The 72,089-nt window shown below is 45.5% G+C and overlaps 1 protein-coding gene across 1 annotated transcript; it reads left to right on the top strand.

Moving 5' to 3' along the window:
• Positions 1 to 49,049: 49,049 nt before the first annotated feature.
• Positions 49,050 to 62,075, top strand: RCN1 (reticulocalbin 1). The gene is made up of 6 exons (XM_074372208.1): positions 49,050 to 49,611; positions 54,143 to 54,336; positions 55,330 to 55,508; positions 57,162 to 57,222; positions 59,834 to 60,033; positions 60,910 to 62,075. The coding sequence occupies exons 1-6, from the start codon at positions 49,358 to 49,360 to the stop codon at positions 61,015 to 61,017; spliced, it is 996 nt and encodes a 331-aa protein (XP_074228309.1). The 5' UTR covers positions 49,050 to 49,357; the 3' UTR covers positions 61,018 to 62,075.
• The last annotated feature ends 10,014 nt before the right edge of the window (positions 62,076 to 72,089 follow it).

Genomic DNA, 72,089 nt, shown 5'->3' with positions numbered 1-72,089 from the left:
ATCATTTGCTAATCTGCATAGTGAAGTATAGCTTCATAACTATAAATTGCTGACTTAATTAAAACCAGGACCTTTCTGTCATTTAATTACAGGGAGAAAGGTTATTGCTTAAATGCAATTTTCTAAATGTGATTTCTTAACAGTTATTAACTGCTTCACCATCATTTATTGTTTCAGATTTTTCAATTTGAAAATACTCCCCATGACAGAAGTAATGACTTCATGAAAAACTCAATCTAGAGGGAGGCCAGCCAGCCCATTTGTTTCTCATAAGTGGAGCCGACAGGATACTGGAAAATGTCACCAAAGGATCCTGGGATGGCTCTCACTTTCGGGGAGTAATTAACACCCAGAAGGTTGTATCAGAAACGGGGAGAGGTTGCTTGTGGACATTTTAAAGGTGGTCCCCTGCCTTCCATCCTAGCTGACATGTGTCTTTGCCATATAAAATATAGTGGTGGCAGGAGGTAAGGCTGGACTGTGCTAAGATCAGCCTGGAGCAGTGTGAGCCTCAAAGAGACCAAAGACGGCACTTAGGGTCAGTCAGCTACCAGGCACTGATCTGAAAGTGCACGTGCTCTCTGAACATCCCTGGGGCTAGGACTTCTTCTGCCGCAGAGTGAGGACCACTACGAGTTTGCATGTAGCACGTAGCCACACAACAAAGAGAACAGTCCACATGTTCCTTTATCCTGTGTCTTTCTTTTTTTCTTTTTTTTTTTTTCATACTGTGTCTTTCTTTAACAGTGTGTCTTCTCTTTTTCTCCACATTTTAAAACATAGCCTGGGGGTAATGCAGGTAAAGAGGAGTGATGGGTGAAGTTGGCCCACACGAGTAACAATTGAGCAGCCCCAAAGCCCTTCTTCAACAACAAAAGACTTAGTTATTGTCTTAATAATGCCCACATGCACTAAATGGAGATGTGTGAAGCTGATAATTCAACCCCTCACTTCCTATTGTAGCTCATCGCCAACAGAGAAGCCAGACATTTAGCTGAGATGGCAAATCTGGTTCTTTTCCTGGACTCTGACAGCACCATGCTAGAAAGTTTACGAAACAAACAAACAAATGTGCTTTCTGCCCACAGGGACCTGGATATTGGCTCTGAACTGAGAACTCCCTTAAATTTCACTTTCACTTTAGAAGAGGGTTAAAGTTAAAATTGTTCAGATGAAGAAGTAAAACTTCATCCCATTTCTATATATTTTAGCCACTTCTTTTGGCTTTATTCATTATGGCAGACACACAAAACTGACTAATGGGGGATTTCACAGCATCTTAATCAGATTATTAATAATCCCTCATGCTCTCTAACAGTGTGAGAGAACATTGTGCTTTGCAATTTTCAAAGTATCTTCATACACTTTACCAGCTTCAGTTCAATTAAGCAAATATTTTAGTGACACGTATATTTTAAAGGCGTAGCTCCAGCCCACATTCAATCAGGGGAATTCATTTGATCCTTAATCTAACTCTATAACGTAGCAAGGAAAGTGCTTTAAATAAGGCTGGACCACACCCTCTCCCCACCTGGTACTTTTTTTTTTTTTTTTTTTTTTTTTTTTGCAGGAAACAGAAGCACACTCAAAGTTGATCAAACTGAGTAAAAGTGAAGTTTGGCATAGACATTTAGAGACTTCCAGGAATTCAAGGACAGCAACTAGAAAAAGTATAACCAGATTTCAAAAGAACTAGAATGGGATTGCTGAGGTCCAAGGCTGCTTTTCCTTTAGGGGTCACATGGTCTCTGTTTCTCTGTGGATTTCTGCTCATACTTTTCTTTCTGGACCAGTTAGGCCCCTTCCTCATTTCATCCGTAGTCCAACATGGCAGGCATCATGGCACCTCAGCTCTGCTCCATACCACCAACTGCCAACATCTGCCTCTCTTAGTTCAAATTTCTGGAAGAAATAGTCAGCTTGTCCGAATGTTTCCCACTTAAAATATAGCAAATCATAAATCACTGGCTAGCTGGGCCTTTGGACAGGAAAAGCAGTAATACATATATATAGAAACAGCAAGTCAAAATTTATGATCTTTATTTGAGAGCTAAGGAAACTAAACCTCAGAGAGGTTAAGCAACCTGCCTAGGTTCACACAGTATTCATGCAACTAAGTCACATCTATATTCTCTCCCAGTCAGTGCCTCTCCCAGGGGCTAGAAATAGTGAACTCATTTAAGTAACAGATTATTGTCTCTCTCTCTCTCACACACAAACACACACACACACACACACACACACATATATATAAAATTATAGGCTTTTATATTTGTTATGTTTTATTTTAGCAATTAACATGGACACTTCCCCCTCTCCCAACAATTGACAAGATAACAAATCTAGTTAAAGGAGAAATTCTGTCCTTTTAAAATGAGAAAATAATTTCTTTTTGGTAGTTAATACAACTAAAGCTCCGCCTTTCTCCTACTAGCCAATCTATTGACTGTTAATATCACTTAATCAGAAAGATGGTGGAAGGAGGAACAATGACTAACACACATTAAAGGTTTTCATCTGGAAGCTGAATGCAACATTCTTTTATACACCAGATGCACAACAGGGAGAGTTCCTTTCATTCTTGCCGTGATTGCTTTATGCGGCTGCCTCATATCTTGTTCTAAAAATCTGGCTATCAAGGATGGGGTCCAAAAGCGTCTCCAAGTGACTTGCTTTGAACCTGGGCAGAGGAGCTGACTCAAATCTCCTCCCCGCCATCATCACCACCACCACCAGAAAGGAGATGGTTTTAGAGAAACTTTGCCTTACATTTTATGAAATGACCAGTTATAAAACATCTTCCAGGATTGAAGATACACAAAGAGGCAGGGGAAGACAATTCCTGGGTGTGGGAGCTGCTGGCTTTTTTTTTTTATATATAGTAGGCACCTCACTTTGGTCCAGTACATTGTTGCTTTATAGCAGCAACAACCACTGCCAGCCACAAACCACACCTCACACATAGAGGGCATTTCTGTGCAGATCCTGCAATTTAAAGATAGTCTGCTCGCTCAAACCCGCAGCAGTTGGACAACAACACTGATTCTGGACTTTCCCCCAATGTCAGTCTGGTTTTCTTGTTCGGTTGATTTTGTGTGTGTGTGTTGTTGCTGTCCTAACAGCTTTATCAAGATAATCACAAACCAACTCACCCACTTGAAGTATACAATTCAATTGTTTTTAGTATATTCACAGAATTATGCAACCATTACCAAAATCAATTTTAGAACATTTTCACCACTTAAGAAAGAGACCTTGCACCCCTTAGCAGTAATCTCCCAGTTCCCCTAATCCTAGGCAAGCACAAAGTTACTTTCTGTTTCTAAATATTTGCCTAAGCTAGACATTTCATGTAATTGTATAATACGTGCTCTTTCATGACTGGCTCCTTTCACAAGGCACAATGTTCTCAAGGCACAGCCATGTTGTAGTCTGTATCAGTACTTCATTTCTTTATATGCCTGAATAATAGTCCACTGAATGGACATACCACACTTTAATTTATCCATTCATCAATTGGTAAACATTTGGGTTTTTTCCACTTTTTGGCTATTATAAATAATACTGCTACCAACATTTGTGTGCAATATTTTAAATGAACATGTTTTCAATTCTCTTGAGTATATACCTAGGAATGAGAGGGATTACATTAAAAATACACAACAAAATGTCTTGAAATGATTTTCCTGTAACTCTCTCCCTCCTTCTTTCTACCTCTTACCTATATAGCAGAACCCTCCAAGGTTTTCCCTTCCCTCATTCTGAACACCCCTAAAGACTCTGCCTAAAACTCACAGCTCAAAGAGGCTCCTTCTTCCCATTATCTTATCTATTCCATTCACTTTTTCTTATCTATTCCCTTCCTCTGATCTGCAGTTCTCTGTCCTTCCAATTGAAATATTGCTGACTTGCCAGCTTCTACATTTTTCCTACCACTTTCATTTATCTGTACAAACACAGCAAGAAGCTGGAGCTGGTGTGTGCTCAAATATGCATACATGTAGATGTGCATGGGGGTATGCATGGGGGTGCAGAGGGGTGTGCTGCTGGGGGGGTGGGGGTGGGGCAGCAAATGAACCTAAGACACTGCAGATTCTATAATTAGGCTGTTTCCAGCCACTCTTAACATTGTGATGTACCTAAACACAAATCCAATTCTGAAAATACATCTTGAGAAGTACAATACAAGGACCACCAAGGGGAAGATCTGCATAGCCTGAGCTTTGGTCAGGGTCCTCATGATTCTCTCCACTCATCTTTCTTAGCAAAACCAGCTCAGCATGACAGCTGCTCCCTGTCTGTCTCCTCTGCACCTCCCCACAAATCTCTGAATTCTTATATGTGAATGTCTTCTGCCTGCCTGCCACATGTGTAACATAATGGTGTTGAGCTCAGCTGTCTCTTCCATCCGAGATGCCAATGATTCTATGAAGTCCGTGTTCTTGAAGTGTAAGTGCTTTACAAGGGGAAATCCATACCTTGAACAAGCTGAACTGCAGAAATTATGCCTTTTCTGTTTCATTCACAGGTAAGGCCTAAGTCTTATGTCTCAGGCAGTGGAGAGAGGTACTGGGGAGCTCAAAGATCTGTGAGCTCTGATCTCAGACAACGTCTAATAGTTTCTTTTTGGGAAGACGCTAAGATTTTTATCTGCCCAGTATCTCTCACCTTCCTAAACACTTCTAGTAACAGATCTTGCTCCTCTTGTGTCAGTCACAACCCTTCACCATCTGGTCATTGTGACCAACCAGAGGAGGTGGCCAAGTGACTCAGAGCCAATCAGAGTGAATTCTCGGGGATTTTTCCAAATGTGACTTGGGAAAAACAGCTCTTTTTCATCATCTTTGGTAGCAAGCTGTCAGGATGTAAGCCTGGAGTAGCCCAAGGTCATGTTTTCTGTCATGTGGAGAATCTGGTCTAGAGAGTAAAGATAATGTTTGGGGAGAAGGAGAAAAGAAAGGATGGGTGCATCCTGCCAGCAGTGGAGGCCCTGGACCCTGGCTTCCCTGAGCCCAGACCCACGCTACTTTTTCCACAGTTGGAGTCCGTGAACCAATATTCACTTTTTTGCTTGAGTCAATTTAAATTGAGTTTGTGTCACTTACATTCAAAGAGATCTGATATTCTTCAGAGAAGCCTTCTAGACCACTCTGTTCCAGTTTTCTATTGCCATATATCAGACCACCCCCAAAACATTGGCTTAAAACAGTAACAATCATGTATTTGGCTCAGGACCTGAGTAGCTGTGGGCTCAGTTGGGCCGTCCTCACTCCGGTCTCTGAGGTGGTTGCTGTCCAATGTGCATCTCTAAAGCTTCTTCCTCCTACCACTGGTGCCTGGGCCGAGAAGACTCCAACAGCCAGGATCCGGTACAGCTGGTTGCGCAGGCATCTCTCTCTGTGTGGTCCCTCCGAGAGGTCTCTCCACATGGTGGCCCTGTGGAAGCTGGACTTCTTAATTCAGCTGACGATGCCCAGAGAGCATGTTCCAAGAAAAACCAGCAGAAACTGCATGGAGTGTCCCTCCTCTGCACTTTATCCTTCCAGGCAGTCACAAAAGCCACCCAGGTATAAGGAGAAGGAAACTAGACTCCGCCTCGTAATAGGAGGAGCATCAAAGAATTTGTGGACTTGTTTTCAAACTGCCTCTTACCATACGTGAAGTAGCCTCCCAAGTCCTCCATCACCTCATTCTGTTACAATACTTTGCATGGTATGTAGTACCAGCCGATATCTTTTCTTATTGGTTTATTATCTCTCTAACCTCCAAAAGAATACAAATTGTGAGAACAACGGCCTCATGTGTCTTATTCACCACTGTATCCCCTGTATTGAGTAGACCAATGCCTTGCCCTTAGTAGACAATAAATACGCATCAAATGAATGAATGAAAGGTAATTGACAAGGGCTATTCTGAAGTGGCCATTTCATCAAGACTGGTATTTCTGGGCTCCATTTTGAATGAAGGTGGACCCTCCTCTCCTTCCTTTTTCTACTCTCTCCTCTTTACCTCCCCCTGCCCCAAAATAGTTACAAATCCCTGGTAAGACAATATTTCAACTCTGGAATCCTTAGTAGAGTTGTGATCCACTAGAGCCAGCTTTCACTCCCTCATTTTGCTTGAGAAAAAACACACCCAAGCACACTGACATCATCTTTCGGATATGCCAAGGATACTGATACAACCTTGCACCCTGATTAATTATTTTATATATTGCAGATTGGCTTGGATCTGCTTTTTGTTTCCTGGGTTTTTTTTAATTTTCTTTGTTTTTTTTTTTTGTTTGTTTGTTTGTTTTTTGCTTTTTTCCCAGCCAGATACACCGAGAAACAGTCTGTTTTCATTTAGAGGTATTCATCAGTCTACCCATCTCAACATTTCTGTCCCTGAGATTCAGCTAGAGACTTCACAAGCTCTAACTCTCAACTACATGTCATTGGCATCATTGTCTCTTGTCACAATCCTAATTCTATGTTCTGATAATAAAACTTCATTAGTGTCTGCACCTCCTCTCCCTTACCTTTGAAATACCGTCTTCTGCGGAAATGACTAGCAGTGCTCTGAGTTGCATCATTTGGCTGTCTGACAGCCATTGTGAGTGAGATAAACTGTGAGAAAATGAACATTTCTGACAATTTCCATTATCGTCAAATGGAGATATTTACTTGTACAAATATTAAAGGTTATTTAAAGATGTAAACTGACTTCATTTCATTAGAGGTTTGTATAAGGTAATAATTTAAAACAACTACCCAGACTCATTTGCATAAATTACCAATTCATTTTCTGAAAGAAAAATGCCACTTCTCCAGGCTGTGTTTGTAATTGCTTGCAATGGTAGAAGATGAAAGCAAAAACCTGTGAGTACTTCAGGACAAGATTGTTCAAATTATCTTATTATTTAACATGAGTCAGACAATGGGTTGTTATTCTGGAAACCAGATGAGACAGTGACATCAAAATGGGTCTTAAAAAGGGGATAGTAGAAACTGTGGTTAAATGCTTTCAAATTCTGGTTCTAGGAATTTGCCCCTAATAAAAATTAGGATATGTGCAAATACTTATCTACAGGGATGTTCATCCCAGTGTTATTTATAATGGGAAAGGAAGGAAGGAAGAGGCATCCACGACTATACATCAGAGTACAGTCATGTGATGGTCTCAAGCAATGACGATTAAAAATGATACTATAGAAGAATTCATAATGATGTGGAAATGTTCACTATATAAAAAGGTGTAAAGGCAAACTATGAAGAGTGTATATACTATGATACCATTTATGAAAAGATAAACATCTATATTTGCATTGAAAAAGACTAAAAGGAAATAGATCGAAACGATAGCTTGATAGTGGGATTATTGGTGACTGTCATTTTTGTGCTTTTATAATGAGAAAAATACCAGTAATCCAGCATTATTCAACAATTCTTGCTTAGCTGGATCAGGCCCTGTTTTCTTCCAGTACAGCAGGGAACGTCCCTGGGTGACCGTAGTGCTATAGGTATTGGCAAAAGGAGAAATGGAAGGAATTTATCTAATATATAGGAAGTTCTTTGTTTGTTTGTTTATTTGTATCTTTTTGGGTTTTTTTGTTTGTTTGTATTTATTTATTTATTGTTTAATTTTTAACATCTTTATTATCATATGGTTCCTGTACAGCAAACTATTTTCAGATGTACAATTTGATGAGTTTTGACAGATGTATACACCAATGATAGCTAACATTTAGGAAGTTCTTTTTTTTTTAATAACATTTTTTAAGGCACTATTCTCATATATTTTAATTTTTTTTTTTTTTGGTGGGGCAGTAATTAGGTTTATTTAATTAGTTTTTTAATGGAGGTGCTGGTGCATGCTAAACACGCACTGTACCACTTGCTATATACCCTCCTCCCTAGGAAGTTCTTTATGCTTCTAGGACTTGGCACCTTGGGGTCATCCTTCCCACCTCGGACCTTCGATATTAAGCAAGTAAAATACTCACTGTTAAAGTGTTTCTTACAAAACTTTCAGGAGACTTTTTTTAAAAGAGTGATTTAAAGAGGATTGGCTCAGGGTGTGTCATGACCCTCCCCTACCTCCCAGGCTCCCCCTTCCCCCCGAAAACACATGATAATTTTCTCACTTTTAGGAAGTCCAGGGCTGGTGAGGCATTCCGAGAGTTATCTATCTTGTTGCTTTACTACCCTCAGCACGTTGATTTGTCCTCACAGTCTAAGCTCCAGCCATGACAGAACATTCCGGAGGGTAGGAAGTCAGAGGAGGAAGTGGGACCGGGGGGAAATGCCCCGACGCTAAAATCACAGGCAAGACACCTTACACTCCATTGGCCAGAACTTGGTCACCCAGTCACTGCAAGGGAGTGTTAAGGGAATCCGAGAAAAGCAGTCTTTATTCTACCTGGCCCAAATAAAAGTTAGAAGTTAATTGTTAAGGAACAAAGAGAAAATGGATCCTGGAGGGCAAGTAATAGCCTCTCCTAAAAGGCCATACATGTGGTCATCACAGGATGTCACAAGGCAGAGAAGACAAATCAACTGTAACTATTCCAACATTTTTTGCATCCATTCAACCCAGAAAGCATTCCCTGGTGCTTGCATTTATTTGAAAACAGTCTACATTCTGTAGAATTCCGAGATATGGTCTCTGGGGAAGAAATCAAACAGCTGCAGCAAATAAAGCAGATGGGAATTAAGAATGCTGGAGCACCTCCAAAATATGATCCCATTGTCCACTGAGTGCCAACTCTACAAAGAATGTGTGCTCCAAAATAGAAACTTTATGAAACTTTGAAGCATTTGATTAATGTAAAGCTTCATGAATAATGCAAGGCTGTGCACCAGGGCTTGATGTGAAGCAGAGAGAGAAGAAAGATTAGCATGTTCATCTTGGCTTAAAAAAAAATTAAGAGAAATTCACAGAGGGACATTCAGGCATTTTGAAGGAGAGGGGTGTGACTATTAAAATGGCCGCTGCTGACATGATCCTTGGGGGGGTTGCCTCGGAGCAAACACCAGCCAGCTTGCCAAGGAGCTTCCCTCCAGAGGATAGGCACAGTTTTCCCTTCTAAGGCCCCCCCCAGGTGCAGCCCTGTATGCCATTGGGCAGAACAGTCAGGGCCAGTCATGCATATGTGACTGCAGGCAGGCCCCAAAGACTCTTCCTTGCCCTGAAATATCTTTCCCACCTACAGATTGCTGCAAATAGACATTCCTCCATTAGATATTCTCTCCTTGTGTTAATGAATTATCTTCTGAATATGCAAAGATCTCTGGGAGGGACTGCATACACATATTGTTCCAAAATACAACCCTTTCTATTCTGCCTCTAAAATGTCTTTTACAAATTTTATTGTACAATATTTAAGATTTACAAAAGGTAAAGAATCACCCATCACCCAGCTTAATATATAAAATAATACCAGTGGAGCTGAGGCCCCTTTGACCCCTTCCCCAATCACAATCTATTCCCGGCCCCTAGAAGTAACTACCATCTTGAATGTAAGCATGGGATGTTACATGAATGGATACACTGCCACCAATCACACATATCCTATACTTCCACTGGTTCAGGCCATGATCATTGTCAACCAAAGATTCATTCAGCACACCCTGAGCACCTACAATAGTGCCAGTCACCATAACAACAGTCTCCTTGCCTCCAGCGTCTCCCTCCAGCCATTTAATCTCCCACATTGCAGTCACAGTGTTGTATTCCTGCTTGAGAACTTCAAGTAGCTTCCTATCGCCTGTATGAAAAAGTCCAGCCTCCTTAGTGTGGCATCCAGCATCTTATGACCGCATTGCTAGGGCCTCTTCCAGAACCTTGGAAGGGTTAAGGTAAGGATTAAGGTGGATACAGGTTTGTCATTAGCTTCACAGCACATAGGCCTCTGTACTCATTTGCACGGCTGGAGTGATAGATTCCTGGGGTATGTCTTCTCATTCTTAGTAGAAGGAATTCACAGATGTGTTCAAATCCCAGCTCTGCTTTTTGCCAGCTCTTGGGCAAGTTGTTTCACCTCTTTTAGGTTTCTATTTCCTACTGGGGATTAAGACTATCTATGGAAGAGACTGCTCGTTAATCACCAAAGTCCCCTTGCCCCTCTTCTATAGTTTTGGAATTACAGCTAGTGAGGTGGGAAGCCCCATGAAAAAGATGGCAGGACCCCCAGGCAGGGCCACTACTCTCCTGCCAGCATCATTCGGTTCCCTGGCCCAGCAGCATTATCTGTGAAATGGCTTGCTTCTAGGAAAGCGAAACTGACCCCTAAGATTCTATTGGTTCCCTAAGCTAACTCCTGATTGGTCCATTCGTAGTATCTTATTTGCATGAAGCTCACTCCTGGTTGGCCCATTTCTATCACCCCTGATTGGTCCATTTCTACAAAGCTAGTTCCTAATTAGTCAACTTTGTTACACCTTATTTGCATATGATGTTGCAAAGTGTAGCCTGTGTAAACCTACAGATGGGGTCCAGAGCTTGGAGTGTTAACTCCTCTGGGCCCTCCAGCATAATAAACCTGAGTTCTCCAACCCTCCAAGTGCTGCTTGGTCTCTCATCAGGATCCAGGTTGCTGTCACAACTAAGCTGTAACACTGAGCTGTAACACTGAGCTCTAACACTGAACTGTAACACACTTTGCTGCAACACTAGGACATTGCTGCTCAACTAGGGGCCACATTTCCCAACTTCCTGTGGAATTTGATTTTACCCTCCTACAGACTAATGTGTTAATTTGAAACTGTTTCACTGATGCTCATAGAAGATGTGAGACTCCTAGGTCAGAAACAAAGGATTTTATTACTCACGATACAGCAAATGCATGAGCATATTTGCATGGTTCCTCTTGCTCCCAGGTCTCATGGGGATTATGAGATCAGCCCAGATGGATGTTATGCACACAGTGGGTTTTTGCTACAACTGAGGAACCCTGAGCTTAGGGAATCCACCATTTTTAGAGCAGGGAATAAGCAAGCCTGCTCACCGTTCCTGGCTCTGTGTGTGTGTGTGTGTGTGTGTGTGTGTGTGTGTGCAGTGAGTAGATGTTCTTTCATTTCTGGGTTATTGTTTGCATAAACAGCCCTGAGAAATGACCTGGATAAGAGAGCAGTGAGGGCATTGCAGTCGTGGTGCACCCAGCAGGAACATGCAAGAACATGAGACCCAAGCAGTAGTCATTCCTAACAGCTCACGGTTAAGAGTCTCAGGACTTTTTCAGCTCAGTGGAATTTCTTTCTTCTCCCAGAACCAGCACTGTGATCCATAGCTGAGCTGTAACCATGGAAGAAGAGCAGGAAAAGCAGGTCTTGAGGAAATGACCCGATATTTATTAGGACTCTTTCAGGTGCAAGTAAGAGAAGCCCATCACAAACAGTTTTAAACAAAAATGCAAATTTGTTGGCTCATAAAATTTAAATGTCCAGAAGTAGACTGGCTTCAGGCACAAGCTAGATCCTTAGGCTCAAACCTTGTCATTGGGATTCTGTTTCTGTCGTCTCCTTGGTTCTAGTTTTCCCTGTTGTTTTTATTACTCTCAGGATCTTCCCGTGTGGTGGTGTAAATGTGCGGACTCACTCTAAGGCCCATATTTTGTCTGTTTAGCAACCTCGGTGTAAGGAGAGTGCCTGTTTCCCCATGGTTCCAACAGGATCCAGGGCTGACTCTCCCTGATCCTGCTGGGGGCATACGCCCACCCTTGGGCTGATTAGCATGGCTCTGATTGGCCAGGCCTAGGTCCCATGCCCAACCCTGGAGCCCAACATACCCACTTACAATGAACAGGGGAGCATGACTCCCTAAAAGAAAGTAGGGCTGTTGTTACCAAACGAAGAGTGAGTTGACACCGGGCAGGTGAAAACAACAGATGTTTACAAGAGACCTTAATTTGCTACCCATGGGAACACTAGGATTATGTTAGCCACAAACTCCTGCCAAGGTTTCCACCTTCTGTCTGTGTCCTGCAGAATTATCTGTGACAACAGTGACTGATCCCAAAAGGGGAGGGGTAGCACCTGGGGACTCAGCAGCTGAAAAAACAGACCTGATCATACCTCACGGTTTCACAGTTTCAAGCTTGACTCAACTTCTCGGGTCTCGGGAATTTATCCAGGGTAGAAGCTTTAAGCCTTATCCTTCAACAATTTCTTTTTTTTTTAACAGCCCTCTCCGGTAAATAAAACTCCGGCTGCCTTAAAAAGAGAGGTTTGGAAGTGTCAAGGTCTTTTACATTTGGATCCACAATCTGTGGATCAGGGTTGTGCAACAGAACTCTCTGCAATGATGTAATTATTCTTTATCTGAACCGTCTAATGTGTAGCCATTACTATCCATGGCTATTGGGCATTTGAATTGAGCATGGCCTTTGTGACTGAGGAACTAAATTTCTCATTTTGTCTATTTATTTAACTTTAATTTTCATTTTAACAGCTGCATGTGGCCAGTGGCTACTCTATTGGACACCGCAGCCTTAGGCTTTGGAAAAGTAAGCTAGTCAAAAGCTCTGACATTCTGACTTCCACTAAGTTCAACTGACAGGCTACAATTTTAGGCTACTCACTACCTGTTTGAGTCTTCTTAGTAATGGAACTCCTGAATTTTAGCTGGACCTATGGCCTCCTAGCAAGAGGCTCTTTTTCTCAGCTTGTCTTGCAGCGGGGAGGGGGTTGGGGAGGAAGTCACATATTCGTAACAGCTTAGAGCAATTTGGGGAAGTGTTGTATGCAACTTTTTGGTTATCTCCTTAAAGCTGAAACTACATGCCCTAGTCTTTTTTTTTTTTTTTTTTTTTTTTTTTTTCTATTTTCTCCTAGACTAGAAGGCAGATGTGGAATTGAGTCAGCCTCAGTCATCCTAGGACAACAACCAAGGAGATGGTGGACCAAAAAGATGGAAAGATTCTGGGTCCCTGAATTATCTGATGGAGCAGAAATAACCCATCAGTCTTGAACTGCTCACCTTAGGACCACGCATTGAGAGATAAATAAAATGCTCTTTTATTTAGGCCATTGTGTTCTTCGGTTTCTTTGTTACAGCAGCTTAGTCTGAATGCTAATATACCATGTATTCAGCAAGGAATCAGTGTGGCACCGTGGACTGGCTATTTACAGATCTGAGTTCTCATTAGTTCTACAACTTGCTACAATGTGATCTTAGGTTTCAATTTCCTCTTGTGTAAAATAAGGCATTTGGGCTGAACCTGGGATGCATGAAAATGGAATTCATCTTGAGCAAAATGAGGAAAATGATAGCAGCTACTTTGTAGGGTTGTGAGGATTAGAGGTGATAATGCATGAACTACACTTAGCCCAGTGCCCAAGACAGAACAGATGCTCTATAACTATTAGCTATAATTATTGTTGTTATTATTATAAACTTCTGACCCTGACAGACTGCAGGAGGCCACCTGGAGTGCTGTGTTGACAAGGATGAGACCACATCGGTGCTCACTGGAAATGAACGCCATAACCATCTAGCTGTCTTCCGCAGGCACAGGACAGGGAGTTCCCTGTAATGGAGGGGGTGCTTGGATTCCTAAGTTTACTGAATTTTGTCTTCACCTCCAACTTTACAGAATTTTGTCTACCTATACGAAGCTACCATTGAAGTGACTTTTCCCCTTCTTCCTTACACCCCACACACCACCAAAGACTTCAAGTAAAACACAAGCATAGGGGCACCTCCTGATGGCTTTTCACTCTGGCTGGCCTTCTCCTCACCCACTTTCTCACCTTTTGAGCCTAACCCCTGAGTCAGGAGTCTCCAGATTTATAAGAGATGCCTAGGTTTCTCAGGCTTCTGGATTTTTAAGTCTTTTTTTTTTTTTTCTTCACTTCCCTCTCACTCAATTTAATGCCTGGAAATTGCTGTATTAAAATGCTATTGTTCAGCCAGATCTTTGTAGAAAGCATTTGGAGAACAGTGGTACCCAACAAGTACAATCCTTTTGGGGGTGACTCTTCCTAGACTGGCTCAATCAGCTTAATAACGTGGGGAGCCCCTGGGAGGATTCTGACCTTCTGGGAATCCAATCACTAAAACAGCTTAGAAAATAATCCAGGTCAGAGAATCCAAACCTGTGTTCCCATCCCCAGTCCCAAATCATTTCCAGGGAGAAGTCTTATTTTGACCATTTTCAAAAGTCACTGAAAATAGAGAAATGATGTATGGGTAAATGTTCAGCTGAAGAAACTTGAATTTATTCTGGAAAATCTAATCCACCTAGTTTAAACAGTGCATGGCTTGCACAGGATAAACCTACTCCAGCAATCCTATTCCTAAGGCTTTATATCCCTTCTTCTTTATTGGGAGCAGCAAACTATGACCTGCTTTTGTAAAGAAAGCCACCATTTGTTTTTTGTAAGTAAAGTTTTATTGGAACACAGCCACACCTGCTCATTCACATATCATCTATGGCTACTCTAGCACCGCAACTGCAGAGTTGAGTAATTGCAACAGAGACTGTATGGCCCGCAAAGTCTAAAACTTCTGCTTGCCTGTCCCTTTGCAGAAAATATTTTCCAAAGCCTGTTCTATGTGATATCAACTTCATTTAGTACAGGTGACTACTGATTTCTGGTTTCAGTCAACCAACCAAGCTAAGGCAACCATGCTCATGTGCCCACGTGGTGCTCTTATTCCAGTAGCTCTGGTAGTAACACCCGTAGCAACTATTTCTTTCTGATCTATAATTGTGTTCTTTCTCTCCTGGAGTTGGACCCTCAGAAGCCATCCCCATGCTCATGGGTAGGAGAGATTACAGGTCCATTCAGGACAGCCACAGATACACCCTGGTTCTCAGACAGAGAGAGCCAGGAATTGTGAAACTCTGAGACGATGGTGGTCTTTTTATAAGTTCCCTTATTCTGTTAGATGAAGCCAGCCCTTCCTCCACACCCTCCGCCACCCTCTAACACACACACACAGTGTGGTTGGCAGTAGACATCCGTCATCTGTTTCGGGGAGAATATCTGAAAGATGGAGATGGTCAGCAGAACAGCCCAAACTAGTCTGATGTGGGCACCACGACTCTGCTGGAGCTGTTTATTGCTATGGAGAAACACAAACCCACATTGCCAGATGTTCCAATTTTTAAAGAGAATTTGGAAATCTCTTTTGTTTGGTTTCCTTTTAATAGATAACCACTACATGCTGAGGTTTGGGACGAATAGCTGGTGACCTTGGGGCAAGTTCATTTGCTTTTCTCAGGCTTGGTATCCTCAGTTGTCCAGTGGATGGAAAGAAAGAAGGAGAGGTACCCTGTCTTATAAGGGTTTCATGATGCTTACCTGTAATGTTCTTACAATGAAGCCTGGCTGGCACAGAGTAAGTGATCGGTAATTGTTAGTTTTTTGGTTTTTACTAGACAGTAGAGGAGGTACTGGGTTGGAAACCCATCTTTCTTGCCCACCTCAATTCAGAGTTTAAAGTGTCCTGTCTTCCAAGGCAGGGGCTTCAGAGCCCACCTGATAGAGAGATTCAGGCCTCAGTAGGAAGTCTCTGGAGCCCCTCACATGAGAGGATGAAGGAAGCTAGAGATGCTGCAAGGAATTGCCCCAAGTAACATCTGCTGTAGGCTTTATCTACTGGAGGGAAAATAAAGAAAAAAGTAAAGATGAAAAGCTGGAAGGAAGGTAAGTAAGAATGAAGGAGAAAGAAAGAAGAGGAGAAAAGGGAAGTAGAAAATGAGATTTAGTAAAAACTTTCAAAGCACAGACAACATTATAAGTAATATGCAGGAAGAGGACCTAGGAATAGAAAAAACTGCTGAGCAAAAGTCATGCTGCAGATGATAATTAATGACATGCAGAAATATTTGACATATTGTTAAGCTTGAAAATTAGGTTATAAAATAATGTGTACTGAATGAGACTAATAGTGTATATGAATTTATGTCTAAGTAGAAAAAAGACTGGAAGGAAAGCCAACGAAATACAATGGTCATCTCTGAGTGACAGGATTGTGAGTGATTTTTATGTTCTGTTTCAATTATATGAACTTCCTAAATTGTCTTCAATAAACCTGTGTAACTTGTATAATAAGACAAAACGAGAAGTATTACAAATAATCATTAGGACTGTGAAGTTACTAGTTACAGCCAAACCAGGAGTTTCAGATTCTTTTTCCAAATTTCCAGCAGGTGGCGCAATGGCAATGTCAGCCTCTGGCCCAGTTTTCACTCCAGATGAACATGATCTCAGAAGCTTTGCTGCTAGGGTCCTGGCCCCGGGTGTCCATGAAGCAGAGGGCATGTTGCCTGGTAGAGAGGGGGGACTTGGAAAAAACCACCCAGGCCCAGGGGCTGCCTGCACTCAGATCCCTGGCCCAGGGTGCCATTCTTCCCCCACCAGGAGAGACAACATAGAAATGCAATGAGATGTTGCTTCTCTTCCTCCCTCCACTTAACTTCCTCCCCATAATTTGGCTTGCGGCAAAATTCAAATTAGTCTTTTTATTGGGCTTTTCTGGATTGGATTGGATTTGCGGCTTAACCAAGCCCTAACGATAAGTGAGATTTTGAGCTTAAAGTTAAAAAAAAAAAAAGCTGGCAATTTTCTTGTCCACAATGATCTCTATCGAGTAAGGGGATTTTTAATGAACAGCAAACCTTGTGCACAAAGATGATGGGCATTTTGGAGCACCGTCAGTTGCAGGGGGTCGGGCAGGGAGCCTGACAGCCTGGCTAACCAGCCTCCAAGGACTGAGTGGGACAGAGTCTCTCCAGGCCTGGACACCGCCAGGGGAATGAGTGGGTCATGGCCGGGTTATGGCCAGGACATGGCCTTTGCCCAGTCTGGAAGGGGAGCGGCTCTCAGAGGAACCAGCTCCACTGCATCTTTTCAACTTTGGTTTTAAGTCTTAAATTGTCTGCCCCCAAGAAACCCACTCTGAAGGGAATTCAGGTTAAAAAAAAAAAAATGCCATCAGAGTCTACCAAAATGGTCCTGTTCCACCCAGACCCATAGAGATGCACAGTCTGGAGCTATGGAATATTCTGGGCTCTCAGTACTATTCCTCATAGTTCTTCAGTAAGCCTCCAGTGCCCTTCTTGGTGTTGACTTGGAGAAAAGGAAAGACAGGAAGGAGGGAGAGAGGGAGGGAAGGGGCTGTTGAGATTTATCTTGGCAGAGAAGCTAGCAGGCCTCTCCTGTCTGGTCCCAAATGTTTTCACCTACAGATTCTTATTCTTCTCCTCTCCCATGGTGACCCAGATGCCTTAACAGAGGACTGGCATGTAGCACTCATCTGGGTTCTGAGTAAGTGAATCAAAATCCCTGACATAGGGTAGCTTTCATTGTCAGACAACCCAGGCAATCAGAAGGAACCACATAAAATGATGGGGAACAGGGACCTGGCAGTGACTATATGTGTATATGCAACATCACCCCACACATGTCCATTCCTGTTCTCTCTGTCTGTCTGTCTCTCACTCTCTCACACACACGCAGACACTCCTAAGGGAACTAGAATAGTGAAGATCATATAACAAGAAGACAACTAGCACACATAAGACTATATACCAAGTAATTTAGCTCTAAGTTTAAGAGTTTTGGAGTTACTCAGCCTGGGTTCCTAGTGTGATACTTCGAACAAATCACCTAAACTCTTTGAATCTTAGTCTCCATGTGTTAAATAATAATAATAATGCGTATAGGTCACAACGTAGCAGGAGGCATTCAATGAGATCCCACACGTAGGGCACTGCGCACCGTGCCTGGCGGTGGGTGGTACTTAGCACACGTATTGGCTGTTATCTTCTGAGAGCATGAGGCTAGGGGACAGTTGGAGATTGCTAAACTGGAGTTTGTACACTGGAGGGAAACTTCATCAGAGGCAGTTATGTCCAGTGATAAGACTTTTTGTCACTGAAATAATTTTTAAAAGATGTTTAGTATGCTTCAAAGTAGATCCCAACACTTTTCTTGTCACAGGTTTTTGAAGCGGGGGGAGTATCTGTGTGATTTGTTAGCTGGGAGGGTCGGGATGATCTTCAGACTAATTAACAACCAGCATGGCATGATCACCAGCTGATGGGAAAGAATGTTGGCCCCGGTGCTGGGGCGGAGTCCTAGAGAACCCTGGGGTATCAGGGCCCTTCTGTTGGATTGTGGGGAAATCCAGGGCCCCGGGGTGGGGGGGCGGGGAGGGGCGGGCAGCACTTAGCAGTGGCTATTTACCAAATGCTACAGGAGTATTTCAGTATGTTAATAACCTGTCTGAACATGCTGGTGCACCCTGGCCGAGTACCAGTTCTAGGTCAAGGTATGGGATTCAAACCACCCTCTCCTGAGCATTCCTTTGTCCGTTGGCCATACTGGACAGACTTTAAAATATGACTTCTTTGGCAAGTGAGATCCTTGAAGGATGTATGAATTGATACAGAAGAACTCTTTCCACAATTCCGGCCGAAGACAAGTCAGTGTCAAAATGGCCATGGTTGGTTACTACTCTTCTGTAGCTGGTGGAGGCTAAGATAATTGGGAGCCCCACCTTCTAGCTACTGACAGTCCAGGAGGAAGCCTGTTCCCAGAGAGAGTGAAAGGAGAGCTCACTAATGCACGAGAGCTTCTGAAATGGGCTGGGTGAGCACAGGTGGCAGGAGTAAATATCCGTGGGTTGTAAGCTCTTGGGGCGAGGATCATGGCAGTCTCTGTGTACCCCCCAAAATGAAGGCACCCAATCAATACTCAGAGTGGCCAAGTGTTAGAGTAGAGCTCAGGCTTTGGGTGGAAAGGGGTGATCATGCTATCTGGGGCCAAGTTTCAACAGAGGGGAGGGAGATGTGAGGGTGATGAGAGCATCAGGAGAAAAGACTGGGAAGCCAGCCTACCCAGTTGTGTGGATTGGCTCCAGAGAGAGGAAGGCTACCAAGAGGAGTTGGAAGTTTTTCCACTTGTTCTTTGAGAGACGCTGGGGGAGCAAGGCTGTTGCCCTTTGGAACTGATGAGAATCGGGGAGGGCGAGAGAGGAGATGGCTCCGCCGCTGCCAGTGGCCTGGGTAAGGCTAGTTGGCACCGTGTGGCCTCAAAGCCAGCAGAAGGATGGAGCCCTGACACCCGGAAGGAGAGGTGGGCAAAAACAGCTGTGGGAGACACTGAGGCCATCCGGGAGCTCTGAGTCCTTGGTCGACTCATTTTCAAGGCTTTGCCCGGGGTTTCCCCGCAAAGCTGTAAGGGCTTTGTGGAGGGAACCAGAAGACGTGCTGCAGGGGGAGGCTAGCCAGAGAAATGCCTGCCGCTCGATGACAAGGATCCTCACGTCTGCAGAGCATCCTGCAGTTGACAAGGCGCCATCTCAGTCTTAAACCTTCCCAGCGGACATTATCATCCCTATTCTATAGATAAGAAAGCGAAGACCCAGAGAGGTTGAGACTGATCCGAGGTCTGTCTTGGTGGCGCCAGGACGCACTGGGTCACCATTCAGGTTTCCTGACTGTCAACTAGGTCCTCTTCATTGGAGTGGGATGCAAGTGAGTGCCTAGGGTGCAAAAAATATGCAAGTAGGCAAGGTCCTTAAGAGTGAGGGGGCTGGGACACACAATTTAAGAAGTCTGAAGTGGTTCCCCGGATCATGTAGGCGCACTACCTGCCTTCTTGGATTTAGCCCCTGGACACCTCACTTGCCTCATCTATAGCCAGACCTCCCTCTAACTACCTGTCCCATTCCAGTGGTGGAGGGCTTCGCCAGAGAAGCTCACTGTTGGGACTGCATGTTAGATATCCCGGCCACCACCTGCCTCTGAGCAAAACTGGAGCTTCCCCACAGGCTACACCCTCACTGAGAAGTTGCCTGGAATCTCAGTCTGTTCTCGCAGCTAGGACAGGGGAAGAGAAGGAGAGTGTAGCCACCAGATATGCTGGGCACCACAAACAAACAACAAAAAAGATTCATGTGCTCAACGAAGCTGAATTTTAATTGATACTTTCTCAAACAGTGGTTGTGAACCAACATCCCTCAGCCCCCAAAGATGATGAAGGGGGTGCGGCTTAACGCCACAATTAGCAGACAACCCCATAACAAATACAGTAAACATTAATCATATTAAATATTGAAAGCAAACTCTGGTACGCTTGAAGAGCAATGGGTTTTTAAATTTTTATTTTACAGAAGACAAAGCAATGATTGTGGAGGGATTATTCCGATGTCAGTCCTGAAGGGAAATAATGTAACATTCTGGAATTTATATAAAAATTACAGCTTTGTTGTGTTTCACACTATATATAGTAATTTAATCATTTGCAGCTGATTAATTTCAGTGAAGGAAAATGTACCATTATGCATCGCTAATGGGGTTCCAAGGTTTGAATTCTAATCATGAGTTGGGCACAGTTTAAGTCTAAATTAGCAATTAGCTTGGGCAAGGGACACTTAGGTTGAGATGGAGTTGTCTGTTGACACGTACTGAGTCAACAAGAGAGCAGCAAGGAAGAGCGTCAGAAAAATGCTTGCCACAGGACACTTTGCTGGGTTAATAATTATAATTCCTTACATTAGCAGAATACAGTTGCACTTTAGAAAACATTTTCTTGTACACTTATCTCATTGGCTTCTGCCTTCATCTAAGTCTGTGGAGTGGGTATCTGTGCTCCATTTTATAGCGAGAAAACTGAGGCTCAGAAGAATTAAGGTCACAGTCAGGAAGAAAGAGCATATTGTGGCAGGATTTGTCCCCAACTATTCTGGTTTCAAAACCAGTATTCTTTCTACCTCAGGATACTTTCTGGGAAAATTTGCTCCATCTTGAGATTCTCCAGAACAAAGTGCAAAGATAATAATGATATTAAATGAAAGTGAACCTTGACGAAACTCTCACTATGTACCCAGCTCTGTGCTAAGCACTTTACAGATATTGGCGCAGTTCATCCTCAAACACTCTTGCAAGAGAGGTACCATTAGTACCACCATCTGCTGATGAGTCTCAGATGGGTTAGGTGACTCGTCCAGGGATGCAGTTGGGATGAAAAACCTCAATCCTTATCGTGATACTTGACTCCTCTCAAAAATGGTTCTTAAATGCCAGAATAAGGCATCTTGATCTTGCAGTCCATTGGGGCTTTGGTGTGTTTGGTTGTAAAGGCGCATTTTGGACCAGGAATGAAGCAGAGCCCGTGTGTTGGATATCTTCACATCATTCCCCTTTCTCCACCCTGCTCTGTGCCAAGAAGGAGAAGCTGGTAGATCCACTGAGTGTGGCCAGTGGGAGCAGTGGCAGGAGAGAAGACAAAGAGAGGCGAGCAGGGCTGGAGTGTTTATTCTGGTTTCCTCACTACAGAGCTGGCCGTGTCCCTCTCTCGAAGGTCACGGCTCCTGTCAAGTGACTACACTGCCCTCTTTGTTTCTAGGCTTAATAAGGCCCCCTCTCCTCGTTCCTTCAGGCGTAGGGGTGGTCATGGTGCTCGCTGTTACCAGCCCCAGGGCACGCCGCTGTCCCTTCCTGTAGTTTCCCTGCAGTCTGCCCTCCCTTTGACCAATGAACAGCGTGTAGAAGACCTGCTCCCAGCACAGCCAGGCAGTTTGCTTTCAAGGAACTGGATGCAGAAGAGATGCAAGATAGTAAGTCCTTCAGTATTTTATTTAAGCACCCAGAGAAAGTCGAGACAGGAAGAAAGAGCTATAGCTGTTACACTCTTTGAGCAAATAAAAGAGCACATGGTGTGTCTCTAGAACCTCCCATCCCTTTTGCACACGCAGACTGCTGACTCCTTGTGCTGCCCCGAATATCAGAGCTCTTTGGATGCAAGTGACACAAACTCAGTTTAAATTGACATAAACCAAAAAAGTGAATGTTGGTCCATGGACTCAAACTGTGGGAACAGTAAGCTCAGGGAAGCTGGGGTCCAGGACCGCCACGGCTGGGAGGACGTTTCTTCCCTGCTTTTTGGCTTCTCCCTGGACGCTGTCTTTACTCCTCTGACAAATGCAGCCTCGTCAGTGATGCCAGTGACAGACACAAAATTAAAACCCTACCATTCACATCAAAACTGATGGTTTGGAGTGAAATTCGCTCACTCAGTCAGAGTCCTGGCAAAGAGAAGAATTTCTCAGATGGTTTTATTAAGGAGATTTTTAATAAAGGGGTTCTTTGTAGTGATGTGGACAGCGTTCCATACACAAACAGGAAACACTGAGGCACCTGGGCTGGAAGAGGAGGACATTATGACCATAGTGCTGGAGCCAAGCAGGGCTGCACTGTGGAGAGTCACCAGGTGGGGACCCAAGTGGTCAGGGACACAGCTACTGTCAACAATGAGGGCTGAAGCAGGGAGAGGCGGGTCACCCTGACCTCTCCCTTCCCCCTGCCCTTGGACGTCTTGCCAATAACATGTTCCCATGGGCCAAACCCAACCAGAAACCCAGATGTAAAGGAGTTTGGGTGATGCAGGGTTCAAGGTCAGCCTCCCAGGGTAACAAAAGAGGACAGTTAAGGGAGAAAATGGAACTTGGGGGACGCAGGGAGAATAACATGCATGCTCATCTTGTATCTTTGCAAGGACTGGGGGATAGGAAAAGTGAGCGTACTTAAGAGTGTTAGAGTTTTACAAGAGAATTTCCTAGGAATTTCAACTTCAGTGAAATAACAGACTCAAGCAGGGATCACCCACAGACGCTAAAACCATTGAGTAAAATGTTGGTTGGTCATCAGGGTACTTACATGATCTCAGAGTTTCTTCCCAAAGATTAATCATTAATTACAAAAGGGAAAGTATCTTCATGATGGAGAGACCTGCCAGACAGCTGCTTAACTAAGCCATCAAGCCATCACTGGGTGATCAAGGGACACAGTGACACTACGTGCCTTCTCATGGGATGCAAGGGGAAATATACATCCTCAGCTTTGTCATGTACTTGCCAAAATGCTTAAGCTGAGTCTAATCCAGAGGAAATGACCAGGCAAGTCCAGATCACAGGGAGCTCTACAACACAACTTGCCCAGACTCTTCAAAAAGTCTTAGGAGCCACAACCACAAAGACCGGGCTGCACAGAAAAGAGCACTACACACAACTTGGATGAATCTCACAACGTGGAGCAAAAGAAGTCAGACTCAAACAGTGTCTATAAAATATGACTCCATTTACTTACAGTGGGAAGACAGAAAACCAATTCACATATTAGGAGACAGGACAGTGGTTCCCCTTGGAGGGTGATGTCAGAAAGGGCACCCAAGAGAGAATTCCAGGACGCTGATGATGTCCTGTTTCTTATCTTAGTGCTTGTTGCAAAGGTGTCTTCACTTTGTGAAAACTCATTAAAGTGAATACAGTGTGTGTGTGCACGCACATTAGGGAGAAAGATGACATTCATGTGGCAAAATATTGCCAAATGATGAATCTAGGTGAAGAATCTATGAGTATTCATTATTCATTACCTTACTATTTTAACTCTCCTCTAGATTTGAAATTTTCCAAAGTAAAATGTTGAGGGAAAAGTAGAAATGATTTCGAATTATTTTCGAATGGTTGGCATAGTGTTCCTCATATCATTCACACACATTTAAATACATGCAAACTGCTCACACTTAGGTCAAATAAAACAAAGAACAAAAACCACAGCTAGTTTGCATTTATAATGATTCCTAAACACAAGCCGAATATCTCTTCAGTTGCTCAAGCACAGAAATAGCAATCTGTTCCCATGTTCACAGAAGAACTTCTGGGTGGGGCATATTAAGTTATGTCTTGGGATCCACAAAACCATCCCTATGGGGTTTTGAATTCTCAAGGGTTAGTTTAATGGTAGGTGATCTTTACTATGTTCACTGAATTTAGAACTCAACCAACTTAAGTCGTGACATCACCAGCAATGTTGACCAATATTTGAACCTTGTTTTTCCTTTAAAATACACAGTCTTGTTGGGGTAGAAGGAAGAAGGAAATTCAGTTCCCCATCCTTTGGTGTTTTCAGGCCCAGGCGTGGATAGAAAATCTCAGAAGAGGGCAGATAAAAGAAGAAACAAGAGAGATACTGTTTGTTTTAATCTACCTTGTTCCAAAATAGCCCACTAGCCAGAAGCCAGCAGAAGATCCAGAGAGCAGGACACACTCTCAGACATTATCACTGCATAATCCTTATCCTGTCCCGCATCTCCACCTGCCACCGACCCTCATCCCGTTAGCTGCCAAGGCTTCAGGAGAGCAAGCACTGTGGCCTCTTGGCACCTGGGTCTGGGGAAGACAGTCCAGTCTTCCAACGCCATCTCAGTAGCCACCTTTGGTTCAGCCCAGTTGCCAACCAGCAGTGAACCACTCTTTAGTGCTCTACTGGAACATAGTAGCTGCTTATTAGATATTTGTTAAGTAATTGAATGAGCTATGAGGAGAAGGGCTGCAAAAGAAGCTGAAGGAATGGTTTTCATGGAAGAGTCTATGCAACTTGGAAGAACTTCCCCCCACTTCTCCTCAGAACCCAGCTCTTCAATCCTCCAGAGTGCCGTCCTGGGGTCAGTAGAGACACATTCTTCACATGGACATCAGTATTCTTTCCTCATGTGACTTTACAGCAGCTGGATCTGCAGGGGCTGGGATAGGAGAGAAATACCATGGCCATGTGGCAATTAGCTGAGGACAGACTAGCTTCTCGGTCTACATGTGATATCCCTTGGGAGTCCTCGACTCAGCATTTGCAGGGGACAGAGGTCCCAGCAGCATAAGAGAGAGTCAATAACATTGAGGAGATTATTATTACAAGTACAATTTTGCACTCTAAAAAAATCTCTGTTGAGTGCAAATTATGTACTGGTACCAGACGCTGTGCTCAGTGCTTTTAATATGTTAGTGTATTTTATTCTGCAACAACCAAACTAGATATCTCATTTTACAAACGAAGTGACTAAGGTTTGATGAGGTAACTGGCCTAAACGGGGTGGTTGATCGTATGTGCCAACTTGGCTGGGCCGCAGGGCGCCCAGATGTTCAGTTAAACATTATTCTGGGCGTGTCTGTGAGGGTGTTTCTGGGTGAAATGAACATTTGAATCAGTAGACTGAGTAACACAGATGGCCCTCCCCAGTGTGGGTGGGTCTCATTCAATCCACTGAAGGCCTGAACAAAACAAAAAAGTGGACAACAGTCTTCCCTGCCTTCGGACTCAGACTGGACCTATGCCCTCTGCTCTCCTGGGGCTCCCTTGAAACTTCTCAGCCTCTGTAATCATGTGAGCCAATTCCTTATAATAAATCTCTTTGTTACATGTATACACACCTCTGTAACTTGAACTCAGTATTTCCTCCATTTTTTAATGAATGTGTGTGTGTGCGCGTGCATGTCTGCAATATTGTATTCTGTTCCTCTGAAGAACCCAGACTAAGCACTTAGATCTCACAATTGTATGGTAAACACCCCTGGCTGTCTGCCTACCGAGTTTGCCGAGACCCCACCCCCCACTTCCCCTTGCTGGTAGGACACGCCTCCCATGATGGAGACTCAGAATGCCGAACACCCCCTTCCCAGCTCCCATTACTATTCAGGGCGCTAAGGTGTGCACCTCCCACCTTGCCAGGTGAGCCTAAAGGAGGGGTTGCCAGCGGCTCCCAGGAAGGAGTTTCTTTCCTGAAAAAGGAGCCGCTTGAGAGGAAACGTTTCCCTCCAGCCCCATGGAGAGTTGTATCTGCCCCGTGCCAGAAGCTGCAGCAACCGCCCGCCATCGGGAGGGAGGCCTTGCCTTTGTGCTGAGCAAGCAGGAGCAGAAAGAAACAAAGCATCTGAATTCATGAGAACACTGCAGAGCTGCCGAATTAACCAATCCAGGGATCACCCTGCCTCCAGATTTCTTATGTAACACAATAGATATTCTATTGTTTAAGTCCTCTTTAACGAGAAGTCTGTTTCCTGCACCCAAAAACATGCTAATCTAATTAGCTGATTTTATTTTCACTGTAAGCGCTCACATCAAAGAGATCTGTTTATCTGGTCAAAGGTCTACCAATACAAAGGTATCAGTCCATTTAATACTCTTCTTTATTTACAAATAGTCCGGTGAAATGCTGAATATATTTATATATCTAAACCCATATTCATCCCTTCCTCCTTCCATTTCTTCATCCCTCTGTCCAGCTATTCATCTAACTTTGAGGTCTGTGGTCAGAAAAGTTGGGGAAGCTGTGAGTACTACATACTTCTGGAGAATCGCAATCAGCAGTAACGTATTAGAGCCTTTGATAAGTTCCATAGTAAAGAAACTCCTTTAACTTTAACTCAGTACTTCCTTGATTTCTTGCTTTTAATCACAGAACCCTTCTTTGAACACACATTTTAACAGCAACCAACCCAGTTTGGGAATCGTGTATGTGCCTGGGTAACTATCTCTCTCCTAAGATCTCACACATACATTTTAAGAGGACAGTTGTCCCTCTGAAGGAACACTTGCTGTTCTGAGGCACTGAGGCAAAACCTCCGGCACACTTGGGATTTGCTTTGCAGATGTTTACAGATAGCTTGATGTTGATTTCTATACAAAAGATATATTTCTGGCCTTGGCTTATTGTTTCTGATTCACAACCGTTTTCTAGGAACCCCCAGTCTAGCCCATCACCCTGCTTGAGCTAACCATATTTGACACAGACAGTTCCCATTCGTGGTAACCCCATCCCATTCACACCACCCACAGCCCAAGAGGCAATCTTGTGCTTGTGTTTTAATATAAACTTCAAATCACATGCGTACTAACACTACTTCATGAGCAAGAAATTACCACGTCTGGTTCATTGACATTTACTTCTGGGAACCATTTCAATCAGATTAATCCGTTTATCTAAATAATCTTCCACTCACTTCACAGCATCAGAACTCACCAATACATTTTCTACTGATGCTTCCAACCTTCCTTTTTTGTAGACCGAGGTATGAGATTCATTATTACCTGGAGTTCTGCAGACTGGACCCTTATCAGGATGTAAAGGAGTTCACATAATAGCCTCTATCCCATCAGAGTTTAAGAAAAGAGGAAGAGAGTAGGGCAGATGGAAATGTCATTGTCAGTCTATTACTGATAAGGCTGTTAGAGAAGGTGGCTTAGACGTGCAGTAACAATAGGCCTTGTGTTAGTCAGGGCAGGTAGCTTATGCTGCAGTAACAAGCAATTCAGGAATCTCCGTGGCTGATAAAAACAAAGGTTTATTTCTGGTTCACATTACATTTCCACTGTGGACCGGCTGAAGGTCTGCTCCGTGGCATCTTCACGCAGGAACCCAGCAGTCGGAACAGACTCTGTCTGGAACGTTGTCAATCATGGTGGCAGAGAGGAAAGTGTGAGTATGGCAAGCCCCACACTGACGCTCAGAGCTTCCTCTCAGGAGTGACCACACCACTTCTGCTCATGCTTCACTGGCCACATGGGAGCTCCATTACCACAGGCCTCATAACACTGAGCCCCAGAGCTGGACAGACGTGTTCCCCTAGAACAGGCATCACTGGAAAAGCCACAGACTTCATCCCAGTGCCATGTTTACCCCCAGCAAAGAGCAGAGCCAAGCAGATGCTCTCTGCAGACAGGCAGATCCCAGAGAGTGGATGACAGGGATACACTTCTTAACCCCCCCAGTCAGGCGAGAGGACAGACAAGGACCAGGCAAAACCCGTCAACTCACGATTGGACTTTTGTAAAACAGGTTTTTCCACTTGCTCATATCTTCTTCAGCTTAAGTTCTCCAGTTCACTCGTAAGCCCCTTCTTCTTCAAGTTCTCTACCTTCTCCTTTGTTTACTTTCCCATCACTCTAGCCTTCCTCATCATCCTCCAGTAACAACCACGAATCCCACTCCACTGCTGAGTGCCCTGCTACATAAGCCAACAATCCAAAGCCTGAGTTACAAACAGAAAAACCATACATTTAGATCAGTCTGAAAAACTGTGACTCGCCACCAGAGGGTTCCTGCAGAAACACCGAGCACGTGGATGAATGAAGAGAGAATGCCCAGCTCCCAAAAGTAGGTGCTCATTCAGTGTGAGCTCTCCACCTTCAGTACCTTTGCTTAGTCCCACCCCACCTCATGGCATGCCCTTCCCTCTGAGCTCTTTCCTTAGCCAGATCCCAACAACTCTTCCAATGTCAAGCTCAGGTCCCACCTCCTCTGGGCACATCCCCACCGTTGACAGCCAGCAGTGACCCATAGTGACGCTCTGCCTACATCCCCTGGAGGTCAATTTGTCTTCTGACTTCCGTGTGATGACTTGACTCTATAAGTTACTTGAAGTCTCTTGGAGAGTCGGGGCAATGCCTGCTATGCCCTCTGGCTGGTGCAAGTCACAGAGCAGCCTCGTGACAAATAGTTTCAGAAGTGACTTTTTGCACAGCCTCTGCAGTGCGGGTGGCGGGGTCTGCTCCACTGCAGTGGGTGCTGGAGTGAAGGAGCAGCAGCCTTCGCAGCATGGACCCTGGCCGCGCTGACCACCCAGGAAACTGTTCCCATGCAGGTCCGTGGACTGTGGGGTAAGATGACATCCTGCTTTCTAGAAAGCATGTCAGAGCTGCTAACAGGAGTGTTAAAGAGGTAAAGGAAAGCAAACACATATAATTATAATTATTGTATCATTCAGTTCTTCCTGGCTTCTGGATTTTTTATTTGCTTGGGTTTTTGTTCCCCCCACTGGACACTTTTTAACAGGTAAAGAGGTGGATTTTGCCCTGTTACCTAGTGATTGCACTCAATTCTGGTTTGATATCAGTGACTGTTGGTGTTGGTAAACTGACTTTCTTGCCTAAGTTATTTGATGTACCAATAATGACAATCCACTTATTCTGAATCAGTTACTAGTCCAAGAATATTACTTGTATTAATCCATAAAGATTTCACAAGAACTCTAAGAGGTAGGTGCTATGACTGTCAGTGTCTTAGAGATCAGAACCACAGTCACGGAGAGGGTGGGTTACTTGGCTAAGGGAATAGATTCTGGAGGTGGTAGAACCAGGGTTTGAACTCTGTACGTTGCCTCCAGAGTCCAGGTGCTTGACCTCTACACCTACAAGCAGGTAAGGCAAGAACGGGAGAAGTGAAATCTATCACATGGGGCATGGTCTTGAGCCAGACAGACCTGGGTTCAAGTTCTGGCTTTACTGCTTACTCAGGGTTTTATTTTAGGCAAATTACTTCACCTTTCCAGGTTTTAGTTCCTTCAGCTGTGAAATGGAGTGAAGGGAGATTAATATATAACGCATCTGGCAACCGTGGACTCGCGATAAATGTTAGGTGTGAATCGTTCTCCTGTTCTCTCTTCTTCTAACACCAGAATCTTTATATCATTCAGACTGCACCCCATCTGTTCACTCTTTTCACTCTGCTCTCTAGCTTGCAAACACAGTACAAGGCAAGAAGAGTGTCTGAAAAAGGAGAGTTTCTAGGCTGGCCAAGCAGTGAGTAGACTGCCAGGCCCCCCGTCTGGCATCAGCACTCAGCAGCCCCAAGGCCCCGCTGAAGACCAGACTCCACTGACGTCAGCTGGGAGTAAAGATGTGGCTGAGAAGAAAACATAGTTCCTTCGGGTATTTCTTGTTACTCCTCCTTAAGTGCCTTCCTTCCTTTCCCCCTTTCTAGCTCTTAATCAGGTATTTCAAATTTATTAATAGGTCCCAAGTCCAAAGATGAATTACAAACATCAAAACAAACCAACAGCGCCTCACAGTTACTTTGTAAAATGGCAGTGACCTGGCCTAGCCGCACAGAGGGGTGAGCTGGTTAAACTAGTTTGTACAAAAAGAGGGACTCTCTTGAATTCTGTGTAATAGCTTCATTCAAACAGCCATGTCTGGATCTCAAGTCATGGCCTTCCCTGATATGGACACTGGTTTGAGCTGTTGGCCCTTCAGCAGGATAGCTGGGTGGTCAGTGTGGTCTGGAGACAGTCTGCCTGGGTTGGAACCCCACACTTGCTGCATGATCTTGGACAAGTCACTGACCCTCTGTGGTAGGTTGAACAGTGGTCACACGAGAGTACCAGATTCAAATCCCCGGAAACTGTGAATGTTAGCTTATATGGTAGAGTTTTTACAGATATGATTAAATTAAGGATTTTTGATATAAGGCGATTATTCCAGATTGACTCAGTGGGTCCTGAATGCCATCACAAGCATCCTTATAAGGGAGAGGCAGAGAGATTCCACATCTTCACACGTAGAAGACAGAAGACAAAGTGATGATGGAAGCAGAGAGAGATTTGAAGATGGCTTTGAAGATGGAGGAAAGGGCCACGAGCCAAAGAATGTCGCTGCAGAAGCTGGTAGAGAGAAGGGACAAATTTTCCCCTACAGCCTGTGGAGGGAGTACAGCCCTGCCCACACCTTGATTTCAGTCCAGTGAAACTGATGTTGGACTTCTGGCCTCCAGAACAGTGAGAGAATGAACTCTGTTGTTTTCAGCCACCAAGTTCACGGCGATTAGTTACAGCAGCCCTAGGAGTCACGGTACTCGTGACCCCCAGACACAGGACGGGAATGGGGCAGGGAACTGACCAGGAGGAGGGGCGGCAGTGACAGATATGCTGAAAAGTGAGATGTGGAAACAGACCACAAGCTCCACGATTGGGCAGTTTCCAAGGGACACAGGGCAGGCGTCCATGTATTCATTGAGCATTGCTTGAGAGCAAGACCCCAGTGTGACTACACCAATCCTAGCCATCTGCACTCTGCGGTCACATTCTCATTCCACCACTGGCTGACCTGGAGCATATTCTTTAACCCTTCAAAGGCTCGGCTACCTGAGCTGTAAAACATGCTGAAGAAGTAATAGTGCAAAGTCCTACCTGGCATGGAGCAGGCCCTTATACCAGGCTGGGTCCTCTCAGGTCCTCTCAAAGAACTGAGAAGCAGGAGGAGCTGCTCTGACCTTCTCCCCACTCCCTTCCACTTGGACCCCAGTGAGAGGAGAAAAGGTCATACAACGTGATTCCTGGGGTTGCACCACCGAGGATTGATTGGCCCCCGAATGTCAACCTGCAGACCGGGAATGGCCCTCAGTGGAGCTCTTGTCAACCCTTCAACAGTCAATGAATGCAAATGTATTGAGCACCTACTACATGCCAGGCACTGGTTAAAGCACAGCCTGCAGTGAAGCGTTTTACAGTAGAACCACATAGGGCAGGCCACTGCCAGCTCCAAGCTTGCTCTGTGCAGATTAGGAAAGGTTGCCCTTTCTGGGCAGACACGGCCCTGTCAGCACACGGCTTGGTAACAGGAAGCCCCTTTGTGTAAAGAAAACAGCGCCCCTTCATCAGAGTGGACAAGCCCATGCAGGGCGGACGGCTTGGCAGGCAGAGCGAGGACTGGCTTCAGGCCCTGCGTGTCCCTCAGCCGGGTAGCCTCACCACACACAAGGGTCCCGCCAGACACAACATCTCTGAAGTCATGCATTTTTCTTAAACAAAAATGTGCCTGTTCAAGGGCTTCGCTTTCATTCCCTCCTTTCAGACGCGTGAAAATGCCCTTTCTTTTATGAAATGATGGTAATAGTAGATGGAAGTTGCTTGTTTTATCTCTTTTGTGCACTGTTCCTATTGAAGTTAAGTTGGCAACTTTACGTCAGTATTCTGTTTTGGACATTTTTCTGGCCCATGAAATTAAAAACTTTGGGAATCACTGAGTGATGGGAGGTGTTGCATGGTGAGAAGCCCTTCTATTCAAGCAAAAGAAAAGCCACCACAAGAAAACACAGACCTGGGCAGGGACCATAGTGCCATCAGCGTCCCTGAGCTGCAGGGATCTGCATGACATTACATCTCAGGGTCTTCAGGTTGCTATGGTTATCATCCTATCCATGTAATTACCTTGGAAGTTGCTGTCTTTGTGACGTATGAGGTCCATGCCATGCAGATACTCAAAAAAGAAAGATTTTTGTGTCTGAGAAATGTAAATGCTGGCAATAAATGCCATTGCTTGAGTGCAGCTCATGCACACATAAAACTATGCATGCACACAGGAGAATCATTGTCTCCTGCATGCTTTGGGGATTAGATGTGCCTCATGTGAGCTGCAGGGAGGCAGGCCTTGGCTCTGGTGATAAATCTGGACTTCCTCTCTGAGCCAGGATTCTTCCAGTTGCTGTACACAGAAAACTGGTCTCAGTTAAAGGGGAGTGTATGGGCTCACCTCATGGAGAAATGAGTGTTTGTGTCAGGTACAGCCTGATCCAGGGGCTCAGTGACAGTGTCAGGACTCGGCTCTCTCCCCACCCCCAGGCACTCTGCCTTCCCCTGGGCCCTCCCCTTATGAAGGCCTCACCAGTCTGTTGGCTGCCAAAGTTCTAGCTTTAGAGCCATCAGAAAAAAAAGAGAGCTTATCTTCCCAATGGCTCAAACAAAGGTTCTGCATCTGGGTCTCAGCCCGAATTAGACTGCAGGCCTATCCCTGATCCTGTTGTGTGACCACAGACATGCCCAAACCTGGAGCAGAGTTGTGGGGACGCATCAGTTCTGCAGAATAAAGTCAGGGTGAAGGGGTGCAGTCAGCCCCAGTCACGTCTGTCCCAGAAGGAGTGGGTTCTAAGATGTTGGTCCCCAAAGGGACATCACTGTGCTGCCCATTCTCCTTTAGCCTTCACCCCACCTCCTCCCTGATCTGTTCTCCCCGCTGCTCCACCTGCTCTGTGCTCTGAGACGCTGACCCCTGGGGACTTCAACTCCGGGCCCCTTGCCACTGGCCACTGACTGGATCAGACAATGGGAGGCACAGGCAGCTCTGAGGACAGGAGGAGAAAGAAGCAGTGTTTCTTCCCCGCTCCCTCCATGTTCTGGTACCGCTCAAGGCCCTGTCATCACCGCTCACATCACCTCCTCCCCTTGCCCCTTTGGCCTTTGAGGGAGTAACAGTTTCTTGCTGCTGTAGTCTCCATACCTCATTGTCCCTGGTTTGTCCCCCTGACCCTGCCCATTTACTTGTACATTGTCTTTTAAAGTCTTTTTATCTAAACTAGGAGTCAGCGAACTTTGGCCCACAAGCCAAAAAAACCCCTCCTGCTCTCTTTTTGTAAAGGCCATTTTACTGGAACGTGGCCACACCCACTGCCCATCCCTTAGGTGTTGTCTGTGGCCAGTTGTGACAGAGACTGTATGTGACCTGAAAAGCCAAAAATATTTACTCTCTGGCCCATCACAGAAAAAAAAAATTGCTGACCCCTGGACAAGCCATCTAAGACGGATTTTGTTTCCTGCCGGGACCCTGTCTATTACATTTCCTTATGACACTTAAGAAGAGAAGCTACTTTGGCTGTTAAGAGTTAGTTGTATGTAAATTTTGAGAAGAAACTAATATAAACAGTCAACCCTGCTGGATGAAGGGGAATCTCCTGAGGGGAAGGAGCAGTGTAGTGATCTTTTTTATGCAGTGAGCCCCGCTATCTCCCAGGCCTAGGGCTGAGGGGTCTCAGGGCAGAGACTGCCCCCAGTCTGCACCCCTGGCTGGCTCTCGTACAGGCAGCACACCTGGGTGCTCCGACTTCATCGGAGGATGCCAGTGAACGGGAAAATCAATATGTAAAGAAGCAAACAGAAATGCTGGATGAAAAAGATGAACATCACTAGGTTTAGAAAATAAAAATGTTCTAAACAGATAAACAGTAAGCAAAGTGCTTTGATTTGTACTGTTTTCCAGTCCATAAAACCCTAATATCCACCGGCATTTCATTAAGAGCTTCCACGCCACTCGGAATGCCGGCTGCGGCTTGAACAGATTGCTGCAAACACGTTATCCAAGCTGCAGACCCAATCTTTTGCGATGTTTTACATGGGTGCTAAATGGGGGAGAAGTCTGATTGATCATGAACAGTGCTCTGGTTTAGGGGAAAAGTAAGTGCTGGAGTTAAATGAACAATATCATTCTGCAATGCGGTTTTTCCAGTCAATCAAAAAAAAAAAAAAAAAAAAAAAAAACGTAGGGAAAGAACATTTATTGGAATGAAGAGGAAAAAAAAACCCCAAAACCCAGCAATGAATACATGCAACCAGATCCTTTGGCTTTCAGAAAAGGGAGGATTTGTGTTTTGAATAATTTCAGTGAAATAAATGTTCAAGTTTTGCTGGAATGGTTCATTTGGACTCCTAGCCTTTTGCAGTCTCCAAACCTCATAATACTCCAGTTTATGAAATCCTTTACTAATATTGCAAAACCTTTGTATCTATTATTGCACTCATTCCTGAAGTGACCTGCTGGTAGCTTTCTGAACTATCAGCCAGAACTAAAGGTGCTACGCAGAACTCTTTTCCTTGATCGTCTCCATTTTGTGACTGCAAGGAAGAGGAAAAAGCCCTCGGCATTAAATCAGCAACCCTGAAGTGGATTCTGGGCTGTGAAGCTGAGAAGCCTTGGACGAATGATTAAATCACTCCCTGATGCTCAGTTTCTCATCTGTTAAATGGGACCCACACTCCCTCCCAACCCTGCCGCCCAGGTTCTTGTAAATTCACCCATTCCCATTTGATGAATATTTACTAAGTCCCTTTTATGTGCCAGGAGGGCGCTGGGAGAGGTGGTCTCTTGAAGCTCACATGCCAAGGAGAGAACTGCCAGTGACACTATGTGGTGATAAACTCTAGGACAGCCTGAGAAACCGTTCTTTGAAAACACCCAGGAGGTGCCCCGGGCCAGAAAGAGCTGGAAGGAAGGGATCCCTAAATGTATCAAGAATGAGTTGGGGGGGGGGTAGGACAGAGGATGTTATCACCACAAGAGAGAAGAGAGAGCGTGACCTCTTAGGGTCACTGGAAGGGGTTTGCTCAGCCATACCCAAAGCTTCCAGGTTGGAGAGGCAAGAGCCCTGGGAAGGAGGGAGAGCTAAGCAAATCCATGAACCAGGGGCCTCCTGGCTCTTCTGAGGAGTTTGGACTTTACCTTGAAGGCAACGGGGAGCCCACTGAAGGGTTTCTGTTAAGGGACATGACCTAATTCAGCGTATTTCAGGAAGGCCATCCTCACCCCCAACAGCGGCCAGGTGGAGGGGTCAGAAGGGAGACAGGAGGCAGTGAGATCCTTAATCCAGGGAGAGACAGCAGTAGCTAAAGTGGAAGAGAGGATGAGGGAGAAGGGGCAGGTGTAAGAGACGTGGAAGTGACCAGACGGCTCAGGGGACTGGGGGAAAAGGAGAGCAAGGCGTCCTGGAGGACTCTAAGGTTCTGGCTTGGACAGAAGGACAGACGCTGGTTCTATTTACTGAGAAAGCACACTTGAAGGTGGTGCCTGGCACAAGACAAGCACACAGTAGGTGCTCAATGAGTGTCTGTTGACGCAAAGCAGAAACTTTATTCTCTTAACTTCATTCTCCCCTCACTTCCATCACCCTACCCCCCAACACACACACACACACACACACACACACACACACGCACACACGCACACACGCACACACGCACACACTGCCCCCACCCACTCCACCTCATCCTGCTCATCACTGCCTGGTAAATCTTAAAACACCAATTTGTCTGTCAGATTTAAATGGTTCATTTAAATGGTTCAGGATTTCCCCAGGCACCACTCAAAGCCCCTCTGCTGAGCCTCCCTAACCCAGCTCCCCATGCAGAGCCAGCCCTGCTTCCCCTCTGCCTCAGCCCAGCCATCCAGGCTGCAGCCCAGTGACCTGCTCCCGTCCCGGGGTCCCCACCCTTCCTTCGTTCTGCCACTGTGAATTCAAATCAGATACTCACCGTGGAGACCAGGAAAAGAGAAAGCAATTCTCTCTGGACTTCTGTTACTTCTGTTAAGTCAAGGCAGGCTTCATTCTTTGACATCCAGGCAGCACATGAAGTCTGTGGCTGAGGAAGTTTCCAGAGAGAAAAAACAAGAGGTAAATTTATCTAGATTATAGATAAATCGGCGAATAAGACATGTCTTAATACATCCTTCTAACACATTCCAGACTTGCAGAGTCCTTTTGATTTTGAAATGCATTTTTAAAGCGTGAATGGATTATGATTGTTGGAAAACAAGCAGCTTTCTTTCAAGTCTTAAGCTACAAAAACTGCTAATTCTGTTTTCTCTCCCAACGAGCCCACTTCAGTCTGTCCCGCTGGGAAATGAAGGCAGTTGCTTTTTGCCTATGAATTACCAAAGATTTACTTGAAAATGCTACCACACACTCAGTAGGAAATAAGTCTACATGAAAAGGAAAACAATTAGCCCAAATGTGCCAACTTCAACAGTGTTGCTTGGCTGGCTGGTTGATTTTGAAAGCCTATTTTTATTTCTGGAATCAAAAGTTACGAAAACAAACAACAAACAACAAAACCTCCAGTAGTTACAGTTTGTGGATGAGAAGCCCCTGGGGAAACACAGACAGGGTTACTTTGAAGGCCACCCACGTTTGGGTTTGAGCCCCTCCTGGGACACTGGGAAGGGTGTCCCTCAAGCCAAAGAAGCTACAGAGCCCCCTCAGGGCTCAACAGTAGAGACTCACGTCCTGTTGTCTGTCCAGCAGCTTTGCCCATTGGAACATGACAGGCCTTCTGCCCCAAGCCGGCTTCACTCCCTCTCCAACCCCGAGGGCAGCTTTTCTCAGTGGTCCAAGAACCGCCTGCACCTGCATTAGAATCACCTGGACTCTTTTTAAGTGTGCAGGTGCCTGCTCCCTACCCCGCACTTCCTGCGACCACATCCCTGGAGGCAGGTTCACTCTTCAGCACCACAGGTACAGCCAGACTAGCAAGGCTTCTCTTTCTCCCAGCCCATTAGCATTTTCCTTCCATTGTTCTCCTTATCCAGCTGGAGGTCTCTGTTCTATTGTTTTATTCTAAACTTCCTTGCAATTCCACTCTGTTCCCCCAGTCAATTCACTCCCCACCCACCTGAATAACTTTGTCAAATCCCTTCCATTCTCTTCCAACTACAATTCCCTGATTACCAATCCCATCACCCTGTAGCCCTTGACCTTGCTCCGAATTCTCCCAGGACTTAGAGGCTGCCCAGTGAGAACTCCCTCCTCCTCGAGGCACCAACCCCACTCCCCAATACACACACACACACACACACACACACACACACACACACACACACACACACACACACACACCCCTGTCTCCACTGGACCCATCCCTCACCTTGACCCAGAGCCCACCTCACCCTCCTTCTCAGACCTTGCACTGTCAATATGCCTCCTCCCTCCTGTGTGCTCAGTCATGTCCTCTCAACTCACTCAATCCTTCCCTTTGGCTCTTTTTTCCACTGTAGAGTATCACTGAGTCACAAATTACAATGGGGATTCTCTCCAATATCCCAGGAGGAGAATCACGCATCGGTAATGACGTGTTCTAGACTCCGCTGAATGTTGACCTGACTGTTATCTATAAATCCTTACTAGAATGACGAATATGTTTCAGAACAGTTTTTAAAGCTTTTGATTACAGAATATTTCAAATACATTAAAAACAGAGAAACTAGTATAATGAGTATAATCAGCTTCTCTCTTCATTTTGATGATGGTTTCCTTCTCTGTACAGAAGCTTTTTAGTTTGATGTAGTACCATTTATTTATTTTTACTTTTGTTTCCCTTGCCTTTGGCGTCACAGCCACAAAAATATCACTAAGACCAGTATCAATGAGGTCACCATCTATGTTTTCTTCCAGGAATTTTATGGTTTCAGGTGGTACATTCAAGTCTTTAATCCATTCTGAGTTAATTTTTCTGTACGGAGTAAGATAGTGGTGTAATTTACTCTTTTCCATGCAGCTGTCCAGTTTTGCCAACACCATTTATTGAAGAGACTATCCTTTCTCCACCGTACGTTCTTCCTTTTGTTGTACGTTAATTGCTCATGTACGTGTGGGTGTATTTCTGGGACTTCATTTCTGTTCCATTGATCTGGGTGTCTGTTTTTGTGCTCGTGCCATACTGTTCTGCATGCTACAGCTTTAGTATTCAGAATCAGGGAGCATGGCACCCCCAGCATTGTTCTTCTTTCTCAAGATTGCTTTGGCTATTCGGGATCTTTTCTGGTTCCACACAAATTAGAGACTACTTTTAGAAGAACTCTTTCTCATCTCACATCCTCTTCCAATTACCAGCCACTCTATCTCCTCCCCATCTACAGCCAAACTTCTCCAGAAAGCAGCTGTCTTCTCAATTTCTTCAGCTTCTGCCCACTCTTCAGCCCACTCAGATCTGGTCTGACTTCTGCCTCTTTTGCTCCTAGAAACAGTAATGACCTCCACACCACCAAACCAAACAGACATTTTTTTTCTCGATTCCATCTTCTTCTAGTATAAAAGTTAGTAGCTTGAAACAAGAATTCATTTTTCTTTCTCATGGTTCTGTGGGTTGACTAGAATCAGCCAGGTAGTTCTCACTTGGGCTGTCTCAAAGGGCTGGAGTCATCCTGACACGCAAGATGGCTCTTTCCTTACGTCTCTGGTACCCAGACGGGAATAGCTGCGACCACTGAGAGGTGGCCCGGCATCATCTTTCTCTCACTCTCCTTCTCTCCGTGTGGCATCCACATGATCGGTTTGGCCTTCTTCACATCATGATGGTCTAAGGGTAAACAGACTTCTTACATGATGGCTGGCGTCCCTCTGAGCAAGCATTTCAAGAGACCAAGGTTGACACTACAAACAGGCATATGACCTAGCCTCAAACGTTACACAGGGTCCCTTCTGCCGAACTCTATTGGTGGAACAAGCCCAGCCCTCATTCAACGTGCGGGCACCACACTGTGGATTTCAGGAGGCATACTACATTGTGGGGTCGTCTTTGGAGACTAGCTGTCACACTTCTCTGACTTTTCCACAGTTATCAGAACTTTTGTGAACTACCCACTTTTTGAAACACTCTGTCTCCTCGCTCCCATAACACCCCACTTTTCTTTCTCTTTTACCTCTCCGACAAGAGGCTCTCAGAGGTATTTGCAGGCCTCGTCTTCCTCCGCCCCAGTCCCCCAGGCCTGGCTCCATGTCTCGTCTTTTCTAGAACTCTTCTCTCCAAAAGCCATTTCATCCAAATCCACAATTGTAGTTAATTCCTAAAATGCGAATGACTAAAATATTAGTATCTTTTGCAAAATTAAAATACTGATCTTGGTCTCTGCTTAGAACTCTCTAATAACTTGCAATTGATTTTCCATATGGCAGCCCAAGCTTGTCCTCTCAACACCATCTCTACCTTCTCAAAATCTCCCCTTGAATATCCCAAAGGTATCCAATTTAGCATGTCTAATCTGAACTTGGCATGGACCCTACCCCCAACTGGGGCCTCTTCCAGAGAGTCATATGTATGACTGAAACATTATGCTGTGCACCAGAAACTGACACAACATTGTAAACTGACTATACTTTAATTAAAAAAAAAAAAGAATGCTGATTAGAGGTACAGTCATCCCTCAGTATCAGCGGGGATTGGTTGCTGAATTCCCAGGAGCTATCAAAATCCAAGAACACTCAAGTCCTTTATATAAAACGGAGTACTATTAGCGTATAACCTCCACACATCCTCCTGTGTACTTTAAATCATCTCTAGGTTACTTACAATAAATAATACACTGTAATTGTTATGTAAATATTTGCTGGCACATAGCTAATTCAGGTTTTACTCTTTGGAACTTTCTGAAAAAAAAATTTTTTTTAATGTTTTCAACCCCCAGTTGGCTGAATCTGTGGACGCAAAACCTGCAGATACGAAGTGCTGACTGTAAACTGACTTGAAACGTTCACAATAGACTGACAAATTGTAGAAGGGGAAGAAGATTAAAAGACAATGTGTATAGTATGGCACCATTTTCATAAAATATACATTTCTGCATTTGCATATGAGAGCGTCTGTTCCAGTAGACAACAAGATGCGGACACTGTTATCCGTGGGTGGTAGAGCTTGGGGTGATGTCACTTGTATAATTGTTCACAAGGGAGCAAAAGTCTGCTGTGGAGCACAACATTTTGTTTGGTTAGCCTTTGGCTTATTAGTAACAATCCTGAATGTTCTCCAAGTGCTCTCTGTGATGAGGGCATGGGTAGTTATCCCCGTGGCACCCTGTGCAGGAAACGGAAATTTCACCTCTTCTAAGAGCCATGAAGGATCACAGGTGGCAGAACACGCCTGTCTAATCCTACCAGCAAACCTGAAAAGAGGAGCTCTGTAGGTGAAGGTGGCTTCTCACCAGCCCGAGTTTAGAAGAACCCCCACCTTCCCAGCCCACCACTATAGCCAGGGGAGCCTTAGAGGTCCCTCCCCTGGAGACGGGTTGAGGAAACTGGGAGCAGAGCAGAGCACCCCCAGTAACCTCCTGCCTCCAGGGCTCAGTTCTATGCTGTAGGCAAACAAGAGACCTTTTGCTAAGTTCCTACTAACAGGGTGTCATATTTCATACACTCAGAATAAGAAATTCAATGCCCCAGGACAGGCTAAGAGTACCTAACGCTCTAATCCTTCCAAAGGACTTTCTTTGCTTCTTTTTCTTTCTTTCCATCTTCCTTCCTTTCTTCCTCCCCACCCCCTCTGTCTCCCTCGCAATCTCTCTCTCTCTCTCTCTCCTTCCTTTTTTCCTTCTTTGTTTCCTCCTTATCTAACATTTGGCAGCTAGGCATTCGTTTAAAATAATTCCTAGCTTATAAATTCATTTTTTCCACCACTACTGCTGCCATTGCTAAAATCTTCCACATAGAGCTGGTGAAATTGCACATCAGGCTGATGATCCGACCCCAGCTGGCTGTCCTTAAGACACTGGATTTCTTTTCCTCATTCCCACTTATTTCCTCATCCTTTTCCGTAATGTGAGCTAGATTTTCACTTTTCCATCTTTTCGTGCCCCAGCACCTCACACTCCAGGGAGACATTAACTCCTGAAATGTGGGGACTAACAGCCCTTCCTCCTCCTCCAAATGTGTCCCGCCCTCCTGCTTCCTGTTATCAGCCCCTCCCTTCCTCCCACTCCACCCCCTACCAGCTCCCCTCAAAGCTCCGGGTCTCAGCCCAACCGGTCTACCCTAGGACAGAGGTTCTGTAAGCGAGGGTCCCGGGGACCCTGCGGAGTTCATGAAGCACTCCAGTGATCCATGAATCTTTTGCAATTAAGGCAGAATTTTGTCTTTTTGTCAGCTTTTAGGTGAGAGTCTCTAGAGTTCATCTAATTTCCAAACGGCCCTACTGACCTAGGGCTTTGCTTCACCAGTTACCCACCTCTCTTGCATTTTTAGGCTCTCTCTTCCACTGGTGTCCTCTTCATCTACGTGTAACCAGGGTGTACCCAAGAAATGTAACTACCACTGTGTCAATGTGCTCTGGTCGCCATAGCAGAATGCCACAGACTGGGTGGCTTTAATAACAGAAACTGATTTTCTCATGATTCTGGATGTGGGGAGTCTGGGATCAGAGTGCCAGGATGGTTGGGTTCTAGAGAGAACTCTCTTCTTGGCTTGCAGATAGCCACTTTCTCACCATATCCCTAACGTGGCCTTTCCCAGTGCATGCATGCAGGTGTGGGGGTCGGGAGAGGGGTGTGATCTCTTTTCTTCATCTTATAATGCCACTAGTCCAATGGCATTAGGGCCCCACCCTTATAACCTCATTTAACCTTAATGACCTCCTAAAGACCCTTTCTCCAAATACAGTCACATTGGAGGTTAGGGCTTCAACATATCAATTACAGAGTGTTGGGGGACACACAGTTCAGTCCATAGCACCAGGGAGTAACTTGACTTAAGATATCAAAGTTGTAATCTTTGTTACATTGGCAATAGCTTCCTAACTCATCTTCTGCATTTTAATCTAACCTTCATGCTGTAGCCAGCAACTCCTTTCAAAATCACAATGTTGGGAGAAACTTCTTTTCTTCCGATGTGTTCTGCTATGTGGAGAAGCAGCCACTATGCAGCACTCTGGGGCTCTCACTATCTGCTGCCCTCCAAGGAGCCCCACTCCGGTGGCCCAGCACCTTCCTCTCCCCTGCCTCTTGGGAGTGAGCTGCCCACACAGAGCATTCTTTCTCCTCTGATCCTGTGTGTCCAAAGTCTTACAGGGACTCCCCGGGGTTTCTTATGCTTAGCATTTTCTTTTGATTCCTTCTTACAGTTCCCATCTCTCTGCCATTATTACCTATGGTTCTTGCATGTTGTCTCCTTTTTCCATCGGAGCCTTTAACGTACTAGTCACAGTCATTTTAAACGCCGTATCGATCATTTCACAATCTGCATCATATCTAAACCTGGTTCTGATCCTTGCTCTGTCTTTTTAGACTGTGTTTGTTCTTCCCTTTTGCCATGTCTTGTAATTTTTTGTTGACAGGCAGGCATGATCTACTGGATAGTAGGAACTAACATAAACACACATTTTGTGAAGTTTTATGTAAATATGGCCAGCAGTTGGGCTGTGTTTCGTGTTTGCTATAACTGTAAGTGCCAGGGGCTTCAAACTTCTCTAGAGTCCTTGTTTTGATCTCCTCTCTTGGCTTTGGGTTTCCCTAAGAGCTCCCGCTTAAGTAGGGGCTGAGCCTTATACTTCTTTCATCTGTAACCCACGGTTGTCATACTGGAGCCCTGCCAACGTGCTGGCAAAGAGTGGGGGAAGGGACGCAGCCTATAAACTTACAGTTAAATGTTAGTCTTCTGTGGGCTTGCGTCCCTTTACAAATGCTTCTTCATTACCCCTTCCCCCTTAGGTGAGGGAGCTAGAGAGGGCTGGAAATGGGAAAATGCCCTTCCCCCAGGTTAAATAAAGCTCTGGAAAGTCTTTTTTTGCTGTACAGTAGTCCTTTGTAATGGAGAACATTCTGAGCATATTTCAAAATGGTTATTTTACTTATCTACCTGCCAGAGACATAAGGTGATTTTTTTTCTTGGCACTTCACCATGAGAACCTGGTGGGGTTCCTGGAGGTAAAACCCACAAGAGTCTGACCCCCTGCTCTCAAGACTACAGCCACTAGGGGAGTCTCATTCTCACTGTAGTTCACATACAGCCTCCAGCAATTCATCAAAATGATCATTTTACTGTTCCTACCACATTTGGGTTCCATCAGCTTCTGCTCCAGGTAAGCTGATCTTGGCTTTGATTCTCTGCATTCACATATCTCTGCAGATTTCATGATGGTGGTTGGCCTCGCAATCTCAGTTTTCTGGTGTGTCCAAGAAAAGTCTCTGATTTTCAGGTTTTTCTTGTTGTAAGGTCAGGAGTGACAACCTCCAAGCACTTCACTTGCTGGAGCTGAAACTGGGAGTCCAAGGCAGGCTGGTTTTTGATTGCCTGAGGTTAGTCTTGCTTTGAGGCTAGTTTTGCTTTGACTGTGAAATCCAACAGTTGGTAGTAACAGATCCAACCACCCCAAGAACATACTTTATATTACTTGAATTCGCTTAAATTTATTGAATCTTATTTTATGGGCCAGAAGATGTTCTATCTTGGCAAATCTTGTGCACTTGAGAATAATGTCTATTCCACTGTCACTGGGTAGAATTTTCTAAAATGTCAATCATCTCAAGCATAGTTGGTGCTATTCAAGTCTACCATACCTTTGCTGATTTTCTGCCTATTTGCTCCATCAGTTATGGAGGGAGTGTTTTTAAAATCTCTGACTGTAATTGTGTATTTGTCTATTTCTCTTTGCAATGCTTTTTTTGCTTCATTTACTTTGCATCTCTGATGTTGGATGCATAAACATTTAGGACTGTTATTTTTTCCTGATTAATTGACCCTTACGTGATTATAAAATGACTTTCCTTTTCTTGGCAATATTCTCTGCTCTGAAATGTACTTTTATATAAATATAGTCACTCCAACTTTCTTTTGATTAGTGTCAGCATGCTGTTTTTTCCCATCCTTTTACAATTTAGCCCACTAGTGTCTTTATATTTAAGGTACACTTCCTGTAGGCAGCATACAGCTACAATACTGCTTTTTTGCACGTTGACAATCTCTGCCTTTTAAACTGGGGTGTTTATATGATTACCTTTAATGTGATCATTAACATGGTTAGGTTTGAGTCTATCATCTTGCTATTTGTTTTCTATTTTTTTCATCTGTTCTGGGTTCCCCCTTTTTCTCTCTTGTCTGACTGCTCTGGGATTAACTGAGTACTTTTTATGATTCCATTCTGTGACCATTGTTGGCTCATGAGCTCTAACTCTTTGCTTTGATATTTTTGTGTTGCTTTTGGGTTTCGGATTTAGAATACACTTCCTCACACTATCAGTGGAAATTAAAGAGTTGATTGCTAAAGAAGACTCGCAGGACCCAAAATGGCAATGTTTACAAACCTACAGGAAAAGGATACAATATACAACAACATTAATAAGACAAGCATCACAACCAAAGGCTGTCTCACAGTAACGGGTCTGGAAAAGTCAGAAGGAATCTCCCATCGGCCCCCTTGCTGTAAAAGCCATAGCCAAATGCAGTTAACCTCTTGGATCAGGAACCACTGTTGTGCATAAAGAACACCTCAGAACCAAGGCACTCTAAAGGGCACCCAGGCTGGTCATGTAAGCATAGTCTTGCTACATAAGAGTAAACATAGTCTTGCTACATAAGAGCTGAGTCCTCCAGGAATCTCAAAAAACAACGCTGACAAGTTACAAAAATTGCCCCCCAAATTCCCTGGCCCCTTGGTTTCAAGGCAGCAGGATGAATGGGTATGTTTCATGCCTTCACTAGGGGTCAGTGCTATGCAGAAACTTTAGCAAAACCACTCAGGTTAATTCCTAGCCTGCTTTCCAGCATAATCTTTAATACATCACAGTCTATCGTCAAGTAATATTACACCACTTCATGTATACTATAAGAACCTTAAAACAGCACACTTCCATTTCTCTCCCCGTGGGCTTTATACTACTGTTAGTATGCATTTTACTTATGTATGTGTTGTAAACCCCACAATACATCGTTATTCATTTTGTTTGAGTAGTTGATTTATTTTTTAAGGTTTTAAATAGTAAGAAAAGTATCTTACGTACTTATCCTTTTAGTTACCATTTCCGATGATTTTCATTTCTACCTGTAGAGCCAAATTCCACCTGGTAACGTTTTCCTTCTGCCTTTTTGTTTCTGTAGTCCTCCCTGACTGCTTTCTCCTTTTCAAAGTGAATGTTTTCTATTGCAAACAGTTTGATCTTTTCCAAATCTTGCTTTTGTGCTCCTTAGGCATTTTCTGGCTAATTATTCCCCACCACTGAGGCAAGACCTTACTGAGTACACACTTTACCTAATGCCCCAGGAAACTATGTCTTTCCAGTCTGGCTGATGGAAGCAGGCTTTGTTCCTGCTCTCACTGTCCCCTCTAATCCTTTTAGATGGTTGTTCCTCTGCTCACATGCACTCAATCAGGATCTACTGAATATTCAAGGGGACCCTCTTCTGATCTTAGGGGTTCTCCCCCTGTGTAGCTATCTGCTCTCTGGTTCTCTCTCCTAAGAAATGTGGCTGATTTGGGGTCTGCACACTCACCTCTCTCTTTTCAACTCAGGGAGTCTGCCAGGCTTCATCTTAGTTCCCCTCCCTGCACATGCCTTGGAAAATATATGAAGGAATCTAAACTGGGGCAGTCGTAGGACTTCCTTGTTTAGGTCCAGTGTCCTTCGTTGCCTGGTGTCCAGTGCCTTGAAAACTGTTGTTTCGTGGCTTTTGTGTTTTTTGTTTGTTTGTTTCAAATGGAAGGGTAAATCTAGCCCCTTCCCTCATCCACCTTGACCAGAAGCAGAAATTGGTTGCTATTATTATTCTATTATTCATTCAAAATATCTGTTAGGCAGCTACTTGCACCAGGCACTGCACTGGGTGCTGGGTGTACAGTAATGACCCAAAAGTAATGGGCCCTGGCCCCGTGGAAATCTTCCTTATGGGAATCAGCTTCTGCAGGAAGGCAGTAAACATGCTGGTCCCTGGACTCATGCAGGTAGACATGAATCATACGTGGTCTTTCCTCTCAAGGAATTCAGAATTAGGGGAGATGAAGGGAAATTTGTTAACCTAAAGCAGACTGGGAAAAGCATTATGTGTGAGATGCAAAGGCTCAGGGCATATTTAGGAAGAAGTCATAAATTCTGACTGAAGGTATAAATGAAAACATTACGGGGAGGGTGACATTTGAGTTGAGCCTTGAAGAGTGTGTGTAATTTTGAATGGAGAAGTAGAAAAAGATAGAATGCTCAAGGTGCTTTTAAACCTGAAAGCAGTCACTCATGGTTCCTCCCAGCAGACACAGCCGTCACCTGGAGTGTTCGTCCTCCCCAGCAGAACACTAATCACGTGCTGCAGAGGAATCTGCGTATCTTCCAGCCCCAGGAAGCCAATCTTAACTTGCCTGAATCAGCCCTGGAAATTCCACTCCCCTTGCCTGTCACTGGATAGGGGGCATAAGCCTGTGACACAATTCTGGCCAATGAGATGTGAAGGGAGGTCTGCTGGGAAAGTTTTCTTCCTGATGAAGAGAGGAAACACTCCTGCCTCTGAGAGAAAGAAAAAAATAAAACAGAAAACCTGGTTCTCTGATGACATCATCAAGCCACTTGAATTAACCACTCTGAAACTGAGCTAACGTGAGATAGCTTGTTACATGAGACTATAAATTTTTCTTATTGTTTTAGTAACTTCTGGTTGGATTTTGTTGTATTTGATGATGCTCCTTGCAGCCAGAAATAGCAGATCAGCATACCTCACACTGACCAACTCACCTATTTGAAATTTGCTTTTCCTTTCCGCTGGTACAGCTGCTGCTAAATGCCACTCCTCTTGCTTCTGGTTCCTCTGCTTCATCAAAAATAAAGGCTAAAGATGACAATATATTTAGCCATATAGGCACATGGGAAGAAATAAAAAGCGAATTTTAAAATGAAGGAAAGCAATTACACAGTGAAATACTTTGACTATTTGATATCATCACTTACTCCTGAGCTTTTGGTTGAAAGGGCTTGTTTTAACTCTCACAGGACAGTGGAAGGGTGAAAATGTGAAAGAATAGAATGTAGGCAAACCCGGGGGGTGGAGGAGGGATGAAGTAAACTTCTGCATTCACAGCAGCGCTGGAATTCTCTGGTAATTCCCACAGGAGACAAGACTATATCTGGAACAATCTAACTGTTGGAAATCACTAGGGTTTGGCAGGAAACCAGCTAGTACAGGGGCAAAGGATGTGCCATCCTCATTCCTGAGAGTCTGGATCAATCCCTTGGGGCCAGGCCTGCCGGTGGCAAAGTTGTGAATAAGCCAAGACTGTCTCCAATCTCCACCCACCTTCTCATTCCCTTCCTATACTTTTCTTCTTTTTCTAGCTCTGATCTCTTTCTCTCTGTGCCTCCTCCCACTCCTCCCCCTCATTCTCTACTCAAACAAATCACATCCTGCTTGCCTGAGGAGCACAGAAGGTACTAAGCCACCTGCCTCAGGGTCCTTGCATTTTAATCAGGAGCTCTTGACAACCGAAGTAATGCTTCTCTATTGCTTGAAAGTCAAGTCTCTGGACAGGTAGTAGGGGACAAGCCACTCAAGCACAGCACTGCGTGTCTCATGCAAAGTCACTGCAGGTGGGGTGGGGCACCAAGGAATACATCCCTGGTCTCACTGCCAGCCACTGGGGATATACAGGGTCACAAGGACATTATCTCAAACTCCACTGCTCTGTGTTAAGTCGCACAAGAATTTATCTTCTTGTATACTCACACCCTTGCTGTCTGGCTTATCCTATTCACCTTCAGTCGCAGTTTAGCTGTCCCTTCCTCCAGGAAGCCTTCCTTAATCAACCCCCTCTAACATACTCCATGATGCTGAATGTCTACCTCCCTGATAACTTACCATGCTTATTTGCTATCTATGGCTACTCAGTAAATCAGTACCAGCAGAGCCCTGACAGTAGGTGCTCAGTATAGCGAATGAATGAATGAGTGGGCAGATGAATGAATAAATGAATATCTGTTCATATACACTATAGCTCTCCAGAAACCATGACTCTCCATTGTCCCTCAGCACCCAGTCCACTGCTTAGGCCATGGAGAGCACACATTATTACTCATTAATTATTAATAGAAGTCTTTAAAAGAAAGGTACTTGGATCTATACTGTTGTTGATAATGTCCTGACATCCTTATTGTAAAAGCAGGAAGCAAAGCCCAGTGACCTTTTCTAGAGGCTCAGGGATGAGGGATGGAGCAAGATGGAGGAAAAGCTCTGGGAGTACAGCTGTCCAGGGCTGTGGGGGTGGGCTCCCCTTCAACCACAGGTTTAATTTACTAGGGAGGCTCACAAGTGGGGCTTCAGAAGATCCATGAATCCTCTGACACTTTAATCAAACATCTAGGCCAGTAGCTGTGTGTGCATTTTTCTGTAAGAAGGTCCATGGCTTTCAGTGAGTCTCAAAAGGCTGTAACACAAAAAGAATCATTGCTTTACCTGCACTGTCCAATATGATAGCCACTAGCCACATGTGGCTATTTAAGTTTAAATTTAATTTTGAATTAAATTTGAATTTTCAATGCCTGTTACACTAGCTACCTGTCAAGTGTGCTCAGTAACCACTCCCTATGGGACAGCCTAGCTATAGAACGTTTCCATCGCTGCATAAGATTCTACAGAGCATCTCTATATTGGTAGCATTACTTTGGACTCAGTGTACAGATAAGATCTGTTTAAGACATGTAGTGCTTTTGCAAAGTGAGTTGCTACCCTTTAGAAATGAAAACAGACATCCAAGATCCTGATTTCGTTTGAGACCATCTGCCAGCTTGAGGCCTGCACTTCTCCTGGCCGCTGGAGTGCACAGGGCTGTTCAGTTTGGATGGTCCTTCGGTCATATTTAAGTCACCTGCTTGGCTCTCCTCCAGACGTGAGTTTGCGACCCTTGTTTCTAGGGGACCTCGCCCACCTCCTTCAAATCTCTTGTGTTTGTAACCAGATTCCAAGTTTGGGTAAATGGGGTCGAATTTGTTTTAAGAGCACATCTTGGGGCGGGGTCCGGGGCTGAGATTCGGGCTCTCAGCTGGAAGTTGAGGAGGAGCAGCGCCTCCTCTTTTCAGTTCTCCGGAACTGGAGGAAGAGAGGGAATTTTACCCCGAACATCTGTTGCTTGACAAAGAACTTCCCGGCCTTCTTACGAGCCCTCCAGTCCCCAGCCTAGACAGCCTGGGCCCGCCCCTCGCGACGAGATCTCGGGGAGGGGCCGAGGCGAAACCCGAGCCCCGCGCCCACCACCACGGCGGGCGACGTGGCTCCGAGGCCCCGCGGCCCCGGCCTCCCCCTCGCAACCCGGCGGCCAATGGGCGCGTGAGCGGGGCCGCCCGGTGCTCCCCTGCCCGCCGCCCGGGGCGCGCCCCTCCGCTCTGGCACGGGGCGGGCGCTGGCCGAGGGGCTGGCCCGTCCCCACCCTCCCTGCGCCGGCTCCAGCCCCACCGCCGCCGCCGCCGCGCGCGCTAGGAGCCCCCATTCCCCAGCCGCAGCTCTCGTCGCTCGATCGGTGCCTCCCGCGGGCCGCTCTCCTCCCGACGATGGCGCGCGGCGGCCGCGGTCGCCGCCTGGAGCTGGCCCTGGGGTTGCTGCTGGCGGTGGTGCTGGCGCCCCCGGCGCTGCGGGCCAAGCCCACCGTGCGCAAGGAGCGCGTGGTGCGGCCCGACTCGGAGCTGGGCGAGCGGCCGCCCGAGGACAACCAGAGCTTCCAGTACGACCACGAGGCCTTCCTGGGCAAGGAGGACTCCAAGACCTTCGACCAGCTCACCTCGGAGGAGAGCAAGGAGAGGCTGGGGTGAGGCTGCGCTCGGGGGCGCCGCAGGTGCCCGCGGGGCCACTCGGGCGGGAGCCGCGCGGGCTGCGAGCCGCAAAGCGAAAGCGAAATCGGGAGCGCGGACCCGAGGGAGGGGCCCATGCGGGGCCGGAGCAAAGTTGCCCGAGGGCGCCGGGACCCTGCGTGGAGAGCGCCGCCGCGCCAGGGCGGAGTGGCCTCCCGCGTGGAGGCGAGAACGTGGCAGCGGGCGCGGGAGCCAGGACGACCAGGGCCCGCCCCCTCCCCTGGGTTGCATCAGAAGGGAGGGGAGAGTGTATAAAAGAAGAATTTGTCCACGGTGGCCTTTTAGTGACATGAGTTCTTCCCCACCCTCCCTGTTCCTCTCTTCTGTCCCCAATCCAGGAGAGGAGGGCATGAGACACTGCTAAGGTCCCAAAGATGATCCTTAATGGATGAAAGATGAAGGGGAGACGAAGGAGAAGCTTGATTCCTGGCCTGTGCCCCTGGGCCAGGACTGGGTTGTTCTTGTCTTCTGGTTAATCGGCCCATAAATCTGAAGTAGGGGTATAAAAATCTTGTTGTTAAGAAGGGAGGGCATTTGGAGATAGGGATGGGGAGTCGGAATGGAAATTGGTCCCCTCGTTTCTGTTTCCAGCAGTTTCCGATGTCAGCAGAGGAACACAGTCCTTTGGCAACCTAGGGCAAAAGCTGGAGGGTGGTGTGGTAGCAGATTGTGAATTTCACTGCTGAAGGCATTTGAGTGAAGAACCAAACCTGGGAAGCAAAACTTAGGTACATCTCAGTGCACCCGCTTCTCCACAGCCCCTGGGGAGACACCTGAGCATTGTGTAAAGGTGTCTGCAAACCTTCCCATAGAGGCCAGCCTGATCCCAGATGGGGACCCGGCTGGGGAGGCAGCCCTGCCTGCTAGGCACCAGGCCTCCAGTAATCTGGTTCCTGGGGGTGGAGGATCTTCCTCTTCTGCTACATAGAAAAAGAACACAGCTATCCCTGTGCAGATGGCGGCCGCCAAAGGCCAGCGTGGTTGGTTAGAATTTGAGGCTCAGTTATACCTGTTGTGAAGGTGCACCATCTGCCTGCTCTGATAAAAAGATCTTTGAACTTCAAAGTCCCCTCCCAACAATCACCTTTTTTTTTGCAGAGAAGTACTTTCTCTTCTTGTTTGGGCCTTAACAATGGGGGCCATTGATGAGTTCGGTCTATTGTATTGCTTTGAGACACTCGGAGGCTGATTTATTCTGGGGCCCTGGGTGGCAGCCATTTGCAGCAGTGTTACCAGGGAGAAGGAAGAGGAGAGGTTTGGGGAATTGGAGTAGGGAACTCTAGTTTGCAGTCCTAAGGCTTCCAGTTTAATGCCTTCCTCATGATAAGTAAGCCTAGTGGTGAGAGCAGGTGGTGATGGAATTGGTCTACATTTGACCCTTGGATGAACACCTTAACTTCATTCACTTATTTATATAACAGACATTTGAATGGCTACAGTATGCCAGGCACTGTGTTAGATACCTGACAACTACAAAGATAAAACCTTATGCTCTAGGCCATAAAGTACTTATAATCATACGTGGAGGAGAGAGATGCAGGCAGACACTACACATTCTTGCTGTGATGTAAAAACCACAGCGATCATATCCAGAAGAAGCCCCTAAGGTTTCAGGTTGGAGGGGGCGCTTGGGGGTTTGGGATGTCACCTGATCAGAGCTTGTGGCATGACTCAGAGGTTACCAGGCGTACAAGCAGGGGAAGGCATTCCTGAAGAGGGAGCAGTCTGCTTATACAGGCTTTGAAATCTGTTCTCGGGACTGAGGGTTGTTGGGACAATAAAGGGACAGGGCAGAAGTGGGAGGTGGGAGTGGAGAGGAGGCCACAGGCAGAGCGGGAAGGACCTCTATGAGGTAGAGATTAGATGTTATCCTGGACTTGGTGGGAATGTCATCATCCCCAAAACTTGTCAGGACAGTGGGAGTGGCAGTAGGGCAGAGAACGTAACTGAGGCATGGAAAGGGGGACTGAGGGCAGAGGGTGGCCATGTGTTCCTGAACCAGGCAGGCAGGCAAGGGTGAACCCAGACCCATGTGGGAGGTGGAACCCATGTGCTGGCTCATGGCTCAACGTGGGGGATAGGGGGAGAGAGGAATTGAGGGTGACATCTGGGTGTCTGGCTTGAGCCACTATGTGGGTAGCGGACACACCACTCACCTATAAGGTAAATCCGGGCTAGAGGCGGGGGAGGTTGGAGGGTTGGAAATGATGGGTGCGGTAGGGGACGGGCTGAGCGTGAAAAACTGCCTCTCTGTCCACAGCTCCTGGTGCAGCAGTCCCCTCCCAGTCTGGGCTGCAGAGGGAGGGGCTTGGCTGGATCCAGGCAACTTTGTCATCATCATCTGCCCATAGAATCTGAAACGTGACAGCACTAAGGCTCCTGGAGACACCTAGGCCAGCGGGCTGTAATGTGGGGACCCGCAGGCCTCATGCAGTCACAAATGCGCCGCACAGCCTTAGAAAGTAAATCACTTGCCAACATTTTAACATCGGAGCAATTTCACATACAGACCCCGATTTCTGGCCTCTTTTGACACCCATGGCCCGTTATCCCATGTGGTAGCCATTGTGCGGAGCAGAGCAGGGCAGCCTCGTTAGCGGCTGACAGTGCATCTCCAGGCTCCCTGGATGCTTTGCTTCCTTCTGTTACCTGTTACCTGTTGGTTGGGTTCTCCATCCACCTAGGATCGGGATTATCATCCCTAGTGAGGAAAGACGCACTTTTCTCTCCTCTGTTCCTCACAACATTCTTTGTAAAGTAGGTGTTCCAATTTACAGATGGAAAAACTGAGACTCAGAGAGTCAAGTCATTTGCCTAAGATCACACAAGACTAGGATCCAGGTTGATTATAGCGTTCTGTTCATCTACATCATAGCCGCCTTTCCCTACAGCTCAAGTTTGAGATTTTTAAAGAGAGAAGTTAAGATTGTAGTTATGCTTCCAACAAATATTTATTGAGCTCCTGCTATTTTTCAGGCTGAGCTACATCCTGGATGTTTATTTGGCATAAATTAGATGCTGTCCTTGCCACAAAAACAGGTCATATACACTGTCCGACACCGTTCGGCCTCTGCTGATTTGAGACTCTGTCCCTCGGTTGGCTTTGGATAACTGTTGGGCATGTCACCGCTGTGTCCCCAGGACTGGAGCAGTGCCTGGCACGTAGTAGGTAGGCTGCGCACTGCACAATGTTGAAAGGATTCTGCTGTGTGGCTGTGATTTCCTGGAAGCAAGATACTTGAGGTTTAGTCTTTAAGCCTTGAGACCTGATAAAATTGCAAGTGAAGGGACAAGTTAAAACTGTTAGTAACGTTTACACCTTCCTGAGACAGAGGAGCTTGGGCCGCCCAGGCTCGGGTAGGAGACGGAGACTTAAGTACTAATGAATTCATTTCCCGTTTCTTGTTGATCTAGTTGATCAAAGAGTAACTGCCAATGAGAACTCCTGTCCATAGTAAAAAAAAAAAGTTGGAGTTGATAAAATTCCAGCCCAAAGCAAAGAAACAAATCCCTAATTAGCCTGTATAACCTCGTCCCAGGTAAATGGATGACTATGGTAAAAGTTTCTTAAACGTTGGAAATAGCTTGCGGGTGTCTTTGAGGCTCCCTTCAGGGACGGCATCCCTAGCTTGGGACCCTCTGGCCTAGAGAGGGGCACTGTTGAGTTCCTAGCCTGAAGTTTGCTCTGTACGGGGCTTTGGGGTGAAGTCCAGCAGGAAATCGCTGGGACCTGGGCCAGCTACGGCACAGGAGCCAGTGGACATCGGGGTCTTCACCCTAAGAGCAGGGGGTTAGGCTCCTGCAGCTGCTCAGCTGGTCAAGTTTCCTGACCACGTTCCGCGATGTCAAGGCTCTTTCATCCCCGACATTTTCTGCCTCGTCCAACAAGATCGGGTCTCCTCCTGCTTTAAGTTTCAAGTCTTTGAATCCAAAGTGGTAAGATTTAAAAAAAGAAAAAAAAATCTCACTTACTTTTTGGTTGGTTTATAGAACCTTGCACCTTCTGCATTGGGCCTAGAGCCACAAGACATGGATTCTTACCCCAGTTGTACCAGATAACTACCTGTATTGGAAAAGGCATTCAATGGCTCTCAGCCTCAGTTTCCATTACTCTAAATGAGGGAGTTGGACTACATCAGGGAAGACCTAGGTTTCATCTCCCAAATTAGCTCAGCCAGTTGGTAGCATCAGTCTGCAGTGACTGTGTTGAGAAGGATTCTGAGGCCACATCAAAGTTTATCAGGACAGAAGGGCATGATGATCCCCTAGTGGGGTCTGCCATTGGCACTGATTCGGGAGGAAGGCATGTCGCCCCTGGAGAAGGTAAACTTTAAGATTCTTTCCAGCATCGTCGGATCATTGATTTTATTTGAGTGTTTATGCATTTTAGATTCTGCAGGTGTTTGATCTCTTTCTGGATCAGGATCACACGAGCCTTGATAATAGCCTTGCGGGGGGTTTTGTTTGTTTGTTTGTTTTTAACTACAGGAAGATTGTCGATCGAATCGACAGTGACGGCGATGGCTTTGTCACCACCGAGGAGCTGAAAACCTGGATCAAACGGGTGCAGAAAAGATACATCTACGATAATGTCGCTAAAGTCTGGAAGGATTATGATCGGGACAAAGACGATAAAATTTCCTGGGAAGAGTACAAACAAGCCACGTATGGTTACTACCTAGGTAAGAGGTGCTGCAGGAGCGATTACACAGCTGGGGCCCGGTAACAAGCCTCTTGTGGGAAACTGCTCTCATCATATCCACCCCCTTCAGGGCGATGTCACAGCCTCCTAGGTAGAACCTGCTTGTGTCACGTCCTGCCCTGCTTACTAAGAATACACTGAGTTGCTTAATTCTGAGTGAACTTGCAGGTGGAAGGGGGCAAGGGTCTAATAAAAAAAATGACTTAGGCTGCTGCCCAACCTGGATCTCAGAGTTTCACCTAGAGAACACAGCAGAGGGTAAGTAGGTCTGTGGTACAGTTTTAGAATGTTGTGAGTTTCAGATAGCAAGGACCAAGTGGGCTGGAACAGCCTGGGAAGGCTTCCTGGTGGAGGTGGTTTGGGAACCGGGCCTTGAAGAATGGATTTATATCTGGTGAGACAGAGATGGGCACGGAAGGTGGGTTAGCCAAAGGGGCAAAGGTACAGCAGTGCATTCAGCAGTGGACAGGGTGTGGACATAAGACATAAGAATGATGGAGGCGTGTGTGCAGGGCACAGGGTGCAGACCCGTTGGGTGCCTGGTAGAGATCTCCAGGGGGCAGGCATGAAGAGGACCAAAGACACACACTACACCCTCAGCCGGATTAAGAGAGACCTTGAAAGATTCGCAGGAACATTTAGACAAGCTGTCCTGGGTATGAGGGAGCCTCTGTATGTTCTGGACAAAGAATATGATGAAAGCAAGGTTTTGCAAAGAGAAGTATGACATTAATATGGTCTAAATCCTATGTTTTAACCACTTGCTATAACACCCATAGTAAGTCATTAGGGCCTGGACTAGAGGCGGGTGTGGAGGGACAGGCACCAGAGGCATTCTGAAAGAAAATGTTTCAAAGAACTCGATAGATCAGGACCTTTTGTCTTATGCGTACCGTTTGCCATGAAGGAGTGATCGGGAAGGGAATGCCTTCCTCAGCTGCCTAATTTTAATGTTTCTGCACACATCCTGCAGGAAACCCCACAGAGTTTCATGATACTTCAGAACATCAGACCTTTAAAAAGATGCTGCCACGTGATGAGAGAAGGTTCAAGGCTGCAGACCTGGACGGTGACCAGACAGCCACCCGGGAGGAGTTCACTGCCTTTCTGCACCCTGAGGAGTTTGAGCACATGAAGGAAATCGTGGTTTTGGTAAGATATTTAAAGAGCCTGGGCTGGGAAAGGAGCAGGACGAAAGCTGCACCAACACCTTGTCCCTGCCTCCAGAGTGAGAACGTTCCTCAGCCTGAGGGGAGTTGGAGAAGGGCTCTGACGTGGACTGCCCTGGAGTGCCTGTCCACCCAGGAGACTGGTCAGGGCAGGTTAGCTGCTGTGGCAAACAGCCCCCAGTCCTAGCCATTTAACCCAACCGAAGGGTAGTTCTCGTCTATCCCTAGTCCAGGGCAGGTGGTCCCAGTCAGGTGGATCTTCTGGGCGTTTCTCCTCCAAGTGTGGTCAGGCACCCAGGCTACTTCCCTCTTATCTCCACCATCCTGTGGCTTCGAGGTCCTCCTGGCCACTGCCAGCTGGAGATAAAGGAAGAAGAGAAGGAAGGAGGAGAAGGCACGGTCCGCCTTTGCTGTTCTGGTCAGGAAATGACGCATCCCTTCCTTTTACGTTCCGCGGGCTCTTCCTCCATGTGGCGAGGCGGGGAGATACAGTTTAGTTGTGTGCCCAGAAAGAGCAAATGGGTCCAGTGAGCACCTAGTGTTGTCCCACGAGGGAACCAGAAAAGGACTCAGAAATGGATTGTTAAACCATATGGAAACTTAAAGTGAAACTGCGGCTGGAAAGGATGCTTCCCTTAATGGGGAGGGATTTCTGGAGGGTGAGTGGATCGGACCCTAGGCTTTGAGGGGCAGCTAGGCTGGCAAGGCCTCTGAGTGTAGTTATTTTCCACAGTGTCTTTTTGAGTCCCAAATGTCTTCACTTTCCACGACAGTAAAATAAATGGCATCCCCTGTTTTCAGGGCAGATACCCCGAGCTAGTTCCAACTGTGTTGATGCTGGGACACAAACAGCTTGGACTATTTCAGTTATCAGTCAGTGGATGGGGTCACTCTTGCCTCGTGCCTCATCCTTGTGACCACCATGACCCTAAGGACTGGGCAGTGGCTCTAAGAATCATTTCTGTTTACCACCTAGCGTCCACTCAATTTGCCGGAAGACAGTGAAGCTGGGGAATCATCCACAGGGGATCACATGCTTCTGGACCGGCTCCCGTTCTCAGGCCGGCTGTTTTCTTCAGGATGCTTTTGAGCTTCTGTGACAATGGACAGGAAACTCATTTAATTACTCACCCTAGCAAAAAACCTAGGCAAGAAGTCAGATGTACTAAATACAGAACGTATTATACATTCAGAAGTCAGATATATTTTCTAATTGTCCACACTTCCATATTTTTCTGACACCAACTTGGTGCTCACAGTCCAGTGAGCACTGGAATCTGTCTTTGTGATGGTTCATCCACTGGTTCTCAAGCTGGGCCCCTCAGGGTGTGCTTGTGGGGGTGACCTGGCTGGATGGTGGAGGTGGTCAGCCCTGCAGGGCTCCCTGATATCATCAGAGCACCTCTGGGCTCATAGGTACCTTTTCATTTGCAGAGAATATTCTGCTTTTAAGATTGTGGAGTTGGGGGAAGAGGACAGAAGCCATTGCCTATTTTTTTAAACAGATAAGAAACTAATGCTCAGGGAGGTAAGAAGACAAGCCATAAAAGCCGGACAAAGGAGGACACTAGTTAGAATTCGCAGATTTACTGACAGCAGAGCCATCTTGCGTTCTCTTCCCCTCTTGGCTTCCTAGGAAACTCTGGAGGACATCGACAAGAACGGGGATGGCTTTGTGGATCAGGATGAGTACATCGGTGAGTGCTGGCCTGGGGTCTCGCTCCACACTCCCAACTGGGCAACACTTCTCCACCCACATGTCTGGCTGTGTCCCCAGATATCTCTTTTAGCAACAGCTGCCAGTCTGTAGGTGTCACTCCTGTGACTTCCCAGTGGGAGGGACTTGTCACGCCAGCCCTAGTGGAACAGATTCAAGGTGGCATTCCTAGCGGAGAAGAGCCCAAAAGGCGGGCCTCCCCACTAGGCTGGCCAGCCGTTGGCCCCACGACTCTGAGAGGCGCCCTTCAGCACACTGTGTAGCTCTACCTTTGCAAAAGGGGATTGGAGATCCCAGAGATGTGCAGGTAAGCTAGAGTGAGCAGTCTCGGGGGAAAGACTCTAAAACAGACTGTTAGCCAGCAGGGCCTAGAAACTCTGAGTCGACCGAGCTGTGATCGACAGAACCGTTTATATGCCCAGGCTCTCTGCAGAAAGGCATTCCTTCTCAGAGAGGCAAATCCTTTTACAGAGTGCACCACTTGCCCCATATTATAGCTGTTTTGTGCCTCTGGTTTTTGATTTTCCATCGGGAGGTCTGTACCTAGCCTTTTTGTTCTGAAGGGCTCCATGTAATCCACATCAGGAAGTGTGTTTTCAGGTAACAGAGCACTGGCTGAATGAGGCTGAAATTAATGCACGTGGGTCAGAAGCCGCCGCTGCTGGTTAGAGCCCTCCCCAGCCGCCCAGGGCCTTCCAAGCAGGAAGGACTGGAGAAGGCAGCCTGGACATTTCCGTCTCATCCTCAGCGGCTGCTACTTCGGTGCTTCGGCCCATGGTCCCAACTGCAGGCTGCCTTCTTGTGATAGCTCCTCTTTTCCCAAGTCTCACTAAAGTAAGAGCTGAAAAATCATTTGAGAGATGGGACGGATATAATTTTTGTGCAGATGCATAAGAGAGGCAGTTAATTACCAGAGCCCACGTTGCCATCAGTCTCTGGCCTGTGGTTGCATCACTTCGCCACCCCCATCCCACTCCCCAGCAAAAACAAGTGCCTTCAGTAATGAAGAGAAGAGTTTCTTCTAATCAGGAGGAATTATCCTTGGCCTGAGGAACCAAACACTGTTCTCCATGTGTATGTGCTAACAGGTGGCTCTCGCCACAGTAATTAAAGTGATCGCGGTGGCACAATGTCTGTAGAATGACAAATGCTGACAGTCTCGCCGTCAGTGCGGGCAGTGGAGCCGTCCTCATGCCTGGTGCACATGCATGTGAGGGAAGCTTCAGGGCCTCGGACCCCTTGACAGTGGTGATGGAATTAGACTGACAGAGAAGGCTGACTGATTAAAACAACACAGCACTTTTGATTAAAAGTGTGTGCTCTCCAGGCCCTCCTCCTGATCTGCATTGAAACCGTGCAACTTTGGGGGCAAAACTCTTTGAGTGGCTTTGCCTAAAAGATACCTTCCATTCTTTACACTGGCAGAGAGGGAGGTAGGGACACGGTTCTTGAAAACTGAATTCTGAGTGACCTGCAGTCAGAGAGATGCGATATCCAGACTTGTCTAGCAGGTGACTTCATTTACAGGGGTGCCTTCTCTGCAGGCAGGGACGAGTGGAAACCCAGGGGAGATGTGGTGTAGTGAGAGGAGCACTGGAATTAAGAGTCCTGGCTCCCCCACTTACTAGCTGTGTGACCCTATGTGAGTCGTGTAATCACCCAGAATAAGCCTCAGTTTCCTCATCTGTAAAATAGGAATACACAGTACCCATCCTTATAGGAGGATGTGGGTCTATCTTGTAGTTGAACCAAGGGTCTTGCCTCTCTTTTTCTTTCATTCACTATCTGCTCTCCCACTTGATATGTCCAAGCTGTGTTTCCATCAAAGACAAATTGCCCACAGGGTATCTCTCTTTTCCAGGAAGATCTAGTGACCTAGCAAACAATGGGTAAACTTTGTCTTCTTTTTCCTTTTCCTGCCACTTTGTAAAATAACGATATTCATCTATCTTATAAAACTGCTATAAGGATGAAATAAAATGATACATGTGAAAGCCCTCTGGAAATGATGTAACCACCCCCAGTGAACACAGCGGTTAAGACTGTGGGTTGGAAGCAGAGTATCCGTGTTGCCATGTAGCCTGCTACAAACGCATCCTAGCTGGGGGTCGTTGGTGTTTTCATCTGTAAAGTGAGTAACAACCCCTACTTCACAGGATTGTAATGAATATCAAATGGAAAAAAAAAAGTATGTATTTTTTACTGCATCTGGATCATAGAAAGTGCTGGTATCAGTCATTATTATTAGTTGTCATCAGTACAGTTCCAGGCTGGCTGTAGAGGGCCTTCACAGAAGTGTCCCATTTACTCTTCATCGTAGCCCTTTGATGAATAAATTCTTGTCTCCATTTTACAGACAAGGCAGCTTAATCCCAACACTGAACTAAGTCAAGAGCCAGGATTCATATTCTGGCTCCAAGCAGAGTTTTTCTATTCCACTAGCAGCCTTCACAGTGGATAAATCATTGCATTATTTACCCAAGAAACCGCCCATGAGATGTTGGGTTGGGCCTCTTGATTGCCGGAAGTTGGGTTCTCATTGCCTTACCTTCCTGCTCACCTTCATAACCAAGAACAGCCTTCCCTTCCAGCCGATATGTTTTCCCACGAGGAGAACAGCCCTGAGCCAGACTGGGTTCTGTCAGAACGGGAGCAGTTTAATGAATTCCGGGATCTGAACAAGGACGGGAAGCTGGACAAAGATGAGATTCGCCACTGGATCCTCCCCCAAGACTATGACCACGCACAGGCCGAGGCCAGGCACCTGGTGTATGAGTCGGACAAAAACAAGGTACTTTCACAGCCTTCTGGAATCATTCCTTGAAGGCAGACAGTTTACATAAGATTGGTTCTGTTTGCTGCTTTGCTGTTTGCCGTGGTCCACGCGGCTGTTTTCTTATTGACGTCTCTCATTCCTGCCCTACATGAGGGACCTGTGAACTTGAGCCAATGCCGCCATAACCCACGGTGAGCTCAGTAGGCCCAGAAGTTCCTGGATAGTCTGCTGTGGGTCACGCTTACATGCACTCCCATCTCCAAGGACTGCAGAGCCAGTACCTTTGCTGGCTGTGGGCAGGCATGGGTTTAAGACGTGTGCCATGTGTTGCCCATTTATTCATCCATTCCTTCAGTGATGAGTTTATTCATCCATTCCTTCAGTCAGCAGGTACTTACCAAACATGTCAGGCAGAAGGAAGCAAGGCATCCTCAGGCCAGCTCACCGTGCCAGCTCTGATACCAGTGTCTATTGATAAATATCCAAATAAATAAATAAACAAGGTATAGAAAGAAGTCCTGCCTCTTCCCATTTTGATCTCTGCTCCAGATTCTCGAGAGACAGTTAAATTTTGCAGTCAGGACATAAACGGAAGTAGAATTCATTGGGGACTTTTTTGGGAATGCCAGCTGTGTAGGCATAACTGGATTCTAGCTTCTGAATTCCTTGAGAACTTTCCTGATATATTTTAGCACAGCTTTTATAGCAGGAGGCTGTTCTGGTTTGGGGTTTTACAGGGCAGTGATGGCAGACAAAGGAGGTCCATAGTGGGTTTTTAATTGTGAAATGTCTTTTACGTATTTCAAATCAATGACATAGTATGAGCAACATGCTGAGCGATTACTCAGATTTACCAGAGTTCCGGTAACAGCAGTTCCCTCTCTCCTACAGGATGAAAAGCTCACTAAAGAGGAGATCTTGGACAACTGGAACATGTTTGTTGGAAGCCAAGCCACCAATTACGGGGAAGATCTCACAAAAAACCATGATGAACTTTGATGCACGCACACCCTGATAAGACAGACTGTCACAGGCTTTCTTTATTGTCTTGGATGGTTGCTACAGTTGTCTCATTTACAGCAATTGTGTCCCCCCCAAAAGCAAGTTTACCACCTCAGCTTGGGGTTATGATTGTTTTTCACTCACTGTTTGCTGGAAAATGGTCATCGCTATTCTTTTAGTAAGATTTCTCTCCAGACACATTAAAATCTTGGTAAATCGCACTCTAGGGGGGATACATTGCTAAAACATGACTTTTTAAAGCGTTTTCCATGAAATCTGAACTAAAGGGGAATATAATTTGAAAAGCCCTATTATTCAGAAGTTGGGTGGGTGGAGGGGGGCAGTATATGGAGTGACGGCTATGTATTTTAACTGCAGATTTTTTACATTTGCCGCTGTTAAATAATTGATGAGGGAGAATTCTTATTAAGCTACAGTTGGTATCTCATCCTACACAGGCTTCTTTCAGAGCAAGGCTATTTCAGATTCTTCCTTCTTGACTTTGTCCTCTGAGCTGTCACTGTAAATGGTAGATAAACCTCTATGCATTTTTCTGTACCGACCTGCTAATATGCACAACAGATCTACCTATCTTTGTTTTTCATTTTTGTTTTTTACAATAAGAAGCAATTGAGAAAGGTAATGTGAAAAAGAAAGAAATTTTAAAGGTAGGGAGATGTGATGAGTGTCAGGCATTTGAAGAACTATAGGAAAATGGTAAATGCTTTATTATACTTGAGAACATTTGTTTGATGTGGAAATGAAATAGATCTGATCTTTGAAAAAGTGAATAGAAATCCAATCCATCTCCTCTCTGATCTCTGATAGGAATGAGGGTGTGGGGCCCTAGGAGCTCGGGGACCCGTCTCATCTGGTCCTCTGGAGTCTGCAACTCTCGGATCTGGCCCGGGACCACTTAACACTGTGGACTTAGGACAAAGTGATGTTCCAAGCCATTGGCTGAACTGGATGAAATGACTTTTACAGGTTGCAGTTCCGCCTTGTACGCAGAAAGTGAATGAAATAAAGGCTCCCTCTGAGGATTTTCTACTGTGTCTGGTGGTCTGACTTCACACGCACTCTCCGCGACATTATTCATTCGTGATGTAGACTTTAACAGTGGGATGGGAGGACGTGAGTAAGAGGATAAAAGTTCTGTATTTTAAAAAAAATCCAATTATTAGAATGTTCAGAACATACTCATGTTAACTTATTTAATAAATATATACATCTCTATGCTAGTTAGGGAGTCTGCAGGTCATCTTAACTGTAAGACCTTTCAGAGACAGGTTTCAATTGGAAGAAAATCGAGCTGCTTATCAAGGCCTACAAGACCCTGCAGGATGTGGTCCATTCCTGCCTCATCAGCATCACCTCCTCAGCCCTCCCTTCCTCCTCCCATTGCAGCCCCACTGACCTTCTGGTCCTCAGGCACACCAAGCTCACTCCCAGGTTGGGTCATTTGTCTTTGCTTTCCCTTCAGATTCAGAACACCCATGGCACACATCCTCGGGTCACTCAGATGTACTTCCTCAACAGGGCTTTCCGACTCCATTGTTTATAGCAGTCCCGTTTGAGTTCCTGTCTTATTTCCCTGCTTTATTTTCTTCTCGGTCTGTACGGATTGCCATTTATCTTTGCTTCCTAGGGCTGCTGTACACGTTACCACAAAGGGGGTGGCTTATAACCATAGAAACTCCCACAGGTCTAGAGGCCAGAGTCTAAAGTCAAGGTGTTAGCAGGACTGTGCTCCCTCCAGAGGCTCCGGGGGAGGCGTTTCCCTGTTTCGGGGGGCTCTGGGCGTTCCTTGGCTGCAGCTGTTCACTCCACTCTGCCTCCATCTTCCGGCCTTTTCTTCCTCCTCCTGTGTCTCTGTCTCTCCTAAGGACACTTGTTACTAGTTTCAGGGCCCACCTGGATAATCCAGGGTGATCTAATCTCTAGATCCTTAATTATATCTGCAAACACCCATTTTTTCCAAGTAAGTTTCACATTCACGGCTTCCAGGAGTTAGGAGGCTGACACATCTTTGTAGGGGGCCTGCCATTCAACCAACTGTACAATCTGACACTATCTTGTTGGCACACTGTCCATCTTCCCCGAGCTAGAACATAACTGAGAACAGCAGCCTGGTCCATCTACTTACTGCTGTTTCCCAGGACAGAACAGTAGAGCCCAGCCTACAATAAGAACTCTGCAATTACTTGCTTAATAAATGAGAGGTTGTTAGCTTTAATCAAAGAGAATATGCCTTTAAATGTGAGTGTTGGGCGGTGGGGGTTGGGGGGAGATCCTGTAAAGATTTTTTTTAAAATCACTAACATTTGCTGAGTAAGAAGTTAAGTAATTTGCCCAAGATTCCAGAGTGATTAGATGTCACGACCAGAACTCCAATCCACATGTTCCTGGCTTCAGAATCTCTGCTGTTTAACACTAAATTGTACTGCTCCAAATCTCTGATACATGCTCCCGCTATTTCTTTACTCAGCCACAGCATATGATTACATGGTCAGGAAATGAGAATAACTCTTCTTACCTAGAAATAGGCTGACACCTTTTTTTTTTTTAAAGCAATGAGAACCCATCTTTTAAAAAATGAGAATATACAGTGTAACCTAATTATAAGCATAACACTTTTAAAAGGTGCTATCATTATCCACCCACCCCCCAAAAAAGGATACTGGTTGGTTTGTTAAGTTAGTAAGATGTTAAATATATTTTGAGCACTAAGTTTTTCCTTTCAAGTCAGTGCACATAAGAAGAAAACCCTCAAAGAGATGAGTGCTTCTGGGGCTGAGTTTAACACTATTTAAGGAAAGAAAGCCTTAGCTAGGGGACATAACTGTTAACATGGTGATTTGTAAAGCCTTAGATTTCTAATAGGGTCTGACTGTTTCAAGGAAAACATATTTTGTTTCTAGGTAACATTTCAAGTCCGATTATGAACAAATGCTACAAAATTGATCTGTAATGGGAAATACTGTTATGTCACAAAGCATTATTTATATGCTTAATGTGACTGAAAGCATTAATTGCTAGGAGCCAAAATCTGTCCAAGCAAAACATGAACACATATTTTATACCTCTTGTCTCTTACTGTAGACTTTTAAATGAATTCAAGTGTAACAAAAATGCTATTAGAAAAATCTGCACACCTGAAGGTTTTTCCTCACCTGCTTGGATTACCGTGCTGTTCCTTGTTAGCAAAAGCAGGAGTCATATCTGCTCAGAAGTGCCCGGCCAACAATAGCCACGTGGCTACTTGTTAGCAGCTCAGCAAAAATGTCTTGTGGAATGAAGTGGAGAATGGCTGACTGGATTTTTTTCTGAAGTCTTTCTAGATTTATTTTGCCACCTTTATAATAAAATCCAGCCTCTGCCAAGTACATGCAACTAAGATTTGGCTCTCCCTGTATTCTTAAAACACGTTTACAGTGCTAGACTTTCCCCACTAAAAACCAACGAGCGCCATAACACCCACGGCTTTGGCTCACGTTGAAGTATTAAAATTTGAGCAGTGGAAAGATTGTGTCATCAGCACTTCCTCATGAGATTTGCACGACCTTAGAGCTATTTCCAAGAATCCATCTACACTCTAAGTTCTGGTCAGTTCTGGAGTCTGAGGCTGGGGAAACATACTCTAGCTAGAATGCATCCTCTAAAATTTTTCCCATATAAAATGGAAAATAGCGTCCAATTCCCCACAGAGGCACATGAACAAAAATGAATGCAAGGACTGGTTACTTTCCTCCCTTGGAGGTGTTTGTCTAGTGGGAGCACACAAGCATTCCTTTTCTCCTTCATAAACACTAATAGCTGTACCAGGTACCATGCCAAGGACTTCCATACACCAACCATGTAACCCTCACAACAGCCCTGTGAGGTTGGTACTTGTGAGTGAGGATGAGGATGAGCTGCAGTAACAAACAACCCTTCCATCTCAGTTGTTTAAAGCAACGGAGGTTTAATTTTTGCTTTAGCAAAGTCTGCTGTGGTTCTGGGCCAATGTCCATGGCAACTGCGGTGTAGGACTCAGCAGTGAGTCTCCACATCCACCCGTGTCCACGGAGCAGTCACGCACAGCCAAGCAAATGTGGCCACTCCTGAGAGTGACCCTTGTCTCTCACGCTCACTGTCGTTGGTCAAAGCAAGTCACGTGGGCACATCTAACTTCAAGGGAGTAGGAGGTGCACCCCCACGGTTGCTCAGGGTGAGGGGTGGGGGTGATGAAAACATCGGGGAGTGGCACTCCTGGTAACCAGGGGCAACAGTTACAGATACGAGAACTCTAAGGGAAAATAAGGCTCAAAGTTACGTGAGGGGACTATATGGTTGACTGGCTAGGCCAGGATACCTTTGCCAGTGAAAGAGGGCAGTTTTTATCAGTACCTCCCTAAATCCTGAGCAACCTGCACTGCCCACTTTGGGATTTATAGACCCTTTTTTTCCTCCTCTGACTGGGATCTACTTCCTCCTCCTGGGTTGAGGAATCCATGGCCAAAGGGTTCAGCCCATACAAAGCCCGGTCTCTGCTTGGGGACCATGCTCCAAGTCCCTGTAGCATCTCAGAATTCCCTGCCCAGATAACTTCAAGCCTCTTCCAGAGCCTGTGTGTGTACCCTCCAAGTGCCTCTTCCAAATGGTAGACAAAGCCAGATGTGTACACACCTAGGCCAAAGGACCCAACGGCCAGCTGGAGGACTCCGTTTGGACATGTAGGCTGGCGGGTCCACATACACATATGTGGAGCCCCTTGGTAGGAGGAAAAATGGTAGAGTGATCCACTGATCATTTTCCCTTCTTACTCCTACCCTGGGGCCCACAAATGTTAGGGGTGAGCGTGCCATGATGCTGGGACTATCAGGACTGTCCTGGGCACACTGGAGCATGTGGTTCCCCTTACAGAAACGGCAGATCCAGGATACAAACTCAGGTTTTTATAATGGAGGACCCCATCCTCTTAATCACCCCACTATGTTGCCTCCAATTAAAGAGCCTCTTGGTAAAACCACAGTTAGCATTACCACAATTTTAAAAATTGGTGGTAACACATGGTGTAATTTGAAAATTCAAGATCACTGGGATGAGATACAGAGCTGGTGACGTGGAAAGACGGGTCCAAAGGCCTGGCTGGACTCGAGGTCTCACTCTGCCACCCAGGAGTTCCATGAGCTCGGCAGGCCAGCTTCCTCCCCAAAGGCCTGTTCTGACTGTACAACAGGAACAATTAATAATAATAATAATAATAATTAATAATAATAATAAAACACCCAACTCTCAGAGTAGTTACAAAGATGAGGTGAGTGACACAAATGGAAGAACTGCGAGGAGTGAACAGTGAGATGCACAAAAAAGGAGTTTTCCCCGTGACCCTCCTGAGGAGGTCAAATGCCAGAGGTCAGATAGATCAATGCCTACAAACACCAGGCTGCTGGTTAATGGTCTTGCCGAGATTTAGAATTCTTGCATGAAGTGTTTTAAAACTTCAAAATCGATCTATTACTAGGTGAAACTGCATTGATTAAATGACAAAGAATAGCTTTCAATGTTGTTTCTATCAATGGTGAGGGTATTCCAAAGCTAGTTATATGTGGTAGGGATTTGGAACTCAATTCAAAAGCAGATCAAGGAGTCTCTGCACATCTGAAAAACATTTAGGGACCAGCTAGAAAAGGTTATATTTTCAAAGAAGGAAACTGAGGCCCAGAGAGATTAAGCCTGTGCTTTTCCCTTTTTCAGGACTGAGGCAGAGGTTAGACTAGAACACCTTCCCCAATTCCAGTTTTTCTCTTTAAACCTTCAATGTTCTCATCTGAAAAATGGCAACAATAATTCCTACCGTGTAGAAGAGTAATAAGGATGAATCAAGGTAATGACTACAAGCACTTCGTGTGGTCAGTGCTCAGGAAATGGTAACCATTTTTATTTATTACATCAAAGTAGGATCCTACGTATTTCAGCATCGAAGACTTTATTTGTTGTTAATTTTAGATTGCAACCCATGGCCTTAGTGACTGATGCAGATTGTGGATTGCTCAATAAAATTGTCCGAGGGGTGTTTGTTGTTTTAAACACATGAAAGAAAGGTGTGTGTTTGGTTCTTTTTGAAGTCCCCATCTTTAAAAAAAAGAGTTCACATGGTTATTAACTGTAAGAAGCTGAGGACATTTAATGAGTCTTATCAGATTAGTGATCCCAAACCACAAACAGTTTGTGGCCGTGCTGTTTAGATACTGGAGATAAAGAAAGTGCACGTGGAGAGCTCACCCAGGCGACTTTAGGGTCAGACGGACTCACTAGCCAAACGACTTCAGGTCAATAACTTCCACTGTGCAAACCTCCTCTTCCTCTTCTGAGGAAGGAGGTAAGAGCAGCAGCAGCCTCACTGGGTGGTGGTGGGGCTTGGTGAGACCCTGGTGTGAAGCACTTTGCCCCAGGCCTGATGCAAGGAGATGCTAGACACTGCAGCGAGGTGACTCTCATAAACACTTTTAAAGACTTGGCAGTCATTCTAAGGGTGAAAAATACATGCCTAAGGAATAAAATGAAACCGTTTAGAGAATGAAATATTGCCATTTGCAGCAACACAGATGGACCTGGAGAATATCATACTCAGCGAAGTAAGTCAGATAGAGAGAGACAAATATTAAATGATGTCACTTAAAAGTGGAATCTAAAAAATAATACAAATGAATCTATATACAAAACAGAAACAGACTCAGAAAACAAACTTTTGGTTCCCAAAGAGAAAGGGAGAAGGCGAGGGATAACCGCCTATACAGAAAATTGAGAAGCAACAAGGATTTACTGTAAAGTACAGGGAATTATATTCAATATCTTATAATAACCTATAATGGAAAATAATCTGAAAAAATATATATATATAACCGAATCACTTTGCTGAACACCTGAAACTAACACAATGTTGTAAATCAGCTCTATTTTAATTTAAAAAAAAAAAAGGAAATTGTTTAGAGAATAATCTAAACTTTATTTTCTGACAGGTGCGGTTTCCCACACAGACATTCAGAGGGAAGCAGGGCTCATCAGCCTCTGGAGGCCCCTCCTGAAGTCTCCGGGGAGGCCTGCCGGCTTGCCAGTGGCGGGATTCACAAAGACATGGACTGAAGACCTGGTGGTACAGGCCAAAGCAGCAAACTGCTCCAGCTTGGGGTGACCCAGGAAAAAGCCATCACAGAGGTCCAGGTGATCTACGGGAGGCGGCTCCTGGGCAGGCTTGGGGGGAAATAGAGCAAGGTGGTAATGCACGCTGGAGCGACCCACTTTGTCCACGGCCAGCGCAGCCATGGGGATCTGAGGAAAGCCAACAGGCGGGTGGAAGGTGCAGATTTGTCACCATGAACCCCACCACGGGGGATGTCAGCAAGCCCGTTCTCAGGCCGCAGCACCTAGGAAGTTAAATCACAACTGCTTATTCCAGGTCACCAGGATGATCTCCCAGCCCAGTGACTGTCTTGCAGCCATCGTGGAGCTAAGCTTCAAAGGGCCAGGAATTGAATCCAGCTCCGCCACTCACTAGCTGGGTTACCTTGGGCAAGTTACCTAACTTCTCTGTACCTCAGTTTACACAATAATTAATGTTCCCAACCCTACTACCTAGCTCATAGGCTGACGGTGAGCATTAAATGACCAATGTTATTTAATACAGTTTACCATGTAATATATTAGCAGTTCATAGATACAGTAAGTTCTCATTACACATTGTCTATTATTAATATTATGTCCATCTTGTCCTTACTTCTCATGGTGAAAACCCAGGTACTTTTGTGTTCAATGAGGGAGAAACCTCATTTATTAGAGGTATTTATTGTGTCTGTTATTTCTGCTACCAGACTGTAATCTCTTTAAGGACAGGAACTGTGTCTTACTTATTTTTTAAGTTTTTTTTGACTAGAAATGAGGTTGCACTTGAGATAAATTTGAAGATTGAACAGAATCAAAAATAAAAAGTATAATGCTGAGTTACAACTCTCCCCACCTCCTCCTCCTTGCCAAAGAGGACTACTTAGAATGTGAACATTTCAGTGGAATTAGCATATGCTCTTCTTTTCTTGAGAAAATTAAGACTGGATGTAAGAATTCACTATAAGGGGAAAATTTGGGGTTGGATGAAGATTTGACTACAGAGCTATTCACTGAATCATTACTCACAGAAACAAGCTACAAGTCTCCGTCCAGGGATGGAACAATGGACATCTGGGGACTGCCACCCTGAACAGCCACTGATGTTACCCATCATGACATTAGATACGTTCATTTACTGACACGGAAAGCTGTTCAGTGAAAAAGATCACATTACAGAACGGTCAGTACCATTCGATCTCATTCATTACTGTAAGAACATATTGGTTTATGCACTTACTGTCTAGAAAAAATTTTGAAAGGACAGGCTCCCAAATGGTTTCAATAGTTATCTTGTAGTGGAATGTTGGATAATCTTTTTTCTCCTTTTTGCCTGTATGAATTTTCTAGAATGAACATGATTTGCCTTCGAAATGAAAAACAAAAAAAAAAGTGTTACTTTTTTTTTAATGTCTGAATATGAATTTTGTTTTTTTAAAAATGCACTAGAGGCACAAGCAGGCTGGATGACAAGGCTCCTTCTTCTGCCCGCTGGGATCCTGCCTCTGGCTCCGGAACACGGGAGAAGGAAAAGAGAACTTGAAGAGAGGAGCCCCAGTCTTCAGTGTGGCTCTGAGATCCAGCAAGACCCAAATTCCCCCATTTTCATTTCCACTGCTCTGCTACTAGTGTTTTCCTTGTTTTCTGCCACCTTTTCCTCCTTCTTTTAAGGCATTGACAGTGAATAGTGCCTCCTTGCACCGTGAGTGCAGTATTTCCTGAGCGCCCATAACTCTGAGCCCGGCCACTATACCCTTAAATAATTAAAACGCAGGAATACTTTTAAATGATGCCATCGATGAGCACCTGGTCACCGGGGCTGTGCTGGGTGTTCCACATTTTGTATTCAGTCTTCAGAACCACTCTCAAGGCACATCTCATTTTCCCCATTTTGTAGGGAAGAAAGGAAAGTGGAGAGGCTGAATAAATTTCCCAGAGGCAGGCATGCAGGAAGTGGTGGGCTAGGCCCAAACTTCAGGCTCTCTGGAGCCAGAGACCACATTTTCTCCTCTGTTCTGGCTCTCAAGACGGTAAAGACAAAAATCTACATTTCAGTCCAGTGAATGAATTGCAATTTCTTTAAGTGTTCCTGTGACTTTAAGAATTACATTTTCTTTAAGTGTTGAGTGATAACTTCCATCAACTTTGGACAACAGACCCCCTGTTTGTAAGTTCATAACACAATCTGACTGGGTTGGTGGTAACAATAGGGTACTCGGTAAGAACTTTTCCATTTTTCCACTGTTCCATTTTTTTAGGTTTTAATTTTTATCAGAATTTCTATACCCATACATACTCTAAAAAGCCAAGTTGTTCCCCTTAAGGCTTATCACAAAACCAGCAGTTCCCTGGCTGGTTATACCATTGGCCATTGTCTAGGTCAGGGAGTTCTTAGAATAAATCCATTCATTCCTTAACCTCCACAGCACACCTGCCTTTTGCTGGTACTGAGGCTACAACATTGAATAAGAGATGCCTGCCCGCAGGAGCTCTCACTTTCAGGGAGGTGGCGGGGTGGGATGTGTCCGCTCTTGCCCACCTTTTGGCAAGAAGAAGGTGCTAGTTATGTTCCTGTCTGGTTCTCTTTTCACTTTCTTCTTCTCTCCCTTTCTTCCTTTCCTCAGCACACAGTTACTGTGCAGACTGTGTTCTGGGCCTGTGCTGTGCGTGGAAAAGAGATCAGAGACCAACAAGCCAGTGATAGCCCCTGCCTCCACATAGCCTTGGTCTAGAAGAGGATGCAGTCACCAGGGGCTAGGTCATGGTGATGAATGCTAGGTCAGGGAGGCACAGGGGCTCTGGGAGCTCATAGCAGGGGGCCTGACTCCATTTTTAGTATCAGGGAAGAGCCTTCCAGAAGGAGGAACAGCAATGTGATGGCCCAGAGGCCAGAGACAGTTGGGCACATCCCAGAGGTAACACAAGTCCCAGATGGCTGGGATGCAGACTGGGGAGGAGACAGGAGCCAGACTGCAGGGCATCTTGTTAAGGAATTTGGATTTTATCCTGGGGTACTGAGAAGCCACTGAATGGACTGTAGGTGGGGGAGAGGCAAGATCAAGTTTATTTAGTTAAAACTGTGGCTTTGAATTGAACAATGGGTTAGATGGAAACAATAATGTCTGCAGGAGAATAATTAGTTAACTACACAGTTTTGGCAAAGATGATGGTGACCAGGACTAAGACAGTAACAGCAGAGCTGGAGAAAACTAGATGGAATCAAGAGAGATTTTGCATGAGGTTTGATGATAAATTGGAATGAAGGTGACAAAAGAGCCCAGGGTCACTCTCAGTGGAAGAGGGAACATGGAGGAGAGGCTTGGGGCGAAGGCGAGGAAAATGATGAGTTCTGCTTTGCACAGGTTGAGCTGAGGTGCTTGTGAGACTCTAAGAAGAGGTGCCCCGTAGGGCTACTAACACCCCTGGCTAAGATGTACTTAGCCCTGCACTACATGCGAGGCCTTCCACTAAGTGCACAGTCTGGACTGTCTGTCCAAGAGGCATCTGGATCTACGAGACTGATGCTCAGAAAGTGGTTCGGGCTGGAGACAGGAGCTGAGCTCAGATCTAACATCAGGGTCAAGGCAGGGAGGGTGAGGGGTTGAAGCGTCTGGTGTAACACCCTCGGCGTGGTGGGCCTGTGGTGGGCCCGTGGCGAGCGGGAAAGCGAATGCCCTGTCTGAGCCCATGCAAATTCAGACTTAAAAAAAAAATACTGGCGCTAAAAAGAAATATAAAGCCCCAAGCAGAGTCATCTGCCCCCTCAGACAGTAAACCAGGACTTCATTGCAGTTTCAACCCCTCCCAGAAAAGTGATCTTTGAAACAGTCAATCTGAAAAGTCCTGTCTACCAAAGGGAGGTTAACTGCATGATAAAGACCCCTGCAGCTCCCTTCCCCCAAAAGAAGATGGCCTGGCCTGAAACC

This window comes from Camelus bactrianus, chromosome 10 (genome assembly GCF_048773025.1).
Source record: "Camelus bactrianus isolate YW-2024 breed Bactrian camel chromosome 10, ASM4877302v1, whole genome shotgun sequence".
Classification (NCBI taxonomy): Eukaryota; Metazoa; Chordata; class Mammalia; order Artiodactyla; family Camelidae; genus Camelus; species Camelus bactrianus.
Note: the sequence above shows the minus strand (reverse complement) of the source record. Positions and strands in the feature narration are given on the sequence as shown.

Bases quoted from the DNA above. Each gene is read 5' to 3' on its own strand.
- RCN1 (XM_074372208.1), top strand. From the start codon at position 49,358: ATGGCGCGCGGCGGCCGCGGTCGCCGCCTGGAGCTGGCCCTGGGGTTG. The intron at 55,509-57,161 runs GTAAGATATTTA...TTGGCTTCCTAG, and splicing joins TGAAGGAAATCGTGGTTTTG to GAAACTCTGGAGGACATCGA. The intron at 57,223-59,833 runs GTGAGTGCTGGC...CTTCCCTTCCAG, and splicing joins GGATCAGGATGAGTACATCG to CCGATATGTTTTCCCACGAG.